Source organism: Babylonia areolata, chromosome 24 (assembly GCF_041734735.1).
Source record: "Babylonia areolata isolate BAREFJ2019XMU chromosome 24, ASM4173473v1, whole genome shotgun sequence".
Taxonomy (NCBI): Eukaryota; Metazoa; Mollusca; class Gastropoda; order Neogastropoda; family Buccinidae; genus Babylonia; species Babylonia areolata.
In genome coordinates, this window is record NC_134899.1 from 17,753,693 (window position 1) to 17,825,781 (window position 72,089).

At 41.2% G+C, this 72,089-nt stretch overlaps 1 protein-coding gene across 2 annotated transcripts; it reads left to right on the plus strand.

The window, feature by feature from the left end:
* The first annotated feature begins 3,690 nt into the window (after positions 1 to 3,690).
* On the plus strand, positions 3,691 to 53,952 carry LOC143299225 (histone acetyltransferase p300-like). 2 transcript variants are annotated; one of them, XM_076612424.1, is made up of 24 exons: positions 3,691 to 4,236; positions 13,352 to 14,058; positions 14,553 to 14,847; positions 15,500 to 15,607; positions 16,089 to 16,238; positions 18,939 to 19,167; positions 19,730 to 19,847; positions 22,561 to 22,699; positions 23,163 to 23,410; positions 26,418 to 26,711; positions 28,169 to 28,640; positions 29,037 to 29,155; positions 29,607 to 29,777; positions 30,698 to 30,861; positions 31,313 to 31,393; positions 37,333 to 37,467; positions 40,612 to 40,679; positions 41,969 to 42,116; positions 42,599 to 42,739; positions 43,147 to 43,426; positions 43,648 to 43,851; positions 45,124 to 45,276; positions 46,109 to 46,390; positions 47,439 to 53,952. In XM_076612424.1, the coding sequence occupies exons 1-24, from the start codon at positions 4,146 to 4,148 to the stop codon at positions 49,554 to 49,556; spliced, it is 6,915 nt and encodes a 2,304-aa protein (XP_076468539.1). In that variant the 5' UTR covers positions 3,691 to 4,145; the 3' UTR covers positions 49,557 to 53,952. The 2 variants fall into 2 exon arrangements, with proteins under 2 accessions (XP_076468539.1, XP_076468540.1); XM_076612425.1 differs by having other exon boundaries at positions 14,625 to 14,847.
* The last annotated feature ends 18,137 nt before the right edge of the window (positions 53,953 to 72,089 follow it).

Sequence of the window (72,089 nt, forward strand, 5' to 3'; positions counted from 1 at the left end):
TCGCATTTTCACGCAGAAACCACTGGAGCTCAACCTTCTTGCGCTGTACTCCTTCCACATTCCAGTGGACGATCCGAAGTGCTGCTTGCCCACGTGCTCCAATCTGTTCTCCCCGAAAAGTCTGAGAAGCATCGCGTCCATGGTCGGTAGTTGTGGACTGGATAGGCCCCTTTGGGATTGAGGGCCCGGCACCGTCCACCCCCGGCCACGGTCCAGGAAGACGACACCACATCGGTCTAGCGTTGTCTGCGTAGCCGTATGTCGTAGATATGCATGCACAGCCGGTTTTGATCAGATCACACCCCTTTGAGAGGCCACTGCTGTGGCACCGTCTTCGGTGATCTCGTTCTGGTAACGGTTTACAGTTGGCCGGGTTTTCTCTTGGGAGTTTTCCTTCTCTTGGATGGACTGCCTGCTGAGGCTATCAAACTCCATCTGCCCGGGTTTGAAATCAGAGTTGTCCTTCTCTTAGACTATGTGGGTCCATGGCACCTTATTCTGTATTATTTGGTGCAACCCCCAAAGGGAGGGCTCCCCCATCCGCCACCTGGGGGACCCGCCCCTACGCTGTAAAGTCCCAGTGCGAGGAGCGTCCAGACCACCACTCAAGGTTTTGTGGAGGGTGAGAAAATAAAAAATATCGGCGGCTGAGCCGTGATTCGAACCAGCGCGCTCAGATTCTCTCGCTTCCTCACTAGGCGGACGCGTTACCTCTAGGCCATCACTGATGGACTGATTATCACAAGTTCAGGCGCAGTGCTGTCCAGTCCGCAGATCAGAGCAGCTATGAGTATAGTTTAAGAAATCGACTGTCATCCAGTCGCGGGTTCCTGTTTGTTGTATGGGTTAGGTAACAGCAAACTTCAAATACTGATATGGGTGGGATATGTAGCGGTTTCATTGAGGTGTTTTTATCACGACTGCAATAAAGTTTTAACTTTTCAAGGTCATTTGGCTTCATATGATGTGAGGAAATGACCTGTTTAGCAACTGTGGAAAACTTGAGTGTGTGTTTAGCTGGTTTCCGGGCCGATGTCTTTCAGTGATCACGGCTTCAGTTGATGAAGCCTCTTTGTCTGAGTTCGTGAGTTGATCTATACCGCGGCGGCCTCGGTTATCACGTCGTTGGTATACCGTGCTGGTTTTGGGTTCTCCGCACACACACACACACACACACACACACACACACACAGAGAGAGAGAGAGAGAGAGAGAGAATCTGATTTTGAATTAATTTTATTTCCGAGTGAAGGTAATAGAATAATACTAGGGGAGAGAGAGAGAGAGAGAGAGGAGGCCGGGTGTGGGGGTGGGGGGTGGCGAGGGGGCGGCATACACAGCCACACAAACTACCAGATGATTATGTCTTTTTTTCCGCAGTAACCCTTAACTCTGTGAAGAGTCATCGGTTAGAGGAATTGGGGCGCCGCACTGAACTGCCGCCGGACTCAGCCGGTCGTGCCAACAGATTCCATGAGTGTCCGGATCTGTCGGTTGTGTGTCAGAATTTGGGTCTCGGCAAGTTTTTCCATTCATTCTGCAATGTTGTCAGTTCGTCATCCCCCCTCGTCCCCCCCCCGCCCCCCCCACCCCTGTCTTCCCCTCCCTCCGCACCAATTGTTCCGCCGGGACGGACTCGGTCCCAGCTTGGAAGATTGTTTTTTCTTCTTCTGCATTCAGCGGTTCGTGGGCTGCGTGCAACTCCCACATCCACTCATATATACACGAGTGGTCTTTACGTGTATGACCGTTTTTAACCCGGCGCCATTTAGGCAGCCATACTCCGTTTTCAAGTTCGGGGGTGTGCATGCTGGGCCCGGCCGGTACTGATGTTCTTCAGTGTCAGTTTCCATGTGAACCCACCGGCGAACGATGACATGGATTACAGGACCTTTAACTTGCGTATTTGATCTTCTGCTTGCGTGTACACGTGAAGGGGGTTCAGGCACTGGCAGGTCTGCACACATGTTGACTTGGGAGATCGTAAAAATCTCCACCCTCTACCCACCAAGCGCCGTCACCGTGATTCGAACCCCGGGGGCTCGGGAGGATTGTCAGTTTATAAAGGCAGCTGGATCTTTTTTCGCGGCCATACCAACGAAGTTTTCTTTTCATAACTGATGTCAGAAGATCTCAAGTTCACATGGTTCAATGCCCTGTCTTACTGAGTGGTTTGGCGCACTTGTTCATTGCTCACCGTCAGTCAGTGATTTGGTCAGAGACTATGCCTGTTAAAGTAGTATCAGTCTTCAGTTGACACCAGACAAAATGAAGTCAGAATAATTCAGGGCTTATTGAATGGTGCTGACTTCATTTTGCTTGGCCATTGTTGTGTAATGCATAAACATCTAATACAATGCAGTGCTGCAAACTCCAACTGCTTGAATGACAATCACCCGTTTCTGAAACTGGTGCGATATATCCGACCTTTGACCTCATCTCTCCCCCCCCCCCCACCCCCCACGTGGGTATACTTCCTTCAGCCGGTTCCTTTCCTCCCACCCTCCTCCCTATTCTTCTATCGCTCTATGTTCGGAAAATCCCGCTGGATACCATCGGGGTCAACAGAAATACAGCTTGTTTCTCAGTGATTTTGTGCCTGAAACTCTTACAACCATCAAGTAGTATTTCAATTCAATTCAAAATACTTTATTAGCTGCTTCAACCAAAAACAGAAAATTTTCTTTAGGCTCACTTAAAATAAAATAAAATGCCCGTCAGCAAAAATCAAAAATCAAAGAAACTACTGACACACCCTTCACTTATCACCATGCACACATCAATTATTATGTAAAAAGAAAAACATCTGGGTAAGATACTATTACATTATGATTCAAAGTGTAAAAACTGTGTGTGTGTTGCGTGTGTGTCCGTGCGTGTGCATGCATCGTTTTGTTTGTGTGTGCGCGCGCGCACGCGTGTGTGTGCCTGCGTGTTATATCTAGGTCTATAAGTTTCCTCACTAAAATATGATGTTGAATAGTATTAAAAGCAGCGGACAGATCCATAAAAAGTACCCTAACAGATGTTCCAGATTTGTCCAAATGACGTGCGATTAGATCAAATAAAGAAATTGTTGCATCATCAACACCTCGTCTAGCCCTGTACGCAAACTGTAATGGATCCATGTGATCAGCTACACATTTCGATAAGTGTCCACATACAACTCTTTCCATACATTTGGCAATGACAGATGTGAGAGCCACTGGGCGGAAATCTTTCATTTGGGCAGCACCAGAAAACTTTGTAGTTGTCATCTTCCATAAGCGGGGCATGAAATGATTGTCTAAAAGAAGTTGAAAAACACGTGTAAAAACTGGACCAAGCTGGTCGGCACAAACTTTAACACGCGAACTGACAAGAAAGAAAAGTGTTTGCTTTTCCCAAAACAGAGTACCTTAAACTCAACGTTCTTACGAAAAAGACTGAAGACCAGAAAAATTACAGCTGTGAAAATATTCCTTCGTCCCAAGATATATTTTTTGTATCACTATCATTAAAAAAAAAAAAAAAAATTATGTTCTTCATCCACAGGTCAACCCACCATGTGACTGGTCATGCTCTGGAAATCCACAAAGGGAAGCATTTGTCCACCAATGAAATCACTACATTTTAGCACATGACCAACTGCGCATGAATATTTCACTTTCGACATAAGATTAACCTCATTCGGAATCGGCATGCTGGGAAATGAACATCACAACAGTATCCGCCATCTTGTACGGGAGTGCATGTCAGTTTTGTAGAACTATCGTGGTGAATACGTGCTTTCGGTTGTTTTTGTGATTTATCATATCAGCAAGATAATTGCTTTTGAACTTAATTGAACGATCAGTTAGATGATTATCATCAATGTGCTACTTTGGACACTTTGTTGGTGAAAAAAGTCAATCTGATCCTGAACCTGGAGTCATTGAAAATGAGACCTAGCCTGACTGCGTGAAGATCCCGGATGATTGCTGCATGCGCTCATACGAAAAAAATGGGAACTGCGGACGATACAGGGACTTAGGCTAGAAATTTTGTATTTTGTCATCGTTGGATGAAAATTGAGTAGGGTTGAACTTCATCGTGAGAGTACTCTTTTTTTCTTTTCCTTTCTTTTTTTTCTTTTTCTTTTCTACTTCATTTGTTTAAGTATCAGACATGAACATGGCAGACCCACTTCTAAATGGACCTCCAACGAAGAGGCGAAAGATCGGCGAATCACCATCTTTGACTTCAAACGAGAACTCAGGTAAGCAGCGTAGCAAAACACGTGTTATATATTTTGATTATTGTCTTTATTTACATGCTAAAGAGTGGCGAGCAAAACCTGACTGTCGCCTTCGTTTTTGTTTTACTGTCCAATAATAGTTTGCTTTTGCATGGCTTTGGGTCATGGGCGAAGTCGTCATGTTTTGCTGAAAATAACGCATCTCGCACTCGCATTTAATTCCTGCGTGTTTTATGGGTTGATTCCTTCCTTGCCATAGGTCGGCAAGATGGTTTGGTTTGTTGCTCTGCGTTTTTATTGAGTAGTGCGAAAAAAAATGCTGTGCGGAGTCGAATGTTATGGTCTATCTTTGGAAGGAAACCCGGATGATGGACCATTGTGGGCAAGCGCTCGCTCAGCTGTCCAGCATCGACTCGCCTCACGGACATAATTTTGACTGAACCGCCACATACTGGATCAGTTATGCTGCTGGGTCATTCTGATTCTTTCAAAAATGCTCAATGTCGTCGATACTTATTTTTTGTTGTTGACCAGAGAGGAAGGAGATATATATATATATATATATATATATATATATATATATATATATATATATATCAGAATATTAGAAATAATTTAGAGGTACCATAAACACAAAGAATTGACAACAAAATTTGGAGAGATAATGCAAAATATTTAGTAATTAACGGGTGCCATAAACATAACACTAACAGACTGTGGACTTGCAATATACATGACAATTGAGAGGGAATACAAAACTATGACACTTGAATCATACTTTACAAGTGTGCAAAAGTGTCAGGATATTTCGCTTTTTTTGTGTTACTTTTTATCCCCCAAGTTATTTTCTCCTGACATTGTTTCTCATCAGGTATTTTGTGTTTTAGTACTTTCCAGTTTTGAACTTTAGTGTTGAAGGCCGTTTAGGCCTGTTCACTTACCTTCAATAGAACTGGTACTGTACCGCACATGTGGCTATTTGGTAAATGTCTGTATTTCCACTGGTTATATATTGCTCAATGACTGCACTCAAGGTCGCACAGAATTGGAAGTTGGCCCAGTGGGCGTCATTCTACTCTTAAATGTGTTAGGTTGTTTGCCTCAGCGACTGTCTCGGGCAGGCTGTTCCACAAAGAAACTATCCTCTGGGAGAAGTAGCTTCATAGTTGTAGTCTGGAGCGGCGTTTTGCCAGTTTTAGGCTGTTCCCTCTGGTTTCTCGCCCGCTGTGCAGTTCAAGTTGCTGTCTAGAGGTGGTGTAGAGCCCAGGGAGGTACTTGTAGGTGTCGATCATGTCACCCCTTTGCGATATTCTAGGCTGGGCAGTTTCAGTGTTCTCAGACGTTCAGAATAGGGTTTGTCTTTGAGCCTCCCTATCAGCTTTGTGGCCCTTCGTTGTACGTCTTCAATGTCCTTTTAGAGTGTCTTTTGGGATGGGTGCCAAACGGAGTGCCCGTATTCCAGCAAGGGTCTGACCAGTGTTTTGTACAGTTGAACAAATGTACGGTTGGAGAGGTAGTTGAAAATTCGTCTTATGACTCCCAGTGTTCGGTTTGCTTTAGCCATGGCTTGTTCAGCATGGTTCCAGAAGGATAGTTTCCTGTCAATCACCACTCCAAGATATTTTTCTGCTTCTGTGTGTGCTAGTTGTTTCCTGTCTTCCCCTCCATCTGTGTGTTTCCTTCATGGTGTACATGTGATCTTCATTGTTGTGGCCCAGGTGCATTACACAGCACTGTTCGTGATGGAATTTTAGCAGCCAGTCCATGGACCATCGATGAAAGCTGTCCAGGTCTTCTTGTAGCAAGTGTCTTGCTTCCTCTCAGTCACTTTGGGCGAATAGTTTGGTGTCGTCAGCGAAGATGCGGACCTGGTTTGTTGTGTTGCGGCAGATCGTTGATGTATATGACAAATAACAATGGACCCAGTACACTGCCTTGTGGTATTCCACTTGTAACTGCTGCTTCCGCGGAGATTTCGCCGTTGACATTGACTTGTTGGGTGCCGTTGCTCAGAAAGTCTTTGATCCATTGATGTGTCCTTCCGGGTATTACATGAGCTTTCAGTTTTAGCATGAGCCTGCGGTGTGGTACCGAGTCGAAGGCCTTCTGGAAGTCCATGTATATTGTTTTGGCAGTATTAGTGAACTTTGAAAAAGAAAAAAAAGGGGGGGGGGGGGCTTGTGGGGAAGGAAAACATATACTTGTCTAAGTAAGTGCCTCTGCCCTGGAATGACCACTAGCATGGCCCAGGGGTAATAGATTGATACTGTCATGTGAGGTACACAAAACTTTTAAGAAGTAGTGTCGGCCACTCGACTGTGCTACCAAGTGGATAACATTGACATTTGCCACTTTTCCTATACTTAGAAGGAAACCGTTTATTTTGCATGTTTTCATCTGATTTAATATGTCAAGTCCATTTATAGACTGTGTATTGTTGCACATATGGTGGCGTGATAAAAAGAGAAATGATGAAGGGTGCATTTTGCTGGTTTCTGCCATGTGTCCGGTGCTTGGGTGCACATTACGGTCATGTCGACTTCGACACGGTCAACTTTCTTACCAAACATTGAAGGGTACATGCCCATTCAAAATGATCAGAAAGAGCAGAAATTTTTACTGCCAGATGGAAAATTCAAATGATGGGACCATTAGAATACAGTATGAAGTTTTAAACTTCTCACTACTGATATTGACAGTTTTTTAATAGAAAAAGAAAAAAATAGAAAACAACTAATTCAAAGATCAAAGATAACATTGCTATACTGAAAGTTTTATCCCAACTCTTTGAATGTGGTACTGGGTTAAAACAATGTATTTATGCCCTGTCAACTTCAGTTCAGCAAATCAAAACTTAGAAATTTTGTTGACAATCTTCGTGTTCATTTCCATCACAAGCAACGTTGCAGAATGCTGATTAAATGCGGGCAGCAAGATCTGTTGAATTTCTGCTGTGGTGTTGATAAAGAAGATGCAGCGTGATATGACAACCAGTTGATGTTCAGAGGATAGATAATTGCCTTCGGTATCTTTTCATAAATTATTTGTATCGGCCAGCGAAATGTCGGTCTCAAATGAACTAAAGTGTTTGAGATTCACTTAATAAGTTAATAGATAGGGGCTGATGTTTAGATTTAGATCACATCTTTCAACAGTAATTTTTTTTCGCTGCTTGTAGAGCTAGCTACTAGTTGATTAGTGCGTATTTGAGACAAGTCACTGTATTACTCAGCATTTTTTGCGCGTTTGAATGGTTGATGATTGTGTACATGTGGACAGAGTACCTGTACCTATCTATTGGTAGGGGAAGTAATTGATGAACAGCTTTGTCGTTTGCTAGAGCAATCCAGTTGTGCTTGTCATTTTTCAAGCTTTTTTTCTTCTTTAATAATAGTTAAAAAACGAACAAACATGCATTATGACACACAGAACAAAAACATGTTAACAACAGAATTAAAACCTGTGGACTATTTATGCACATTGTGTGTAATTGGAAAACTGTATAGCCACTGTAAGGAATATGATGGTGACGGGGCAAGTATGTACAAAGGCTGATGTGCCCATCATCAGTTTCAAATAGCACTTCACAAACCTGTTACTGGATACATGTCTTTTTTGTACACTTTCAATTCCTACAGAACAGTAAAATGCATGTTGGGCCTGTCTGTTGATGTTTGCTCAGCATGCAGTCAGACTATTACATTATGAGCCCAGCATGCCACTCATGCTATGTTTACAATATCAAATAAAAGCAGTCAGTTGAAATGAAAAAAAGGGCAAAATAGCGCAAATGGGGGATAATCATTAGGTGGTGATACTGATAACTATCATTGTGTATCAGCCATTGAGAGCTTTTATTTCATCTGCTTGAGTCTAACAGTTCTCAGTTTGGATTTTCTCCACTGTCTTGGAACTTTTAAAGTCTGTGCAAAATTTTCATGCTTTTGTATTCTGCTCAGTTTGGATTTTTTCCAGATTCGTTTTTGGACTTTAAAAATCTGTAATTTTCATGCTTTTATATTCATATCTACTCCCCCCCACCCCCCCCTTCCCCCACAGTTATAAACATTCCCCACTTGCTTGCACCCATGCATTGATTTGATTTTGCCATCTCCCACTATATCTTGATTGCTAGTCATTATTATAATATTAGTATATATTGTCGAGCGCCATTTGCCGATCAGCGCGATCTTAAGATGGCGCAGAACCATATGACGGTCCGCAGAAAGCGCGACCATCTCGAGATGGGCGTGCCATCTATGAATTATTTCCGAAAATGAATAGAGCTGCGCGATCTTAAGATTGTGCAAACCAAGCAAGAATTGCACCATCTGCCGATCACTTGGAAACACACACAAACAAAATTAAAATTTTAATTTTAACACTCAAATTAAATTAAATTTAAAATTAAATTAAATAAAATTAAAAATTTTAAAAAAAGAATCAGGAGGACGCAAGTGTCACTTGTCTAATATTTTGACTGCACACACACACACACACACACACAAACGCTTTTGCAAAGTTCACTAATAAGACTCAAATTAAAATTAAATTAAATTTAAAATTAAATTCAATAAAATTAAAAATTAAAAAAAAAGAATCAGGACGCAAGTGTCACTTGTCTAATATTTTGACTGCATATTGGTCTTAGATCTTTTATCGCATTCATAACACAACCAGTTGGAAGCTTCCAGATCCTCCTTTCCGATGGTGAGACAGTCTGCGTGGTACCATTCACTGCAACAGTCACACTGGACCATGAGTGTGCCAGTGTCTATTCCACAAGAACAGAAGATATCCACTGTAATGCTGTGCAATATTTTGGGGGTCCTTGTACGGGTTGACGTCGGGAAGGGAGCCATGGTGTTTGAACGGAGAGATTGTAGGAGGTGACTTCTAGGTTCCATGAAAGCAATGGTCGTCGGATCTTGGTGATGAAGGAGAGCAGTGATGAATCCCAGGGCATACACACCACAGTCATGCGAATTGTTTTGGGCCTGTACGTTCATAATGTTGATGACAAGTTTTTGGGCTGTGGAATGGTTGTACCGGGCAATCAGGTTAATGGTTGTCTTGGAAGGCTGAGACCGCAGGGAATCGTACACAGCTACAGTGTCAGAGGCTTGGTCGATGGTAGAGATGGCGATCCAGTGGTTACCATCGACATGGAGTATCTGGGCATACTCCGATGTTGGCAAATCAAAACTGAAGTTCTGCTGTAGGACGGTGTCTTGTAGGCCATCTACATCTGGGAATAATGCTCTCAGGAAACGTGATGCTGCTGACATGTGATTGTCATTTAACCAGACTGTCGGATCATTTAACATCATGATGTCGTTTGCAGTCATGATGTTGCATTGCACAGTTGAAGCTGGAACGGATGCTGGCGGCTCAATGTTCTTGCATGTTCTGCTGCCATGGCAATGTGTAGAACAGGCAATGTTTTTGTTCCGACATGGACAACGAGCAGTAGTGCATGCCGTGGTGCATTTACAGGAATTTCTAGTGAACTTGTTGACTGGGTTGGTGCGGTTGGCTGCCTCACGGAGCGAGATGGAGGTATCGTCGACGACAGTCACAGCCCCAGTGTAGTGTTGGAGGTCGCCCGCCCTAAGTGCTGTTTTCAACAGCCCAAATGCTGTCCCGACAGTGTAAGTTGGTTGCTTGGAACCGTTGACTTTAACTACTCGGCCTGGTATGCGTGGTAAATCAGTTGCTGATCTGTCTATCTTTGGCACGGCAATGGAGACTGGGTCGCCAACATTGAACACTTCAACCATAATGCGTCGTCTCTTGTTGTATTGCGATGACATTTTACTTGCAGTACTGATTGTCGCCTCATGGGCCTTTCGACGAACTGCCTGACGCCTAACAGCCTTAAGAGATTGCGACTTCAGGGAAGGCTGTGGTGGTTCAGGCATAGGCTCTGGAGAAGGCTGTGGTTGTTCTGGTAAAGGCTCTGGAGAAGGCTGTGGTTGTTCTGGTAAAGGCTCTGGAGAAGGCTGTGGTTGTTCTGGCAAAGGCTCTGGAGAAAGCTGTGGTGGTTCTGGTAAAGGTTCTGGAGAAAGCTGTGGCGGTTCTGGTAAAGGCTCTGGAGATGTTTCTTGCCTGGACAGTACAGCAGTAGAATTTGTGGTCTCCATGGATGGCTGTTCATTTTGCTCGCAGGATGGCTGCAGATCTTCTTCGTTGATAATATGTTCCGTGGCCCCAGGGAAGAGGGGAGCTGGTGGTGTACACCCAAACACCAAGTGATATGGAGTGTCTTTGATTGTTTCGTGGCGCTGACTGTTGAGCGTGAACATGATCTCAGGTAACCATGCAGACCACGGATAGTCTTCAGCGTCATCGAGTCCCTGTTCGGCCTTCATAGATGCTAATTTCTTCTCAACTTCCTGGTTGCCACGTTCGACAAGACCCTGTGACTGTGAGTGACGAGGGCGGCCATTGACAAAGGTCACATCTCTGTTCCACACCTTCAGGAGGGCATGCATCACCTGGTTCACGAACTCCCGGCCATTGTCACTGTGGAATATGCGTGGTGAACCCAAGTAGGCCAAAACTCGTTCAGCAAACATCTTTGATACTTCGTCTGCTGATTTGGTAGCCAATGGAAATAAGATATGGAACTTGGTGAAGTGATCCATGAAGTGGGCTATGTAGTGGTAGGTTCCATCTGGGCAGTGTCGCATGTCTATGAGATCTAGTTGAATTCTTGCCATGAAAGATCCTTCAATGATTGGCTGCAACGGAGGCTTGGTGATCTGTGGCTGGGCTAACTGGCAGGTGGGACACGTCTTACAAAATGTCTGTATATAAGAACGCGTGATTCCATAGTAATGGCGCTGTACAAATTCCATGACTTTCTTGTAGCCGGCATGTTTCAGCTCATCAACATGCACCTGTTTGGTAACATCATATAACTGGTCGGCATGAACAACGCGCAGATGACGAGTGGCTCCCTCTATTTTTAATGCAGCTGGATTTGGGACAACAAGTGCATCAACGAGTTGAAGTGCTGGAATATCAACTATGCCAAATTTCTTTGTTTTGACCCAGTGTTTGAAATGCGCATCAACAGGATCACGAGGGTTCTTCAAGTGGCATCGAACTTTTCTTTGGTGAGGACCAGCGATCGTTTTGAAGACAAAATTGTCTCAAGTTGATCCTTGCATAACTCTGTGTGACGATCCATGATCTATGCAATGTGCGCGCACAAAGAGAGGATCAATGATGTAAAGATTCAGGGCTACGTGTAAACGTAACTGCAATTCAACTCTGAGCACAGTTCAAAAAGTGTCACTTTTAATTCAGTAATAACAATCAGCAGAGATTCTGATAATATTGAGTCTTGGCTGTCAGTCAGTTGTTGTCAATCTTTCCAAGTAAAGGTAAGAAAAGGTAACTCTCAGAAATTGTTGTTGTCAGTCTTTCCAAGAAAAGGTAACTCTCAGAAATCTGGGAGTGTAAAAGTGCAATGAAAGGGGAAAGCAAAGCACTAAGAAACAAACCGCGAAAAGTCAAAAGAGAAAGGCTTGGCCCATCTCGAGATGGTTGCGCTTTCTGCGGATCGTCATATGGTTCTGCGCCATCTTAAGATCACGCTGATCGGCAAATGGCGCTCGACAATATTACTCGTGAGTGAAGAATAAATAATGAAATATTAAATCCTGATTTCGGCATAGCACATGTCAGTGTTGGTGCTGCATTGAAGTCGGCAAGTGTTAGTGCTGCTGTGAAGTCTTGTTAAGGGTTGGCAGTGTATAGTATCTCAGGAATGAAAACATAATCATGATCATGTATTGTAGTCATGAGTAAAATATGCAGAATTGAATCAAGAAATTAATTTCCAGTGACATTTTGGGGGAGGGTATGTTTGATGGGTGAAAACAGACTGAAATGGCTACAGTACCGTGAGTATGGCAAAAAAGAAAAAAAAAAGAAGTTAAAAAAATTTGTTTATAACATGTACATCTTGCAATGCCTCCACCTCCCTGACTCATTACTAGATGAAAAACAAATATAAATTTACTGTGCAACCACAGCACATGGATATTTTTTTAAACAGGTGTTCTGGCAAAAGTTCACTTTGCAGAAAACACCTACCTGACAAGTTGACTGGAACGTCCAGTTGGGAAACGTCTCTTGCCCTCTGTAGATATGTTGTTTTTGTTTTGTTGTTGTTGTTTGCTGTTTTTTTTGTCCCCCACCCCCACTATCTGGATGTGTGACTTTGTTTGCTTAGCTGTATTATCACATCAGAAGTAAACAACTTGGAGGATAAAAAAACTGTATCTGATTTACAGGCTCAATGAAACTAGTTTCCTCAATTAGCATTGGCTCTGAAAATGGCAAGTCCTTTCAAAAAAATGAATGGCAGATCAGACACTTCTCCCACAGATATTTTTTTGATAATGATCGCTGTGATTGTCACTGTCACTGACATGAGCTTTGCTTACTACTTAAGTTGTTTACCTTTATATCCTAGCTTGTTTTAGGTGTATATCTGATAAAATAGCCAAAAAAAAAAGTCTATTAATTGATTTGAATGGTGAAAATATCTGTTCAGTATTGTTCAGTTTTAAAGTAGTTATACAAGTCCAAGTGATCATCTATATTTGCCTCTTATTGCTCTATATGCAGATGAAGATGCCAGGAATTACTGGAAATATTATGGCTTTTAATTTAAAAAAGAATTTTTTTTTTTTTTTTACATGAAACATAACAGTATACATTACATATCGTTAGTTGCTTTTTTAACAATATTACTTTGGATGCAACAATGGTATGGCTGTCTCAGCCTTAAACAAATATTTTTTTTAAAAGCCCACAAGGAATAAACAAACAAAAAACCAACAACCCAACAACAAAACAACCACCTCAAACCCTTCTCAGTTACTGAGTTAGTCCCTTATCATGTCCTTTGCTGCAGGTCTTGTTTCCAGACTCTGCCAAACACAAACAGATGTGCACACACTGATTTGCAGAGGAAATGTTATCAATATTAAGATAGTACTCCGTTTACTGTGAATGCATATTATATATACCTTTGTGAGGATATGGCACAGGTGGGGCAGTTGTTTTTTGTTTTGGTTACATTTCACAGTATGTATATTGTTTTCATTTGTGTGTGCAGAGTTTAACTTTGCCTCTTTGGGCGGTCTGGACCTGCCAGATGACTTGATGCAGGGGTATGATGAAGGACAGCAGACCACCTCCAGTGAACTGCAAGCTGCACCGGTGCACCCCTCTGGCCACGACAATGCTTCACTGCAGGCCTTGTTAGCCCGTTCCACACCCACATCACAGCATATGATGGGCAGCACAATCAACACCATGGCTGCTGCTCACCCGTCAGCCAGTGCTGGGGCAATGGCTGCTGCAGGCCTGAATGTCAGTGCGCTAAATGGAGCATTAGCTAACAGTTTGGCTGCCCCACCTCATTCAGCTGGACTTAACAAAGGAGTCTCTGTTGCTGCTTCCCATATGGTTGGGGCTGGAGATGGCCTTCCAGCCTTCTCTCTGGCTGGGGGTGTAGGTGCCAACATGATGAACAGTAACATCAGAATGAAGTCCATGGGTCCCAATCCAATGATGGGTGGTGTGCCTGGCATGCCAGGTATGCCAGGCATGCCACAGCCTCACCATGGTCAGTTGATGAATGGACCGTCCTTCCCCCACAGTATGGGACAGGTACGCGGGATGGCTCCTACAACCATGAACAGTGCACCACCAATGCCCATGGGCCAGAACATCATGGTGGGCAACGGGCAGATGTCAAACATGGCTGGACATCAGATGGGACATATTATGACTATGCCTCAGAACATGCCGATGCCCAGGGTCAGTAGCTGTTTCCATTTCTTTTTAAATTATATAAAATAAAATAAAAGGCATAGTGCCATGTATAACAAACATAAGGGAAACAGTGTAATATATTTACCTCCATTTTATGTAATATTTAGATCATGTTTTTTGATCATCTACAAATATGTTCCAGAATCTGTAGGTGTCCAATTTTTGTGACATGCTTGCATTTGTGTGTGTAGTACTTGTGCCACTATATTTGAATAGTAATATGTGAAACCTTATTTTAATCACACATACTTAACCGTGACCCAACTAGTGCAGACTCCGGCAGGAGTCTGACATTCCTGTCCTGTGCAAACTACTTTCCGCTAGAAAATTTCCTTTTCCACCTGCTATTGTACTAATATGCTTTGGGCATCATGAATAAAGACTTTGTGGCATTACTTATGGTTATAATACATCAGGTCCAGTGTGCTTGTGACCATTTTTTTCTCTGATTGACAAATTGTTTGGTTTTGTTTATGTAGTTAAATACAGTAGGCTGTTATTGGCCTAGACCCCGGGAAGTGACGAGAAGGTCACCCTTTTTGCACTTGCAGCCTGCCCAGCCTATGGCAGGTGGAGCAGGACCCAGACAGTCTAACACGGATACAGACAAAAGCAAGCTGATCCAGCAGCAACTGGTGTTACTGCTGCATGCGCACAAGTGTCAGCGCAGAGAGCTGAACAACGGGGAGCAAGCCTGTGGGTTACCCTTCTGTCGTACAATGAAGGATGTGCTGAACCACATGACAGTATGCACAAAGGGGAAAACCTGTGATGGTAAGTGTAGATCTTTTGTCTTTGTTTTTGAGCATCATACAATTAATGGGATGTGATCTGGAGTTTAAAAGGCCCTTTCCCCAACCCACCCCACTGTATCCCACAATTTGTATCTGGATCAGTATATACAGTTTACACATTTATATTTGAATGGATCAGTTGACACCAAATGGAGAAAGTTTATAGAAACTGTGGGTTATAAAATAACTCAATTTTGATAAAGGTGTCCAACTTTTTAGACCATAGGTCTGTTTTCAGGGACTGTGTTTGTTGGAAATGACAGTAGAGGTAAAAAAAAAAAAAAGCTTAAGGAGATGTGAGAAAGGAGGCGAAGATGGGAAGATGGACAGAGAAGTGAGTAAAGATTCAGAGGGGATGGGAGAAGAATGGGAAGGAAGATGATGGGGAAAGGGAAATGGAGTTGTTTTTTGTTGGCTTTTTTCATCTACTCCATTTCCCTTTCCCCATCACCTTCCTTCCCATTCTTCTCCCACCCCCTCAGAATCTCTACTCCTCTGTTCATCCTCGCCTCCTTTAACTGAATAACATGAACCTCAATTGTTTAGTGAGAATAATAATGTCATGATAACTGTCGCAGTCAGTATTGTGAACATTGTGAGCTGAAAAGCAATCATTTAAGACTGTGTTGCAGTTGCCCACTGTGCCTCGTCGAGACAGATAATAACGCACTGGAAGAATTGTACACGTCCGGATTGCCCTGTTTGTTTGCCACTTAAATATGCTTCAGATAGAAAACCAGGTGAGTCAGTCTGGGATTTTACATGTATATACACCATAATTCTGATCTGCATTCCACATGCCACTACCCTTTCCCTCCTATGGCTTGTCTTTTTCCCTCATTCTTGTAACTGTTTCCCTTCATTACTGTGTTTCTCCTTGATCTGCATCATGGACTCAGTTTGCCAGTTCCAACTTGGAATCCGAGTTGCCACCAATGCTTCTTTTCAAAACCCAATTTGACTGAATTTCAAGTCTCAAGTCTATGAAGTCTTGAAATTTTTTTTATCTATTTTTTAATATGAAACTTGAAAAAATCCTTAACAAAATCAAGGTAAGATCAAGTTCATTGGAGTGTGCAGTTTAATTTCTGTTGTAAGATGATTATGTTCTTACCTGATTTGTAACTTTAATCGCGATTGAAGAGTGCATCACACGAAAGTTGTTAAGGCCATGCCTCACTTGTTTTTTCTCACAATGAGAACTGTGTTCTTGTCACTTAGGCACAGCTGTGTCTCAGAGTCAAACTGCTTCAGCATCACAAACTCCAAACCAAACTTCGAACCCGAGCCTGAGACCACCGCAGAACATGAACAATGCCATGCCTGGGGCTGGTCCTGTAGCTACTTCACAGCCTGCTCAACAGCAACCTGGTGATTTGCCTTTTATGATGTGATAGAGTGGTCGTTGAATTTTCTCTGTGCCCACCATAAAGCCAAGATCTGTTTTATGAACAAAGCTTGAATAATCAGGGAGAAGTCAAGTTTTTAATAGAAAAGACAGGATTTGAAAGGATATTGATTATTTTGTTGGGGCAGATGGGAGAGGGGCAGGGGCTATAAAAATGTTCAGTGGATATTCTTGTTTACAGTATAAAGATCCTGCATATTTGGAGCATGCGGAAGTACATTGGAATGCTACGTGAGAAGGAATGAGATTGGAAGTATAGTTCCAGATTTGATTCCTTATGGGGAAAGAGATTCTCTCCCCACTGTCCCGAACACTGATGTGTTCTGGGCATTTATTTTTCTGGTAAGAGAGTAAAAAGTCACAACAGCAGCATGTACTGAATGCATATGAAAGAAGGGGAAGCCAGACCTTAAGAGTAGTGACTCTTTTTGACCTGTGTGTGGAAATGGGGTGAGTTTACATCATCTGGGTTTTGACTCAACTGTGATTACAGTGTACAAGGGATGTTCATGAAAGATTTCCCGTGACTGACCTTCCGTTATTGTAAGAGGCTGAAATTGCACATATATTGAATTACATTTATAAGAGGCTGAAATTGCACATATATAGAATTGCATATCTCTATAGTTCACATGGTAATTTGCATCTTTGAACTCGAAACATTGTCAGATGCTATAGTGGAGTAAGGTGTGATAATGGAGCCAGTCGAATGCAGAGCAGTCATCAGAATTCAGCACTTGAGAGGCAGCACTCCAAGGGAAATGTTCAGTGAGATGAAAGTGACTTAAGGAAGGATGCCCCATCATATGACATAGTCAAGCACTAGCATCATCAGTTTAGTTGTGATCGGACATGGTTGGAAACAGTCGGAAACAGCTCCCATTCCCGGGCGACCTTTGTCTGCCATTGATGAAGACACCATCAAGCAAGTGGAGGCTGCCATTTTTTAAATGATCGCCGCATAACTGTTCGCCTTCTAGCCCAAAATGTCAAGATCAGTGTGGGGTCTGTGGAAATAGTCCATGACCATTTGCACATGTGGAAGTTGTCTGCACAATGGATTTCCTGTTTGCTCACACCTTTCCAGAAGCAGGAACAAGTCGTGAGCTCCCAGGATTTTTTTGGCCATGTGCCAAGAAAACCAGGAGGACTTAAACAAAGTCAAACTAATCACCCAGGACAAAACGTGGGTCCATTACTATGATCAAGGGAATAAAGCCCAGTTGAAGCAGTTTGACAGACCACCTCCAAAGAAGGCATGTGTCCAACTCACGGTGGGCAAGGTCATGCTCACAGTCCTTTGGGACCAGCGTGGATTAGTGATGATGGATTTCCTGGCAAAGGATACTACAGTTACCAGGACATGCTACACTTCATTGCTGAAAAAATTGTGGGAGGGCATCAAAATTGAGAGGCATGGCATACTGACCAAAGGTGTCCGCCTCTTGCAAGACAGCACTCCAGTTCACAACTCGCATGTTGCTCAGACAGAAGTAGGGTCCTGTGGCTTTGAAATCCTTCCTCACCCCCCCTTAGTCTCTCATCCTTGCACCATCTGACTTCCAGCCCTTTCCAACCATGAAGTCATTTTTGAAGGGCAGGTACTTCATATACAATGAAATGCTTAAGTTGTGGCTTTTGGTGCAAACTGCAGACTTCTGCAGGCAAGGTCTTTATAGCTGTTCAAAGCGAGGGGAGAAGTGTCCTTGGGAAGCGGGGTCAGGGGAAATATTTAATGAACATCCCTTGTATTTTTTTTTTAATTTGATTTTTTTTTTTTTCCAAAACAAATTGAAAAGAAAGCTGAACGTTCAGATATCTTGAATGGAAAAGCATGTGGTGAGTGGAGATGTCAGCTACTTCACTTCATGCATATAATGAATGAAGCAGTGAGAGGCAAAACCTCATTGATTGGGGTGAGAAATTTAAAGGTGGGCTTATATATATTTTTAAAGCTGATTCTGACAGTGAACAGGCATTTTTTTTGGCATTTGTGCTCCCAGCCCCCCACACCCCCCAAAAAAAGTGCTGGAAGAGGTTCAGACAGGCTTGGATATTAAAGTAAGTGACTTAACTAATGTGCATACCCATTTCGCTTTACTTGACTGATGGAGAAGATAACATGATTAAAATGTGAGTGCATGTCAGATCTGCTTATTGTTATTTTGTTGATAGAATTGGACTTATCATGAGTCATCATTATGTGTATTTCTCCAGAAAATGGAACACAGATTTTTGTCCAGGATGTTCATTTAGACAGGATTGACTGCTGAGCAAGCATTGAATGACCACATGACAAGATAGTAGCAAGGACGAGGACTTTTTTCCAGCAACATCTCGGTGCTGTGGTTGAGCAGATGAATCAGTTTTTTAAAAAATTGTAAGGGAGCTGTCCTTTAAATTTTTTTTTTTTAATTGGTAGGAATCGCACATAAGCCATGAATGCTTTGTATCTTTTTTCTTTCTTTCCCTCTTTTTTTTTGTTTTTTTTTGTGGAGTTTATAAATGTTGCACTTCAGTGAAAAAAAATATTCAAACAGATTGCAGCTTGAGTTAAAAATTGCCAGAAATTAGATAACTACTCAGGGTTGGTTGCATCTGGTGTTTCATTTTGGTATGCATGAAAAATAGTAATGTTCTTTGTTTTTTTGTTGGTGCTTCAGCTGCTGCAAGTCAAATACCAGCTGCTGTGCCAGCAACCACCACCACTACGAACTCCGTTCAACAGATGATACCAAATGTGACGACCAACCCACCTCCAACTAATCCATCAGTGCCCAGTCAAAATCATTTGAATCCACCAGGCAGCCAAGAGCTGTCTCAGCCTGCTACACGCAAAGACTGGCATGGTCTGGTAACACAGGATCTCCGAGACCATTTGGTCCACAAATTGTAAGTGGGCTTTGAATGCTTTGCAGCTCTTGATATTGTAATTGACCAGTTTTCAATATATAAGCTAAACTGATTGTCTTCTGTACATTTGCTCAGTGGAAATAACAAATTCACCTCAAAGGAAAATGATGTAGCTGCATTTCAACATGATGGTATGACTGACATTGAAGTTTATTTCAGTGTAACAACAGCATTTAATGGTGATAATAAAAGTAAATGGGTATAGAAGAGAGGCCATGCACACTAATCTCAAAAATGAAGTACGATGACTACTTGCAGTAAAATAATGTTTTCGAAAGTCCAGTTTAGTCAAAGGTCAGGGTCAAATTTCCATGGCCATGGTTGCAACAGTGAGCAACCCATCAGTGCTTAACTTCTTGTTAATCATTTTGATGTCTTACAATGCGCTGCGCTTGGGTATTGCTAAATTAAGAAATTCTCTAAATTTGTATGATGCCCCTTATAATGTGAAGTGCCTTGTCAGTAAAACAGTTCTTGGTCAGGAATTTTGTGTTTAAGAGGCTGTTTGAACATTGCAAAGTGTTTCTAAAATCCTTAACAGGGTGCAGGCCATTTTCCCAACTCCAGACCCAGCAGCCCTGCGAGACTCACGGATGAAGAATCTGGTGGCTTATGCCAGAAAAGTGGAAGGTGTCATGTATGAAACTGCAAATGACCGAGTGAGTTAACCTTTGTGTGTGTGTGTTGTTGTTGTTGTTGTTGTTTTTTTTTAGGATTGTAAATTTGGACTGAAAGATTTTCATGCATCATTTGTTTCTTTAAATATCAAGCTGATAATTTATTATTGTTTTAATTGCTTTTATGGATCAAGCTGATAATTGATTATTTTAATTGCTTTTTCTTTTTTGTTTTAATGAGATAATCATGCGTAATTGCTGGATGTTAAAACAAGATTAAAAAAAAAAAATCTTTTGGCTGCCTTTGGTGGAAACTTTCTTGTTCCTGCACACAGCTTTCAGTTTTAATAAAGGCTTGCTTCTGATGGTGGGCAGAAATTAAAGTTGATTGATTGATACAGTTTCGATATCATCGTTTTGCAGTTAATACTTAAAAAGAATGTAAGCTTTGATGATTGATTGAATAATTGCAGACCTGTTTACCATACATTTTTGAAGGTCTCATTCTGCCATTACACTTTCTGCACTAAATTCTGCTTAACCCTCTAGCATTTGCATGGGTTACTGAGAACCTTCCCAGGATTTAAAAATGTTCACACATTCATACTATCACACATTTTTAAAGAAAATATGGTTCCCTAAGTTCACACAGCATCACATACTTGAATTCATTGCAGAGTGTTCATATTTGGTGAAAGTGTTCACGTTTTTGACTTTGTTTTGCACTTTGAAATTTGTGTCCTACGTATATGTCATGCTGCTGTCACCTCTGTTGTCACCAGATAAGGTAAAATCACATTGACATGCAGTTACTACCATGTGGAGTATACATTAGTGAGTCAGAGTTAGTACAGCCATGGTAATCCAATCGAAGATGCACTCTTGTCATAAAATTGGTGTCAGCAAGTTGTATTTCAGAGTGGAAAGTACTCAAACACACAGAATAAAACTCTGACTGTAACGCACTATTTGCATTATTTACATGCATACACACACCCTACTTTTAACATGAACACTGGGTGTCTCGTTCACCAGTAGTGAGGTAGATGACTGTCACAATGCAGTTGTCACAGCTCATTGTCACAGCTGTGTCTTCCTACACCATGTCACTTATTAGCTTATTTATTGGTTTTATTTGCCACACTTTGAAAAAAATATTCAGGCTCAAATAAGAATAATAATCCAATGGCTATGCCTTCAGCAGAAGAGAGTGAACAGGGTCAGTTGGCAGCGCAAGTTCCTTGACCGGTGTTTGTGTTGCTGTGCTTCAATACGTTGTCTGATTCGATGTCAGTGAAATATCCTCTTCATGATCACTTTCATTTTCACTAATCTTGGGTTTTCCACTGAAGTGCAAAAAAAAAGTGTGCTACTTCCTCAGTTAACAAAGATATCTTCTTGAAATTTTGCATGATGATTGCTTATGCATTGTAGTTTGAAGAGAAAAGAAATTTTTATTATTTTTCCATTTTATAGCTGTTTTTATTGCTGTTTTATATATAAGTGAAAAGAGAATTTCCTTGAAATAAAGTGGTTAAAAATTCTATGCATAGCAATTAACTCTAGGATTCCCAGTCGGGGTTTTTTTTTTATGATTGGGTGCCTGTGGCCCAGAATTACAATAGAGCTTGATGAAAAAGAAACTTGCCACCCACCCAAATACTGCCCCCACTCCCCCACTGCTGGTGGGCCTGGCTGATCACCCCTTTCCTCATCCCCCTTACCTCTTCAGCTGTCACATGTTGAGTGACTGCTTGTGATGGCAACTGGTTCATGTTCACTGTCACTTTAGTCTGGGCCTGCTAAGGACGCAGACTGAACCATCTGGGGCACAAACTTGCATCGTTGTTACTTCCAGTATGTGGAGTGGGTTGTAACAGAGGTTGTGCTGGCATCTGGTGCAAGTTCACTGTCACTTTACTCCTGGCCTGCTACAGAAACAGACTGAACAGTCGGGTGCAAAACTTACATAACTGTTACTTTTACTCTGTGTCATGAAGTGGGTTGTGACTTTTACAAATATGCACCTGAATCTTCACCCTCACCACTACACAAGCTTTCTTTCACACTGTCCTTATCTTTTCGGTATTTCCTGAGCCACCTCCAAGGTTGTAAACCTTCGAAAAATGAGCTTTGCTAACACCATCTTGACCAACTGTGTCTGCAAGTGACTACGAGCCATACACTAGTGATAGACCGTACTTGTCCAAGGAATGTTAAAAACCTTCAAACATCTTGAAATGGAGAAGCAAAGTTGGTTGTTTAACTATCAACCATGAATTGATGAAAACTGAACATGATAGATACCATTGAAGGCATTTAACAGTGCAACAAAAGGTGATGCAAGTCTTTTGTCCAAAGGTAGGCAACGGGTTAAAAAGCAAAAATGCTTCAGATCTGGAAGAATCAGACTGATTTTTGTTGTTCTATGGGTCAGGGATACCACACAGGCATTGATGATCAAGTGCAGTTTTTATGGTTTGAAATCTTTTCAGCTTGTCATTTTACAGTTATGTCTCTGAGAGGGTAAAGAGGACTTTCTTCAGTTCATGCTTTTTAGGGATTTTTGTTTGTGAAGCACTGTCCTGTTTGGAACAAAGCAAATCAATTATCTTGATTTAGGATGTTTTCGCCCATAGAAGCAGTGAAGCTACCTTGTGTGAAAGTGTTTCTTATGTATGAAACAAAAAAAAAGGAAAGAGAAGCTGTGTTAACACCATTACTGTGAACTTTACTGATACATGTACTGGTGCAGGGAGAATACTATCACCTGCTGGCGGAGAAGATCTACAAGATCCAAAAAGAACTGGAGGAAAAACGTATGCAGCGAGTGCGAGGACAGAATGTACCTGGGGGGCCAGCAGTGCCTGGCATCAACAGCCATCCACAACCCAGTGAGTCTGCATTTCCTCTTTGGTAGAACTGATTTAAAAAAAACTGTATTGACCCGTATTCAAAAATGAGTCTTGTAGCGATTCTTTGTATATGTGTGTGTGTGTAACTTTCAGTACGCACAGGTATGCCTATTTGCATTGTTTTGTGTTTGGTGCAGTAATAGCTGAATTTCCATGAGGGACTCAGAATTGACTTCTTCCATTATATTTAAAAACATTGACTGAAGCAGCAACTGTTAATATTGTCATGGATTCCTTTAAGATGTGTCCATGCTACATGAAAGTACAGTTACCACTCACAGTTGGTTGGAATCAGTAGCATTGGTGAAGTAGCATGAATGGCCGTTTTTTGGCTGGAAGTTTTTCCTCTTCTGTTGTTTTACTTCTGTTTACCAAGTGAAATTTATTTGATTGTTGAACCATGAATTCAGATAGGAGGTGTAAAGTGGTGTGTTCCTTTCAGATGGCCCTTTGACAAACAGTCAGGTAGCCAGCACTCTGCATCTGACCAGCGACATGATGATGCAGGGCACAACGGCAGTGACTCATCCAACACAGATGAACTCCATCCGTGCTGCCCAGCCTAGTGCTGATGGAATGGGCCGTCTGCCACAGACCATGGCCTCACAGTTGACCCCACAGTTGCTTCAACAGCAGTCTGCAATGCCTGCTCAACAGCAAATCTCTCAGATGGTGGGAAATGGTTCACAGGTGAGTAGGGGCACAGGACAATTGAGAGATTGAGGGTAAAAATAATAGTTAAATTACCGTAAAGTTCGGTCTGTAAGCCGCGACTTTTTACCCCGGCTTCAACCTCTGCGGCTTATACAGTGATGCGGCTTATTTGAGGATTTTAACAATCCCGGGATTGTCACGTTCTCGTCTATTGTTAGCTGCCCTTCAACTCGCCAAAATCATGATTTCTGTCCTTGAATTTTTGAATGAGCTTCAGGATAGTGTGCTGTTCACGTTTTATATATCAAATCCCCACACATAAAAGCCTTCAGATCATCATTCAGTTCTACTCTGCGTACACCCTCATCATGCCAAAAGCGTGACGTAATGCCTATGATGCAGCCTTCAAATTGAAGATCGACCTAGCAGACAACAGTGCAAGCGGTGAACCAGCAGCGACCTCCACTTTGCGTTCATGTTCATGAAGTGAAAGCAAGGCTGAAGTCAGTGACAAGATGGCGGAGGAAACCGTGCTGTGCTTGGACACTGAAGACGAAGATTTCAGTGGATTCAGTGAGCAGGATGACGTTGAATAAATGTGACTATCCCAAAATTATGGATTTATTTTCGTTGTGTTTGTTTATTTTTTTTTTGTGGCACTAGCAGTACTTTCACTTGCTTTTCTTTGTGTTGTTCCGGCTTGTGTTTATTTCATAACCTACAGTATTGACAGCTTTTCTTAGTATCAGTATGTGTTCCGGTACCAGAAATAAGTGCTGCTTATAAGCCAGTGCAGCTTATATGTGTATGAAGTTATATTTTTTCCAAAATTTAGTGGGTGTGGCTTATATACCAGTGTGCTCAATAGACCGAACTTTACGGTACACATGATTTTCTGTGATACAGTGGTGCAAAATGATACTTAGCATAGTGGAGATATTGAAAGTAACTTGGGCACAATAGCTGAGTGGTTAAAGCAATGGACTATCAATCTGGGGGTCCCGGGTTCGAGTTTTGGTAACGACATTTGGTGGGTAAAGGATGGAGATTTTTCTGATCTCCGAGGTCAGCCTGTGTGCAGACATGTTAGTGTCAGAACCCCCTTCGTGTGTATGTCAGTGTTAGAACCCCATTCGTGTGTATATCCATGCAGAAGATCAAGTACGCATGTTAAAGATCCTGTATTCCATGTCAGCGCTTGGAGGGTTATGGAAACAAGAACATACCCAGCATGCACACCCCCGAAAACTGAGTGTGGCTGTCTACATGGTGGAGTAGGAATGGGCATACACGCAGGGCTTCCATTAACAGGCATATGTGCCTCCTGACTCTCAAAAATGAGAGAAGACACACTAAAGTTTCGGCTAGGGAGTTCACGAGATTCACTATAAAATCTGTGTCAATTGAAATGTGAATGATCACGGTCAAAATGACACTGCTCGCTTCTTCTCGTTACACTAGTTTTCGGTCGGCATTTTCTCTTCACGAAGTTGGTGACTGGTGCAAAGTTCTTTACTTTCGTCGTATCTCCTTTTACAGAAAACTGTTGCCCATTTCCGATACGCTCACATTGAGGTTTGTCGAGTATTCTGTGATGCAGTTGTGATCAGAAAGCCTCCACTATTGTGGCTTGATGCACCAAAATGTGAACAAGACGAAAAGGCTGATTCTGAATCGGCGGACATCGATCAGAAAGTTCAGAGAGTGCTTGTGAGTGTTTGCGAGTGTGTCTCTTTCACTGATTCAGTGTGTGTTTATGTGTGCATGTGTACTGATTGAAAGGCAGGACACAAGACTGCTGATTTTGGCCAGTCCAGATCACAGTTAATCAGTGGACACGTTGCCGTTGATAGCACTGCATATATAAACAGAAAGATTATATTTTCAAAGGGGGATACTAGGGGCAGCTCCTTCAAATTTCTCTGGATGGGTGAAGTAGCATTTTGCATGGGTCAGGAATTGAGCCCTGCTAGAGGCTGCACCACTGTATGTCCTATTAAACATTTTTAGGAAAATTTTCCTTTATTCCTTTATGTGCATGCAAATTGTGGAACGTTGCTGGTCTGGTAGCTGTTTTCTGTTGCCTTTTTATATTCACACATAGGCAGAAGGGTGATAGTCATTGTGCCCAGTTTAACCCTCTGATCCCTGACAGAAAAATCTCAAAGGATCTTCTAAATTCTGTGTGAAGGGAAATAATTGCATTGAACTAACACATACCAAACTGGAAAAAAATCATACAAAATAAGGCTTTATTTATTTTATTACAGGAGACAGCTCTTGATATGCAGAAAACAGTTTAACTACACATACTTGGTGCAGAAAACATAGTTTTACATTAGAATTGATTGGGAACATTTTCATTGTGAAGAATGATTTTAAAAGAAATTCCAGTGTGTTCTGGAAACAGTCAAGCTGTGTGTGCATAGAAGATAATAAAAACTGACTCTGGCTGGCAGATCAGTTGTGTGTGTGTGCTTGTTTTTGTTTTTTTTTCATTCTCTGTATACAAATAAAGATACCTCATCATAGCAGCTGCCCTTGATTGAAGGCATGTCCAATTGGTCAAAAATTTCATAGCTCAGAAACTTCTCAACCAATCCACCTGCTTCAAACTTCAAAATGTGCAGTGGAAGGAAGTAACAAATGTACTTATGCTCTTGGTGCATTGTGGAACTGCTAGAAGTGAAAGTAAAAGCAAATGAACACTGTTTTGTGGACCATACCGGCTGGTTCAGGTATTAAATAGGGCACTTTGGGCAGGCCTGTCAGGCAATTCAGGGGGTAGAGGGTTAAGAATTTTTATTTGCTTCAGTGTATATTGTGTGCATTGTTCTTACGCATCGGTATTCTTTGTAATATGAGTGCTGCTGCTGTTTGTAAGACCGATTTATCCTGTTATGTTTCTTATTCGTTACATCTTGTCAGGTATCAGTGGTGTTATCCAATATTTTTGGCATCCATATTCGGTGCATGTTTTCTATTTGCTTTGTTGCAGTCTTGGTTACTGAACACATAAGCACAAATATTTGTTTTGTTGCAGTCTCCGTCAGTCAGTCACATGCCTTCCACAAGCACCATAACCACCTCAACAGCTGCTATCACGAGTCTGGCACATGAGCTGCAGATGAGCATTCCCAGTTCTATTGGTCGAACAATGCAGCAGCAACCACAGCCACCTCAGCAACAGCAGTTGCTTACTTCACAAGCTCAGGCATCACCTTCTGCCACTCAGACACAGGCTGTGATACCAAACAGAACCCCTACCCCAAACATGACCCCTGCACGGCCACCTTCTGCTGGTGGCAAACAGTTCCCTGTGCAAAACTCTCAGCAGGTGAGTTTACTAACATTAGCCTGACAACTGGCTTTTGCTAACAAAATTACTTTGTACAGGGGAACAAAATGATAGGGAGTTACTGTTGTGGAATAGTTTGTATTTATTTATTTATTTATTTTATTATTATTATTATTTATTTTATTTGTTTTCAATTCTATATATATATATATATGTATATATATTTTTTTTCAACTTATTATTTTACTTTCTTGTTCATATGTCCATAACACTGACAGTCTCTTCCACCCCCTTCCCTTACTCCTGCCCTCTCACCCCCCCGTCCGCTTTTTTTCCCCTTCCACCCTTTCCCCTCTCCCCTCACCCTTCCCATTCAGAGCCCTTTCTTTCCTTCACACACTCACACTGACAGTTGTACTCACCCTTGGTTTTTTGTGTCCTTCCCTGTGACTTCTCATCACTTTCCTTTCCTGAACTTTACTCTCTCCCTCTCTGTGCATCTTTTTGTCTGTCACTTGCTCATTTCATTTGCCTGAAGAAGAGCCTGTGTAAGTTGACTTTTACCAAGATGCTTTTAGTCTACCTCCCACTGTTGTGGAATTGCTTGTGGGTTTGTTTATTTGTTTGTTTGTTTGTTTTTTTCATGGGCAAGTAATTTAAAATCAAAGGTGTTTGCAAGATTTTTGTTGTTGAAATGTTCTTTTATTTTGTATTCAGTTTTTTGTGCCATCCTTTTCTTTTTAAGCTAGTTTAGAGACATTGTACTGAAAAGAAGGTGCTGTCCTCTCCCAAGTGTTTATGATCAGGATCTGGGGCGTTGTTATATACAACTTAGCCATTTTTGGCTTTTTAAGCCCCTTCAGATTTACTCCTTTTTATTGTTGGTCAGGTCGTTGACTAGCTCAGTCAGTTTATCCATCAAAGTCGTATTCATTTTTGTCAATAACTCTATGAGGTTCTTAAAAGTATTTATACTAGGTGCACTTTTGATATTGTTTGTTAATTTGTTCCAGTAATTTGTTACTCTGTTACTAAATGTAAACTTTCTGAGATTTGTTCTGGAATACTGTTTAAATATTTTGTCTGTACTCTTTCTTGTAGTGTCTACCTTTGGAGTAAAAAAAAAAAAAGCATGCTTTGTTTACATCGTCAAACCCATTAAATATTTTGTACGTCTGTATCAAGTCCCCTCTTACTCTTCTTGCTTTTAGTGATGGTAGTTATAAGTACTTTCATCTTTTTTGATATTCTGAATAATCTTTTGTGCTATAGACCAGCTTTGTTGGTTTTCTTTGAGCCCATTCTATGGCTTGTGACTGCTTTATTTGCGTTGGGTACCATACAGTGTTTCCATTTTCTAGGACCGGTCTTAACTAATGTTCTATATAACCGTTAGAAAGTAACCTTATCTATAAGTGTGATATTGGGGATATATTGGATAAGTTAATGCTAGCAATGCAGCAGTTTGCTGACAGAATGTTTTTTGTTGTCTTCAGACCCAGGGGGAACAAAACATGAATGACCCCAGTAGTGTGGATGTGAAACCGAAGCTTGAGAGCATTGGTGAGAACACAGTCCACCTGCCTTCTCTGCTGGCCTCCAGCGCCTCAGGCAGCAACATGAACATGTCCTCTGCTCCATCCACATCACTGGCACAGTCTGTAGCATCCACCACCATCACGCCTGTCACCCCAGTCACCCCCATTTCTGCCGCTGCCAAGACGGAGCCAGTTGACCAAGCAGTAGTGAAACAGGAGGTGAAAGTGGAAGTGAAATTGGAGGTGGAGGATGGTGATTCTGGCGACACAACTCAGGTCAAGGATGAGGCTTCTGCCTCTGTGAAGACGGAGAGTCCAAAGACAGAAGGTGGGGATGAAAACTCACAAAACAGCACCATTGAAACAAAACCACCCTCTGAAGAGGCAGGAACCTCAAGTGCTGAAGCCAAAAAACCGTCCAACAAGAAAGGTAAGTTGATATTTCTTAAGGCTTGCAAAAGAAATTAATAAAATCAGCTCATGTGCATCATGTATTGCTTCTGACTCTTGTTAACTGGAGTTTTTGATTCATATCATTATTGTGTCTTATTTTCATAAGCATATAGTTTTTGTAGTTTCTTGGAAAATGAAGAAATCAGCATTGAAAACATCAAAATGTTAATAGAACAGAGCCCTGCTATACATTGATTGTTGCTCATTTAAATGTTGAACTGAAATAGATGCATTCATTGAGTTGAGAACAAAGAACAGTATAATCAAAAATTGTACTCCATATGCTATTGAAACAGTATGAATGTAAACTGAGCCTGTAACTTAATGGTAGGAGAACAGGACTAATGTTGTTTCTGTTTGTGTCTTTTCTCAGTATTCAGTGCAGATGAACTTCGGGCTGCTCTGATGCCTGTCTTGGAGAAGATGATGAGGCAAGACCCAGAAGCAGCTCCTTTCCTCAAACCTGTGGATCCAGTTTCACTTGGAATCCCTGTGAGTTTGCACCACAAATTTTGCAAAGCTGTTTTTATGTGGTGTCCATGATGAGAGGTTTTGCTAAGCCTAACTGGTTTGTATGGCAAGTGCTCTGTGTGTTAAAGATATTTTTTAATATGATTGTAAATGGGTCACAATAACAAAAATGAATGTGGTGCCTAGGAGGAAGTATAAAGGTAAAACTTACAGGCTGTTGTCTGGTTGAAATGATTCTGTTTGAAATGTTAAACTTCAGTGTCCACACTATTTTAATTTTCCTCTGTTCCTTCGATAAGGAGATGGACCCCTTTCTCACACGCTCATATTTTTATTTTTTATAATTAAAAAACAACAACAATCTTTTTGATTTTGTTGATTGGTGTGGTAGAAGATCCAAAGACCTGCCTTGATTTTGATTTTGTATTAAGATTGTGTGCCTTAGTTAATGAATTATGTACTTTGTTTGCAGGACTATTATGACATCATCAAGAAGCCTATGGACTTGGGAACCATCAAACAGAAACTGGACACTGGCCAATACAGCTATCCATGGGACTTTGTGAACGATGTTTGGCAGGTGTTTGAAAATGCTTGGTTGTACAACAGGAAAACTTCCAAGGTGTACAAGTACTGTTCAAGGGTGAGCACACTTGTAGCCCTTATGATGTATTCTACACGGTCTTGTTTTCATGATAGAACGAGATAGCTTAAAGAGTTCAAGCCAGTGATTTATTTATTTTTATTTTCTGAAGAGGACTTCAGTATTAGGGCACCTCATTCTTGAGATCGAGCATTTTGTTTATCTATTTTTGTAAATTGTATGGAATGCGTAGGTGCCATTTGCCGACCTGGAATATTTATGGTCACAATGTTGCTTTGATTTAGCAGTGATTAATATTGGTGTTTAAGCTCCACCCCACCCCCAAGTCCACATAGGATGCCCAGGGCTCTTTCAGTATAAATGATATCCCCACCTGGAAATTCTGTGCTTGAAATTTCCGTTTTTTGTGTTACTGTCTTTGTTTTTGGCTTGTTCCTTTCCTTTGTTGTCTCTTTATGTTTTGCCTTGTTAGTTATGTATGGTTTTCCTAGAAAGGCTTGAAATGTTTTTTTCTTTATTTCTCATCACTCTTGCTTTGTTTTATTTTATCCGTCAGGAAGTGTGAAGTGCCAATATGCAGTTTTTGGTTTAAATGCCTGTGGTTATATATAGTTTCATGTATAATATATGATTACATTGTTTAGATCAGTTTTTTAAATTATTCAATGAAAGTTTGACAGAATGGTCAGTGTCAGATTTTTTCATGTCATGCTGGACCAATATTTCTTTTTTTTCAGCCTTGATAAGAAGATATGTGACTGCACATGTTCTTGATCATCATTAATTTGGCATGTATTTAAAAACTTTTTTTGTTTGTTTGTTGTTTTTTTTGTATCTATTTTTCCTTTGCCCTCAGGTATGTGTGTTTGCATCAGTCTTTAGTTTTAGCCTAGTAATTGATAAATGGCTATCTTGGTTATTAGCTTCAGAATGAACAATCATTTGTTTTATCCATACAGTTATCAGAAGTGTTTGAATCCGCAATCGACCCGGTGATGGTGAAGTTGGGGTATTGTTGTGGACGCCAGTATACATACTGCCCACCGGTGCTATGCTGCTATGGAAATCAGAAACAGCCCTGCACGATTCCCAGGGATTCCATGTACTTCAGCTATCAGAACAGGTGAGACTGAAGCTATGTAGTCCAAAGCTTTTTTAAGTTAGTTCCTATTTCATTGCATGAAATGGAAAAACTAGGTTTGTTTTTTGTTTTAAAAAAAAAAAAAAAATGTTTAATCTGTGTTAAGGTTCAACAATGTGGATATAAAGTGAAAGAATAAGTGATTACAGATCACATCCATGGAAATCTTAGTAAATGATAACTAGAAAAAAGAGTGCAGAATGCCTTTGTACACACTGTCCTGCTCTGAAGGCGGTATGGGATGAATTAACTACTTGCCTCATTCCATGTCTTTCACGTAAAGTTGCATTGCCATACTTTCTTGGAGAAAACTGCTTGTTGCACCCACTCCTTTCATCAGTATATTAGGCTCCGGCCACCTTTAGAGGAGACCTTCCGTTTGGCAGGAGTCTGTTCTGTTTATTGTGATCAAGATAATACTTGCTCGTTTCAGGTACACCTACTGCGAACGGTGTTTCAATGAAATAGTAGGGGATGAAGTGGAACTGTGCGATGACCCCACACAACCAGTTATGTAAGTATTCTGTTATTGAGAGATAGTATTGTGTGTGTGTGTGAGAGAGAGAGAGAGAGAGAGGGGGGGGGTGTTCACATCCGTGGCATGCATTGTTCTCTGTGTACTGCAGCTTTGATGTCATAACGCTCTTGTTGCAGAGAAAATACAAGTGTGTTGAAAGTCAAGTTTCCTTTTGATGACTTAGCTGGGTAAACAGAGACTTACTAATCATCCATTCTGGGTTGTCAGTAAATAAACCTTGAAGTAAATAAGGATAGAAAAGGAGAGGGAGGATTAGGAATTAATACTTTCTGTTCATGTTGTCTGCTTGAAAGTATGACGTGATGTTGTATCCAAAGATCAAGCTTGGGAATTTTCCACTGAACGCGAATTTCTGCTGGGGTGAAAAAAAGGCTTCCATTGGGGGAAATAAATTCAAAGCATAAAAAATGGTTATTCTCATTTGGCGCCAGCAGTTATTCTCACTTGGCAGACTCCTCAAATAGCATGGATCAGCCATTTACTGGTTGCCATTTTGTTATCTCAGTTTGAAGTGAGCGCCTGGCTTGAAATTTGTTACCATGTCTTCTCTGGTAAACATCATTCCTAGTAGATTCCTACTCAGGTGCGTAGGTGCAACTCTTACGTCCTGGGAATTTCAGTTTTGATGTACCCACTGGGGCGTCCTGTGAGCTGTGGTCAGCCCAGCGGGATGAGCTGGGACGATCCCGAGCCGGGACCATGGCCGCCACTGTTATGTCCTTTTGACATCCTCACCCTCAAGACCACTTTCCTTCTGTGGCTGGCCACAGGCAGTCATAGAAGTGAGCTGCATGGGCTTAGTGGAATGCCACAAGATCTGGCCTTCCACAGAGATGGTTCCATCACTATTCGTTTCCTTCCAGAGTTTCTGGCTAAGAACCAAGACCCTGAGGTTCCTTCCCCCTCTCTGAGAGTCCGACCTTTGTCTGATATTCTTGCCCAAGATGATGAGGATAGGCACCTGTCCTGTTCGGTGTCTCAAATATTATTGGGATAGGTCTCGCCATAGGCGTTCTTCTCAGAGGTGTCTGCTCATCTCCCTCAATGAGAATTACAAGAAAGACATCGCTGCAGGCACCATTTCCCGCCAGGTTTCCCAAGTCATTCGTAGAGCCTACTCTCATGCACACAGGGATATCAGCTGTCTTCATCCCAGAGCACACGAAGTGCGGGCCACAGCTACTTCGGCTGCTTCCAGCACTCAGTGCCAACGCAGCATGTCTTGGAGGCAGCCTTCTGGCGGTCTGAGAATCCCTTCATCAACTTCTACCTCAGGAATTTCCATATGACCAGGGCTGACGGTTCCAAGGGGATTTCCTTTGTCGCGGCTAACACTGCCGTCTCAGTTACAAGGGCTCCCCATATGAACCAGTAGGCGTTGCCCTCCTCCATTTGCTTTAAATTCTGCATCAGTTTGACATGGTACAGTATATGACACCAAAAGGAGGAGTTTGTATTATACTCCATGTTTGGTGTTAAATATACTTACCATGTCAAACTCGAATGCCCGCCCGTCCGTCCCCGCGTCTCCGCCGTGGTTCTCATGGGGCATTTTTGTTCATGGCCACGGAATGATTAAGCGCTTATAGTTTTTAGAGGCGTTTGATTGGCTGAGAGCGGGTGGGCCCATCTTTTCACTGTTAGCCGCGCGAAATTTGGCCAAGCAGAGCAAACCAATAGGCCTAGTTTGCATCAGTTTGACATGGTAAGTATATTTAACACCAAACATGGAGTATAATACAAACTCCTCCTTTTTGTCATTAATGGAACGTCTGTTTTCTGGGGGGGGAAAAGCAGTTAAAAAAAATAAAAAAAAGGGGGGGGAAAAAAGCATCTACCAGTTCGTGTGGTCCAAGAGAGCAACCTACTGAATGGCTGTGCCCACCTTCCTCTCCCCAACCTTCCTCCACCTCACCCTTCCACTCCCACTAGCAGAGCTGTCAAAATCACTGCAGTGCTATCCTGGTCCCCTCACCATACTCCCTATCTGTACTCTGAGTTCTCTCTCTCTCTCTTCCCAAGTCTCAGTCTCTCTCTCTCTCCGTCTCTGTCTCTCTCTCCTCTCACCTGTCACTCCCCCTCATCTCAGTGTTAAGGTTCTGTGTGCTGATTAAAAAAAGAAAAAAGGAAACCACCATTCTGTAGAATCATACTCATAATTGAAATCAAGTCAACACAAACATGATCATCTCAATTTTCATCCTGTCCTCATCCCCTCACTAGACTACACCCCTCTACACCCCTGGCTCACTTCTCTTGCTTCCCTTCACCAGACACCACCTCCCATATTCTCCCCCCCCCCCCCCCACCTGCCCTCTACATGGACAGAGAGGGATGGCAGAGAGGATGGGGGCAGAGTGGGTCAAAGTCCACTTCTGTTGAAGGAACCACACATATGAACAGACATTGTGGAAGTAGTGGCCAGTTTGGCATAGTGCCAATAGGTTGTGAAACTCTAAACCCAAGCCCCCTGTCTATGCTGACTTCATGTAGATTATGTAACAGCCCCTGGCCAGTTTGGCATAGTGCCAATAGGTTGTGAGAAACCTAAGCCCCCTATCTGTGCTGACTTCATGTAGATTATGTATCAGCCCTGTCTGTACTACCTTCCCTCTCTGGTACTGTGACCCTTCTCTATCTTTAAAACACACACATAGTGTGACCCTGCACCATCTTTCACACCCCCACCCACACACTCACACACACCAACCCACAGACAGACGCGCGCACGCACACACACACACACACACACACACACACACACACAGTCTCTCACTTTGTGTGTGTGTGAGACACACACACACACACAGTTTTGGAGACAAATGATCTGTATACTTTGAGGTAGCTTGTTCATTTTAAAAAAAAATCTTTTTCCCCAAACAATTCCTCAAAATTCGTCCCCCTTTGACTTCTAGACAGAAGACCATGATAGCTTTCAGATTTTAGACATATATGAATCTGTTCTTTGTGTGTGTGTGTGTGTTCAGGTTTGGTGCATTACTGTTTCTGGAAACCATGTTAGTACAAAACTGTCCTGGTAAGCGAATTTTCCACTAAGTTGCCAAACTGGGCCAGAGAAAAACAGTAAATGTTGATCCATGCTAGTAGAATCTTACTTGGATCTGTCAATTCCTGACACAGTGTTTCACATTGCAAATGTTGGCAAAAGACCGTACTCTTGAGACCTGGATGGTCAGCTTGGCTAAATTGAAATCAGTAGTACTAATAGTGATGATATTAATGTGAAATCTGCAATAGATAGATAATGCAGGCATATATTAGGAAGTTGAATCACAGCCTAGGACATGATTGCTTGGTAAACCATTTTGAAGAAGAGTGCACCAATTTTTGACCCCCCAACAGGGCACTGCCCCTGTACCCTGCCAGGGGCCTGGGCAGCCCCTGGATCCCAGCCTTTCACTTTTTGTTTTCTGGCAGTTGCACCCATGCAGATGTTGGTTTGAAGAATCAGTGGAAATGGGAATGGACTTACAAAGTGGTGAAGATAGGAGAAACGGGAGCGAAAAAAAAAAATCAGCGATCACATTAGGAAGGTGGATTTCTCTTTGCCACAAACCCTTTACAAAAAAGAAAATCTGAATCTCAGCCTACTTCAGCAACTGAAAAACAGTGTGGGGAAGATGATGATGGTGTTCCACAAGACATTGAGATTGTTGGAGACAAACAACATTGTGGTGAGAAAGATGGTGGTGTTCCACATGACACAGACATTGTCATAGACAGTACTGTGTGTGCAGGTAAGCCCAAAAAGCAAAGCACCATCCTCCGCCTCTGGAAACATACATGAAAATGAATAGCATTTTGGTTGCAATCAGTATTGTAAATATTGTAAGTAAACATTAAAATTCTGTGAGGTAAAGAGGGAAAAACTAAATTCATGTATGGAGTGAAGTGTGAAAACTGGACGTTTTTTCCTTGGGACTGAAAACATTTTTACCATGACTGGTGCTTTTAATTTTATAACTCATTCCTCACTGGGCTGTTCAGTGGTGAGTATTTGTAAATAAGAAAGGCAATGGTACTTTCAGGAAAATAATGTGTTAAAACCTGTTACATATCATAATACATTCAGACCAAAAAAAAGGCACAAATTATGTCAAAACTTTCTTTCAAAAACCCATATCATCAGCCAGGAAAAGGCCTACAAATGCCTTGAAAATTGGCAAAATTCAATTTGCTACGGGGAGCTCCCCCTGGTCCCCCCAGCAGGGTGTTGCCCCTGCACTCGACCTGGGCCTAGGTGGCCCCTGGACCCTGGCCTGGTTTCAGTGGGTTTTTTTTTTTTCCTAAAACTGTTCTCCGGTCTGAGAGATTCCGTTGCACAGAAACATGATTGTATAAAGCAAAGATACAAGAGCTATGCGGAAATGAGAAAATGCACCTTTCCGTTTATATAAAAACAAAAGGGGGGAGGGGGGAGCCCCAAAACTTCAGTTAGTTGGGGACGTGCATGTGCGCGCGCGCACAGACACACACACACACACACACACAGAGCAAAGACAAATTATGTATGTGTTAAGATGGCTTTTTTTCTTTTTTCTCCCCGACTTGTTTCTTTAACCCCTAGGCTGCCTATATGACGAGATAACTCGTCATCACAAGCATGCACGCTTCGAAATATTCTGACTTTTCCCTGGTTTGCATTCAGTTCGTAGACAAAAGTACTGGTCGATTTAGCTTGGGGAATCTTTCTAAATTCTGCTCATAGCTAGAAACACCATCTACTTCATAAGGCAGTCCTTTATTTGAACGTTTTTGGTGGGGTTACTGGACACAATGTTTTCCTGACTCTTCTCCTCGCTCGCTCAACAAAATATCGGACTGACACCGCGCTCAAGACATGCGATCGTGGTGAACTAAATCAACCAAGATTGCTGTCTTTAGCTGATGTTCAGAAAGAATTGAAGCGTAAATTCAAAGGAGAAGACTTTGATGAACATTTATGGGACGATTTGATAGAAAATAAAGGGAGCAATCAGGTGAGTGGCCAAGATACAAGTATCAGTGAGTGATGCCAGCTGTACAGTGTAGCAGACAACACAGAGTGACTGAATTATTAGCGGAAGACTGTGTGAGCGATTTTCTTGGCACTCAGCCAACGCGGTCTGTTGAGAACTGGATAAAGTGACTGTGTGAGAGGGGCGAAGATGACGTGGGTTGAGACTGAGGGGGTGTGGCCACATGTCCATATTACCACTTGGACTGATGTTTGTAATGAACAAGTTGTTACAATGTTACAAAAAACAAAACACTGATTTCAAAACAACAGCATGTCACTAAAAATATATAAAATGGGAAAACATCATGTTTTGGATTCTTTATTCATTTACCTTTCAGAAAATATATACTTTTATGGGTCTTTCTCCAATAACAAAGAGCACAGAATTTTTTGAAAATTTATACCTGTTTTTTTTTGTTTTTTGTTTGTTTTTTTACCCTGGCAAATAGATTTCACTTGAATCTTATTTTTCTGGCAGCGAAAGGGTTAATGATATTACCAAATGCCACCTCTTTTTCAGACAGAAGGCCATGATAGCTCTCAAATTTTAAGTCTTTAGGAAACATTGTTTTTTCTGTTATTTTGTTTGTTTGTGAGCAATGTTTACAACAACAACAAAAAAGCAAAACAATGAAATAGCAGTGATTCCTGCAATGGTTGTTAGGGCTGCAAATATTTGTCAGTTTCAGTGGGGGCTTCATCCCCCAGTCCTCCTAGCAGGATGTTGCCCATAGACCCTGTCAATAGTAAGCATTTTTGTTTCAGTCCCTTTCACATCCCAGATAAAGAAGAGACAAGCATCGCAAACATGAGTTCTAAAGCATCATATTTTGTTATGTGAAAGACAGGAGAGGAGTTTTACAAACTGGTGATTTAGTGAGTAATGTTGTTTCAGGCGAATCAAGAAGGATCAGTTTGAGAGGTTGAAGAATGACAAGCTGGACAAGGAGGAGTTCGTCGATTGCCAGGAGTGTGGCAGGCCCTTGCACCAAGTCTGCGCGCTCTTCTTTGAACCTCTGTATCCCAATGGGTAGGTCACCTGCCACCAACTTGTTCTGATTCGTTAGGAGCATTGTCAGATTACTGGTTACTTGTTTCTTCATCCACTTAGTTTGCTTGGTTTTAAACAGTCAGAAGAGCGATGGAACCAGCAGTAACATGGAAGTACCACTTATAAATGTATTTGATAGACCTGTGACAAATGTATTCAGTATTGTCAACATATTTGTTTGCTTGGATTATATTACATTAGTTGAAATAAAAGTCTAACGTAGGTTGCTTAGACTAGGTAGGACCACATTTTGAACTTAAAATATATTTAAAAACTAATTACAATTTTGGAAATAACACAAAAAGCTAAGCTCACATGCAGAGTTTCATTGCTTTATGTCCAATAGCTTTCAAGAAAATGACATTTAAAAACACGCAAAAAATGACATTATGACAGATTTCACAAACTGCTGTTTCTGGACTGTCATAAAATATTGAAAAGAAGACTTGCCAGACTGTCCTTTGCTGTACCTACTACCACCAATACCAAGTTTATGCTGGTGGGTTTGTTTTTTTTTTGGTTTTTTTTTCCTCAAGAAATACTTGATTTTGCCAAGCGTCGAAAGGCCTGATTTCACAATGATAACGTGCTGACTTAAAATGTGGATATCTCTGAAAGTTTTTATGCTACAAAAACATCTCAGATATGTGCATGTTCAGAAAAGCATGTAGAATACAGTTTTTTCTAATGACTTAAGTGCTATCAGAAATGCAGATAACAATAAAAAGATCAGTCTGTGAATACTGTAGCGGTGATTAACAGTGCAGTCTTGACAAGTATTTTGATCATTTTCAACTCGCTCGATTCAGCGACAAACTTAGATATATGACACAAACCTTACACAAGAATAAAGTAGGTTGGTCCTCGCACACAGTGGCTGTGACTTCTGTTATGTCAAATTTGCATAGTTTTAATTCCTCTGCTGATATCTGACAGTTGACAACCAGGTAAAGCCTCAGTTCCTTTGTACAATTCCTTTCAAAGGATTTGCATGTGTAATTCAGAAATTCTGACAGAAGAAGCCAGGGAAGATGCGTGATTCTTTCCTTTCTTGTAAAAAGCATTCAGCACCACTGATTGTTCCACACTTGTTGAATTCCTTAACAGTACGCTCAACTATTGACACCACGCATGGAAAAGTACACTCTGGGAACAACTTGTGTGGGAAATGTACCTTTTCCCCCTAGGTTTTGTTTTCTTGATGCTTTAACATGTGTAATTGCATCAACAGTTTGTTGTTGAATGGAGTCTTGGGTTCTGATGGTGGTCTTCCTCATCCACTGTGCAGTGGTCACCCTTAAGGCATTATTCATCTGAAATACACAGATTTGCAAGTTGAAACAGCTTTAGTGTTTTCAGGTACTCTTTTTTTTTTCATTTCATGGATGATTTTGTAAATATGTGTAAGTGTGTGCGTAAGTGAATGAATGTGCAGTACTACATGTTATACTAATTAAATTGCTACTCCACTATATTGGCTTTACTAAATTGATAAAAGTGTAATGTAACAACATATTTTAAAGATATTTCAGGTTTACTGCCATGTAAGTTACGTTTTTCTTCACATCATTTACACAGGCACACACACACACACATACACACACTCACACCCTTATGGGCAACTATTCCACATTCCATACACACAAAGTCATGCACATTGCACCCACAGACTTGAGCGTACGCACACGCGCGCACACGCGCGCGCGCGCGAACTCCTCCACACACGTGACCTCATGTATGCATTCTGCATCAGTTCACAACAGACACACACTAACGCCATGCATGCACACATTGCATATATCATTCACACTGATGCACACGCACACAGACATACACGCACAAACTTACACACACACACTCTTGAGCGCATCATGGCGTTTTGACGAGCAGGATAGAAGTGGAAAGAATACACGTGTTCTTATGCTGTCCTGCGTCAATCACAATACTAAACCATCAATCCACCCTTATTAACACGAAGCCCTTGTACAACAAAAAATTACAGAATAATCAAACACATCATCGTCCATCTCCTTCATCGCAGTGAATTTTCGATGAAAAGATCATAATTGAGCTCTAAAATAACGTGACCGATGAAACTTCATTGTTCCCTGTAACACATTGACACTGTTGAAGCAAAGTTAAGATTCACCCAAACTCACAAAAATATATAAAATACTACTTGTGGTTATTTTCAAAATAAACAAAATGAAAAAAACCAAAAAAAACAAACAACTGTTTTACAAACCTGTAAGTTGGCATGTTTTCCATTCTTCAAACGATGACGAGAAGCCGGAGGCTCCTTCAGTCGCTGCCTTGTTCCACCTGCACGAGCAAGACTGCAGGGATCCGAAATCGGTCACTCGCTTTTCTTCCCAAGCGCGTTCCAGACTCTATCTTTATAACAAAATAATGAATTGCACTGGAAAGTGCATAGTTCAAACTTTCTTGTAATTTGTTCCTGATTTCAAACGCGGGTTCGAATGTATTAGGGTAGCAAACATAAGTATCACCCTTTCACTGCGATTTTCAGATTGACTTCATGTGAAAACCACAAAAAGATTCTAATCAATCAAAATGTGAGAATCCTGGCATTCCAGTGACGTAGTTTCTAAATCTAAACATGGCCAATCAATGCAGCAGAAGCAATTCAGTGAAACACATGATTCACAGCTCGCGCGGGGAGCACTGCAGATGGGACACCTGGCGCATGCAAATTTGACTCGAATGATAAAAACAAATACCATAGGAAGATATATGAAAGAATGAACTTTATTCCAGTATAAGATTTGTGTCATTTAATTTAGTTATTGAAACGAGCAAGTTGAAAATGGTCAAATTACGGGTCAGAATTGCGCTGTTAACCACTGCCACAGTGTGCGCGGACCGACCTACTAAGACCAGAAAAAACAGCAATGGTGAAGTTTCATAGATATTCTTTTGTTTTTCAGGTTACAGTTCCTGAGATAATTTGGGGTGAAAATGTTGAAAGTAAATGAATATAAGTGGAAAATGTGTCAGCATAAGGCTGATTTCACTTTTTCACCTGAGTAGAAAGGTGGTGAGAAGTTGAAAGATGGAGTGGAATGCACTTTCATAAGTGTTTTCCTTTTGGTTTGTTTGCAGATTTACGTGTGAAGGCTGCCTGAAGAAAATGGGGAAAAAGAAAAAGGAAAACAAGTTTTGCGCAAAGAGTGAGTGAGGCAGTTTTATTCCTATCATCTGTCAAAGATGGGTAGAGGGGTGGGGTAGTGAGTTGTGAAAGGATACACTAAATGCAAAGGAGTGTTTGAATAAGGATGCAAAATCCTGAATGAAAAAGGGGTGCAGAATTGGACCTTATTACTCCTCCATTGGAAAGTATATTTTCACCATATTTAACAAGTCATATACAAAAAAGAAGAAGAAAAAGAAAGAAAACAGTACAGTTGAAGGATATAGTAAGATCTACAGTGTCACTGTCAGTCAGTCTAATATTACTCATTGTCTTCTGCAAGGAGCTTCCTCTGCTTTGTGAAGATCCAGATCTTCATTTCAGTATATCTCTTAGAGAATCGCAAGTTCCCCATGTTAGCATAGTGTGCAAACCTGCTTATGCCTTCATTATTCCTGTTCATTTCCATATACAGACAGAAGATTTGATGCTTAAAAGATCGAATGCATCTTGAAGATTATGTTATCCATTTGGTTTGGTTATGGAACCACCATTTTACCATCAAAACAAAGTAAAGTTTGGATGTGTTAATGATAAGTAAAAGTGGCCATTGTATAAAGGTATGTCAGTTTGGTTATGGAAACACCATTGTACAACCAAAAAGCAAAGTACAGATAAGTGAAATAGGGGATCACATAAAAGTGAATCCATAAACTGGTTTGACCGGATCTCAGTTTTAGTTGAAAAGGCCACACTGTGGCAAAACATCAACAAAAACATGGATGTTATCCAAGAATATTGAGGAAATGAGGCATCTTTTTCTTTTTTCTTTTTTTTTTTTTTTAGTTGCATGATACTTGAGGTAAATGGTAACTTAAAATTTTTAAAAGTCCGATACACAAAGCTGTCTTCAGTCAAGATTGGAAAGTATAAGTTTAAACTGTTGCTGTATTCCTCCACAGTTCACAACCTGCGAGCAATGATGATTTTGTTTAGGCAGTGCTGGTTTCCTGGCTAAAAAAATTCATTTGGTTAACAATGTTTGGTCAGTGTTGAACTGCAGTGGAGCAACAGTAACGATTAAAGAAAAGACCAAAAACCTGACTAATTTTCACTTTGTTTATAGTCCCTTGGCTATAAATAGATTTTCAGAGAGGATGATGACTGTACATCAGAAATTGTTTTTGAATGGTTAGTAAATCCAGAAGTCATTAAGGTCTGGTTTGGATGATGCTAGTTGTTGGTTGGGCTACTTTAGGTTGAATTGGAAAACTGGAAGACCAACAGGAGAGTGCAGAGGTGAAATCAGTGCTCTTTTCATTCTCACAGGACTTCCCACAACCAAGCTTGGCCTGTACCTGGAGAACCGCGTCAACAACTTCTTGAAAAAGAAGGACATGGGGTCTGGAGAAGTGACCATCCGAGTCCTGTCCAGTTATGACAAAGTCATGGATGTCAAACCACTGCTGAAGCAGAGGTATGTCTGTACTTTTTTTTTCTAACTTATGAGATGTGATTCACTGGCTGGGCTTTCATGTGAAAGTAAATATATAAGATAGAAAATTTCCTTTCATTCAGCTGAAAGACTCATTGATCAGGATATGAGTTAAAAGAATGTGTGTGTGAGACATGTTGCTGAAAATAGGGGTACTTGGTTGTGATGGCAAATTCAATTTTCCTGTTAATGGTGTGAAAGATTAAGAATTTAAGAATATTGTGTTTCAGTCTGTTTTAACTGATTATTTTGGTACATGGACTGGAAGGATTTAATTGTTTAAATGTGTAAATGTGTGAGCGAACTGTTTTCTGATAGATAATCATTTAGCAGTGATACCACTGATTAAAATAAAAGCAAAGAAAAATAGTTGTATCATATAGAAAAGAAATATATACAAGTGTACAAACAGAAATGGGCAGTATGTATCCTCTGTGATGACCATGGATGATTTGACATTTTAGGTTTGGCTCAGAGGTGCCTGACACTATCCCGTTCCGTGCCAAGGCCATGTTTGCCTTTGAGGAGATCGATGGCACTGACGTCTGCTTCTTTGGAATGCATGTGCAGGAGTATGGGTCAAACTGTCCGGCACCTAACACCAGGTGAGTGGCACTGGTCTCCTAGGCTTAGCCAGCTGGGTAGGGTTGGATCCGAGGGAAGTTTTCTTTTTTGTGGTCTGTCGGCTGTCATTATATTGATGTGAATGTTGGAATCTTCCTATGGTTTGTCCCCATTCCTCCACACTAATTTCAGTAAGAAATGAGGATTTTCACCAACTTTATTTTATGACTGGTTGTATGCATTGTACGTTAAAACAAAAAAAGCAAAAAGTGATAAATCACTTGAAAGTTTAAAAAAAAAAAAAAAAAAAAAAAATGGAAGGTACCAACTAGAGATTACATCCGCACATCCACACACTGATGAGGGGTGCATTAGTAGCAGACATTAAATTTGTGTTAAGTGACTGTAAGAGAAAATAATCCTTCACTTGCTTTCTTCTGTCATGCAGGCGGGTGTACATCTCCTACTTGGACAGTGTCCACTTCTTTCGGCCCCGCCAGCTGCGTACTGCTGTGTATCATGAAATCCTGATAGGGTACTTGGAGTACGCCAAGAATTTGGGCTACACCATGGCCCACATATGGGCCTGCCCCCCATCGGAAGGGGATGACTACATCTTCCATTGCCATCCCCCAGAGCAGAAGATCCCCAAGCCCAAGAGGTTGCAGGATTGGTACAAGAAGATGTTGGACAAAGCCATCATTGAACGGGTGGTCATTGACTACAAGGTAAGCTGCTGAGTAACTGTGAAATTTGTTTGCATAACCACATGTGCCATATGCCCTCATAACTGTGTGTCTCATAATAAGACTTAACTACTTTTTTATTTTTTTTTTTAATTTGGAAGAAAATTATGGTCATAATGTGTATATACTGTAACTAAATCAGTGAGGAGTAATTAGGAAAGGCTGACACTTGACTGATAGCATGTGGTAATTGGCTTTGACAGGACATCTTTAAAGATGCCATAGAGTCCAGCTTTTCAAGTGCCAAGGAGATGCCGTACTTTGAGGGTGACTTCTGGCCCAATGTGATAGAGGACAGCATCAAGGAGCTGCACATGGAGGAAGAGAAGAAGCGGCGGGAGGAGGAAGAGGCAGCAGCTGCTGAGGCCGAGGCCGCCATGGAAACTGTGGAGGAGAGCAATGATACTGTAGGTCTTTTTTCTTTCATTGTTTGCCAGGTGGGGTGGGCTTGGAGCTTCTAAAACTGTTTTTGAATAATGGAAAATCTCTTTACATATGCACACACATACACATACCTGCGCACAGGCACTCATCCAGGCATGCACGCACACACATTCACAACATGACACAACTTTACACTTCTTTCCCCCTCACTCCCCTCCTCTTTACTTTCACTCACTGAGCATATGCTGTTTGGAGAAGAAGAGTTGTGTATAGATTGAGAATAATTGTACTTTTTCAGTTACCTTTGTTTTGGTTAAGTACAAGGTTTTGTCCCACGTGGGGATGCTGGGGGTCTTTCAGTATAACTAGCATACCTGCTTTCTGAAAATTCTATGCTAGAAATTTCCTCTTTTCTGTCACTCTCTTTGTTTCTGCCTTTTTTCTATCTTCACTGTCGTCTCCTTTTTCTACCTTACCAGTCCGTTCCCCTTTCTTTTTTCAAGCAAGCCTTGACACTTTTCTCTTTTCCGCAGTCTGTGATGTACTATCTGTGCTGTTTTGCTCTGATGATTAGGTAGTGAGATGTAAACACTGGGATGGGCACAAGCTGCCCATTCTGCAGTGTTATTTGCCTTTATGGTCTTTTTTATGTATTTTTTGTTTGGCTTTGAAGTATTGGTTTGTTTTTCCCCTTTTTTATAACTTGTTTATAATCTGGGGATGATAAATTAAGCGGAATGGCTGGCATCCTCAACATGGCCTAGTCTCATTTGCCATAAGGACCTAAATGGTTGGGATACTGTCATGAACTGTGTTTTGTGGGTTTGTCTTAGTGTTTTTTTGTTGTTTTTTTTAAATGTGACAGTTTTGTATTGACGCGGTTTAGCATTTGCATGGTTTGACAGTCCTGATATGGCCCTGTGGGTTTGGCTGGACTATAAGCAACAAGAATAAACAAAAATAAATAAGGTTTTGTTTCGTTAAATACAAGACTTAACTTTCCAGTATTGCTGAATACTGACACTTCGAGCAGAATTGTATTCCAAGTCACTTGACAAATTGAAAATTGGCATCATTGTGACAGTGTGCTGTAAGACTTAAGTTACAGGTTTTTGTATTGCAGTCATATCTGACAACTGGTTTCTGAAAAGGTGTCCAGCGGATTCTGTACTTCATGTTTTCCTTTGTGCTTCTGTTTCCACCCCCACCCCACAGTCCCACCGTCTCCCCCCTCCTCCCAAGGCCCACCTCCCTTCTCACCCTTCCAGGAATGTTGATGGATGGACTGTGTGCAGATGGAGGTGGACAAGAAGAAGGGAGATAAGAAAGGGCAGAAGAAGAAGGTGAAAAGCAAAGGTAGTCGGAAAGCGGCCAAGAAAAGCAGCATGCCTCATGGCACCAGTGACCTCACCTCAAAGCTCTACAACACCATGGAAAAACACAGAGACGTAAGTCAGGAACAACAGTGTATTAGATACAGTCATCTCAGGGTGTATGTGTATGTGTGTTGAAGGATGTTTGTGGGGTTGATTCTTTTTGTAATTTGAAAGACAAAATCTTGAAATCACAGGTTTGATATCAGTCTGATTGGTTCTGTGTATTCACTGTGGCCACAACAGGTGGCAGTTGTCAGGCATGGGGTGAAATGCAGTGAGCTGACCTTTGTCCACATCAGTCAAACTTTCCCACAGAAGACGGGGGGAACCAGTGAGGAGATTGTGTTGATTAAAGTGTTGAACACTGGCTTTATTCAGAAGAGAATTTGGAAATGTGGCACACAGAATTTCTTAGATTGCATGCAAAACAGTGATGGGGGAGTACACTGAAATGGAATGGGAAGGTTACTCTAGCAGTTAATTTATCATCAGTTTGGCTGAAAAACCTGCTTTGTTGGTGACAAGAATTTGGTGGCATATGTGGCACTTTTAATGGATTCCTGCTAATATCATAACAAGGTATACTCACAAGTGTTTACTATTAGCATGAGTTGCTGTGATCTTATATTATGCAATAAGAGTGGACTACTGAATGTCATGCATGCAGAACACACATTGACATACTAAGCAAAGAATAACAACTGACTGATATTTAAAGCAAATATTGCTCAGTTATAAATAACTGAATAGGGCTGTGTGTACTTAGGGAAAGCCTGATTTCCATGGGAAAAGATAAGTAAAGACAGATTTCCGGAAGAATTTCTCTGGTTGAACTTTGTAAATGTTGGTTGAACTTTGTAAATGTCTGCTTGCCATTCATTTGCTGATGTGTTGGTCTTTGCAGGTGTTTTTTGTGATCCGGCTTCACAGTCAGCAGACAGCAATGACTCTTGGCCCAATCAATGATCCTGATCCTGTGATGAGCAATGAATTGATGGATGGGCGTGATGCTTTCCTGACTATAGCACGGGAGAGACACTATGAGTTCTCTTCCCTGCGTCGTGCCAGGCTGTCCTCTATGGCATTCCTGTACGAACTGCACAACCAGGGCAGAGAGGGCTTTGTCTACAACTGTAACAACTGCAAGGCTCATGTGGAGACCCGCTACCACTGCACTGTCTGTGAGGTATGTGCCAGCATTTTTCTGCTTGATTCGCTGTGTCCTGGCACTTTGTCATTGTTCAAAGACAGGCGCAACAGCCGAATCTCAGATTCCTGGGTTCGAATCCCAGTCATGGCGCATGGTGGGTAAAGGGTGGAGATTATTCCAATATCCCAGGCCAACAGATGTGCAGGTCTGCTAGTGCATTGTCACAAAACTTGACTGCACAGTTTCTGAATATATCATTGACCTTTTATGTTGATTGAACCCATGTATGTCATTGTCAGGACAGTTATTCACTTACATGTCTGTAAGATTTATAATTGTAATCATGAACTTGTGACCTATTTTATTTTCGTCAGCGAGTACAAACTGACAACATGCATATCATTTTCACCTGTATTTTGTTTGTTTTCATTTTGATGTCATTCTGTGGCAGTGGAAAAAAACTCCCAAAGAATCATTATCTTCACTTTGGAATGCCTGAATAGTTAACTGCTATCAAAATAATTTGGTGGAAAACCCCACATTCAGAATCCTCGTTCATTTTCCTTCACACACAAAAAAATTACTTTCTTCCAGTATCTCCTATAGTTTTTGTATTTGGAACTTTTTATTAATTGCCCCTCATTCTTCAAATTCCCTGACAGGGGGAGAGCACTTTTTTTAAACAAAAAATTCTGGCACTGAATGGATTGATATTATCGAGTGTAGGGGTAACTCCATGGGGTTTTTGTAAGGATGTGAGATACCTAATGTGTTTGTGGTTTTTGTGAGAGAACAGAAGAGAGGGAAAGAGAGACTGCACGTGTGCATTTTTTACAAGGTTGTATTATCAGATAGAGGTTTATTAGTTTCATTATGGGTGGTTACGGAGATGTGCGAGTGTGTGCCTGAGTTTTCACTAAACAATAATAATGTCTTTTGCACTACCTTACCCAGATTGCCTTTCTCCCCTTTTTCATTTTGGATTCCTTTGCCTAGATTTCAAGGTATCTCACTTACATATAGAAAAGATCCATGCAGAGTTAAGCTGTTTGGTTCTTAACTGTTGCTGTTTGGTTTGTTGCAGGACTTTGACCTGTGTGTCAACTGCTACAAAACTGTTAAACATGAACACAAAATGGAGAAACTTGGACTGGGTATTGATGACAACATCAATTCAGAGAAGCAAGAAAATCCCACTGAATCACGTCGCAAGTCGATACAGCGGTGTATCCAGTCTTTGGTACATGCCTGCCAGTGCAGAGATGCTAATTGCCGTCTGCACAGTTGCCAGAAGATGAAGCGTGTGGTACAACACACCAGAACTTGTAAGCGGAAGAACAATGGTGGCTGCCCAATATGCAAGCAGCTCATTGCCTTGTGCTGTTACCATGCCAAACATTGCAACGAGAACAAGTGTGTCGTCCCTTTCTGCCAGCAGCTGAAGAACAAACTACGTCAGCAACAGCTCCAACAGCGTTTACACCAAGCGCAGATGTTGAGGCGCAGAATGGCAATCATGGCAGAAAGATGTGACATTGGTATGTCAGGTATGAATACTGGTGCTCCCAGTGCAAATGGCGATGTGGACATGGTTTCACAACCCTCCCCAGTGGGGGCAGGACTGCATGGCGGACAGTACATGTCGGGTAAGCTGAACCCTGGACCCCCACCACAAGGGGCAATGAAGGCAGCCTTGGAAGCCCAGGAGTTTGCTCAGATCCAGGCATCCCAGTCTCGCCAGCCAGTTTCCATGCCAGGCATGCCTCCCAGCATGGGCAAACCTCCCATGGCTGGCATGCAGCCCCCTGGTCGACCAACAGGCAAGCCAGCCATGGTGCCTACGATGCAAGGTGTGCCACGGCCAGCCTGGTCGGCTGACATGAGTGGTTACCCCATGCAGACTGTGACCTCTGCCCAGCAAGCTGTGCACATGCAAGGCCAGCCCTTGCCGCCCATGAGAATGAATATGCCTCCTATGCAACAGCAACCACCTCCCCATCCTGGTGTTCTCCAACCACCCCACCCCACTGGTCCTCCACCACCACACCCAGGGGCACCCCATCCACACCCTGGACCCCCTCAGCCTCATCCTGGTGCCTCACAAATGCCTGGGGCTCCCCAACCTCACCCTGGTGCACCCCCGCCCCATCCACAAACAATGCCAGTGATGGCTGGGGTAGGAGGCCAACAGGCACCCTCTGCCAAGGCCACCACTGGCCACCAGAGTCTGGCCCAGCTGCTGGCTGTCCTAAAAAATCACAACCCTCCACACACTGAGGTGGTCAACCTGCTTAAACAGAACCCAGAACTTATGGCTCAGGTCCTTAAGATGAAAAAGAAACAACACAGTGAGAAGTTGCAGCAACAACAAAAACAGCAGCAACAGGTAGCACAGCAGCAGCAGCAGCAACAACAGCAGCAGCAGCAGCAGCAGCAGCTTCAACAAGTACAACAGGTTCAAATGGGTCACCAGCCGCAGCAAGTCAAACCTCTTCCCCCCAGCATGCAAGGCATGCAGCAACAGACAGTGCAGCAACAACAGGCACAACAGATGCGCTACCAGATGATCATGAGGCAGCAACACCAACAGCAGCAGCAAGCTGCTCAAACCCAAATGCAGCAGTACAGTCAGGGAGCACCGGTCATGGGCCAGCGGCCCAACATGCGCTTTTCCCCTGCAGGGTTTGTGCACGGGGACCAGCATGCCTTGCACCAGTACCAGCAGCAGCAGCAGATGATGCAGGTGCAGCAGCAACAGCAGGCACAGCTGAAGCAGCAGATGGCGGCTGTGGCTCAGCGGCCCCTGAACCCTCAGCATATGATGGGTCAGGGGGCTGGCCCTTCCCAACAGCTGATGCAGCAGGTGCGTTCCCCTCCAGGTCCTGGCCAGGGCCCAGGGGTGCCGTCCTTACCTCAGACTGTTCGCTCCCCTCAGCCAACCCCCTCTCCTCGTCAGCAGCCCATTCCATCTCCTCGCCAGCTCCAGTCCCCACATCACATAACGACCAATCAGTCGCCACATCATCACATGGCTCAGGACTCCAGTCAGATGGGCACTGATCACATGCTTCCACCATTACAGACTCACTCCTCTATGGGGACTGGCAATCCTGACATGGGTCTGAATCAGCCAGACTCGGATATGGTGCCTCTGACTCCGTCAGACCATCTTGTTCAGTTTGTTGAACGTATGGACCAGTGATCAGATGTCAGCATATATGCCTGTGTGTGCATGAATGTTGTTGCCTGTATGTGTGATGGGTGTGAAAATGAAATGAGTGATTTGCCAACTGTGGAATTGTTTAGAATGTGAAGACTTGTTAGGCACATAGCTTAACTTATTCAAGGTGCCAGATTGGATTGTGTTCTTAAAAAAAAACAATTTATGGATTTTTATTTATTTATTTATTTATTTTTTTTAATCTAAATCTCAGTTTTCATTCAGAACAAACTGGTGTTGCACGAATGTTCATTATGCAGTAAAATCAGCTGTTATTTAAAAAAAAATATTAGATATCAGTATTTCTAAATGTTTGTGTATCTCAACCATTCCCATTTAATTCACTTTAACATGATATCTGCTTAGTATTAAAGTTGTCTCTTTTGTATGAAGCATTTATACAAGTTCATCAGATCATGTGTCATTTTCTTTTTTAAGTCTGCAACTTTGCTTCTCTTCTAGAAGACTTTTGGTACAGGATTTTTACTGTTTTGTACTAAGGGACAACCACCCTTGTTTTCGTTCATCTCCATGTTTTCGCACAAAGTTGTATTTTAGAGTTTCCTGTGTGATAGAGGGAGGGAGATACCTGTGTGATATGCATGTCTTTCACTCTAATTCTGATTCATTGCACATAGAGTTCATTGAGATTACTTTGGGATTGGTATACATTAACTGTTTACATGGAGGTTGAGGCAGAAAGGGATGGGGTTGGGAGAATGGAAGCAAACTATTTTGAGAACAGTGTCACTTAGGATCAAAACTCGGGTCATATCTGATCAGTCACCTGCAGACCTGGTTTTATTCAGCTTCCTAATGTTTTCATACATAGGTGGTTTTTAAAGTGTGTGTGTGTTCATGATCGAGTACATGAGATGGAGAGAGAAAGGAAGAGAAATATGCGTGATCCTTAAGTCTTTCACTTTTCTTTACCAAGTTATTAAGTAGGAGTTAGTTTCAGGGTCAGTAAAACTCAGTTGAAAGAGATCTTTTTTCAGGCCTAACATCCCTCTTCAGATTTTTATGTTAATCTGTAAACTTTTCAGCTGGGGCACAGATTTTGCTGTTGAAGGAAACTTTCTCTATCCATAACATTGAATCAGTATGAAACTTGAACAGATGGACAAGATCAGGTCAGATGAATGCTTTTGCAGTTTAATCTATCATTTTGTAGTGATTGATTTATGTATTGTGTGTTTTTTTTTTTTTTTGTGTGTTTTTTTTTTGTGTGTTTTTTTTTGTTGTTGTTTTTTTATAATGGCAGTTGGGAATGGTTGAAAATAGTTGCAAACACTTAAAAATTCAGTTGTGTAAATAAGGATGGAACACCTAATGTCATTGTGAGCATGGAGGAGAGAATGTTCTGTTGTCAATTGTTTGAGTACAAATAAGGCAGAATTAAACTGCAGAATGAGAAATGTGTGCTGAAGTCTTCACCTGTTGTGACTGAACATGGAAGCGTTACTTGAGATGGCAGAGTGTTGTGTGGCATGGTTTTTGTGACTGCTGGAAATCATCATAGTATGGAGACTGTCCAGTTCGAATCAAACTCCAGTGATGTTCCTTGTTTCAAGAGGCAGATGGAGTGATTTATCTTCCACTTATTCCGGAACAATATCTTCTTTCGTTGATATTCTGAATCTCAGCCTTGATCAAAATCAGAACTGTGAAGAATAAGTTTTTAAATCTTTGTGGTATGGACATATATTTGGAAATAAACCATTGTTTAAAAATGATGTGACCCAGATTTGGATTTGAGATCATCAGACTACCACTATGGTTCAGTTTTCAAAGCCACAATCCGAAACAGTTCCTCACAATTTGGTGTTCCACAGGATCTTTGAATGGATTTGGTTCAAAGTCACTGTCATTGAGTTCTAAACTATCTTTGGACGTGCAGAAGTGTGTAGTGACATGCTGGTGATAATGGCCTATGATGAGGATGGCATTTTTTTTTATGACAAAATGTATATACCTGAACTGCAAATAGCTTGATATAGCATCCATTTTCTCAACCATGATTACTTAGGTAAGCACTTGTTTCACTTCATGTGATAAAGTTTTAAGGTTGTTTCTTGTCATTATGTAAATGGATTTTTGTCTTTGTTTGTTATGTATTTATATTAATTTATAGCCACCATCGGGGTCTGCCTACCTCTTAATTCATATAGTGTATGTGTGCGTGTGCATGCATGGATGGTATAGTTATGTATGTGAGTGTACTGTTGATCTTATTATTTGGTATACTATAAATGATATGCTGTATAATTACAAGAAGGTGAATAAACTTTTTTAGAAGGGGAAAAAGATCATGAATCTGGTTCAGTTATTGAACATCTGTTTTTCTAAATAAATTCATTAACCCCTTGACTGCCGACTCTGTTTAATGTTAGTTGCATTCCCTGCTGAGGAAAAACGCTATGTAAATCTATGTACAGTAAAAGTACTGTAGCTTCTATATTTTGGAGGAACTTATTATGTACTTACACCAACTGATACAGATAAGTCCTTTCACATTGAAATAAAACCAAATTACTCACTCTGAGATTTGGTGAATATTTTTTGAAATTATGACGTTTATATTTTGTGAATATTTCCTCAAACACACATTGAAACAAACAAAAGAGGAGCAATAAGACTTAGTCTCTTGTTATCAGAATAATAATAATTAGTCTCTTGTTATCAGAATAATAATAATCATTTGACAAGATTCTTCATCACTGTCCATGTCATTCATAATTTCTTCAAACATTGAAAAACAGTGCAAGATCGAGACTGTTGTGGCATCAATAATTTAAAGAATACCAGTTTCAGTTCTTGGGAGAAAAAATGGTGTGGCAAGAACTATGCCTGATTTCTTGAGTTGGAAAAGGGGAAGAAAATCATTTTCATGAACCTTTCCTGAGCCTATTGACATTGGGCAGTGGCTCTCCCCCTCCTGAAATAGGTGCAAACACTGAATGAAATACCACCATTCATTAAACAGATAGGCGTCGCAGATGGCTCAGAGCTCCATTGATTTAATGGTTGAGGCAGTCAATGGGTTTATGATTTAGATATGTCATTCCAGGTGCGTTGAAAATTTAACAGATATCATTTTTGATACTTTTCAATTCTAACACTTATTGATCGAGAGCAGGCTTTGTTGTGGTTCAGTCAGGCACAGTTTTTTTTCCCCCCGAATTATTTGACTGTAAACAAATTGAGTTTATGGAATCACCTGGTCTTGGTTGTCCATGTGTGTGTGTCTGTGGTAAATGTATGTTTGTGTTTTCTGCTTCAGTTTGGTGCAAATTGTGTGGGAATCAAATGTGGTAGAATGGTGGTCAATATAGAGTTAGGAAAAGAGTTAAAAATACCGTAAGTATTTGAAGTGAACAAATTGGAAAACAACTAAAAAAAAAAAAAAAAAAAACCCAGTAATTTGTATTGTATTTTTGTCATAATAGATTTCTCTGCATGAAATTAGGGCTGCTCTCCCAGGGAAGAACACACATCACAATAGTGCAGCACTACCCCACCGCTTTTTTTGTATGTATATCAACAATGAATTTATTTTACAAAGTGGATTTTGCAACATAATTTTGCCAGGGACATTCCTTTCTTATTTTTGGTTTAAGTACTTTGACTAAACTTTCGTGGGAAGATACAGAATGGTAGTGCTAATTGAATAGCAAACAGTAATATTGGAGATGGACAAATAGGGATTGTATTGTATTGTATTTCTCTTTTGTCACAGCAGATTTCCCTGTGTGAAATACAGGCTGCTCTCCCCAGGGAGAGGGCGTCACTTTACTACAGCGCCACCCTTTTTTTTTTTTCCCTGCGTGCAGCTTTATTTTTCCTATTGAAGTGCATTTTTCTACAGAATTGTGCCAGAAACAACCTTTTGTTGCCGTGTTTTTTGGTGTTTTTAAAAAAATTTTTACATGCACTAAGTGCATGCTGCACACAGAACCTCGGTTTATCATCTCATCTGAATGACTAGCGTCCAGACCACCACTCAAGGTCTAGTGGAGGGGGAGAAAATGTCGGCAGCTGAGCTGTGATTCAAACCAGCGCCCTCAGATTCTCTTGCTTCCTAGTTGGACGCGTTACCTCTAGGCCATCACTCCACATAGTGCAGCACTACCACATATGTCATGACCTTATTAAAATTTGAGATTCTAAGATCAAGTCACAACCTGGCACATGGTAAAAGGAAAGGCTTGAACTGCGAGTTCGAGGTTCCAGAGATCACATGTTGTTGCATTGTCTTCATCTAACTTTTACTTCGATAAATGTGATCAGTCATGGTGAAAAAACTAATCAAAAAACCAAACAGAAATCCCTCCTGAGTAGAGAGTCCAGGTTGGGGATAGACATTAAGGTCACAGTGGCAGGTTTCAGACCAGGAAGGAGCACAACTGAACAAATCTTCAACTTGAGGTTGCTATGTGAGAGGTACCATCAACACCAACAAGACCTCTACCACGTCTTCATTGATTTTAAGAAGGCATTTGACAGGGTCTGGCATGCAGCTTTGTGGGCTACCATGAATCTGTACAACATCAACGCCAACCTGATCAGACTGATACAGCACCTCTATGACAAAGCCACCAGCGCCGTCTACCTCAACAATAGCATCGGGGACTGGTTCAGAACCACAGTTGGAGTGAGACAAGGCTGTCTACTCTCCCCAACACTCTTCAACATCTTCTTAGAAAGAATAATGGCTGACGCACTGGAAGAGCATGTAGGAACAGTCAGCATAGGCGGCAGAACAATCACAAACCTACGTTTTGCCGACGACATTGATGGACTGGCTGGAAAAGAAGAAGAACTGGCAAGCCTGGTCAAACATCTAGACAAAGCCTCCACATCGTATGGAATGCAAATCAGTGCGGAGAAAACCAAACTGATGACTAACAACACCAACGGCATCAGCATTGACATCAAAGTCAACGACGAAAAGCTTAAAACAGTCCACAGCTTCAAATATCTGGGAGCAATCGTGTCAGATGAAGGATCTAAACCAGAAGTACTCTCGAGAATTGCCCAAACAACAATGGCACTCAACAAGCTGAACACCATCTGGAACAACAAAAACATCGCTCTCAGCTCAAAAATCAGACTGATGCGTTCCCTGGTTATTTCAATATTGCTCTACGCCTGCGAGACTTGGACCCTGACTGCGGACATCGAGAGAAGAATCCAAGCTGTCGAGATGAGATGCTTTCGTAGACTACTTGGCATCTCCTACAGAGACCACATCACTAACACGGAAGTGAAGAACAGAATCAAGCAAAGTATTGGACCCTACGAAGACCTTCTGTCCATAGTGAAAAAACGCAAACTTAGGTGGTATGGACACATCTCCCGATCATCTGGTCTTGCCAAAACGTTCCTGCAAGGCACCGTACAAGGAGGCAGAAGGAGAGGACGGCAGAGGAAGAGATGGGAAGACAACATCCGGGGTTGGACAGGCTTGACGCTCGGTGACGCCCTGAGGAAATCAGAAAACCGTGAAGAGTGGAGAGGGGTGGTGGCCAGGTCAGCAGCGGTGCCCCAACGGTCTGAACCCAGACTACGGGAGAGGTGAAGGTGAAGGTGAAGAGGTAATGGGAAACATATTACAGAAAACCCTGAGACTGCGAGTCAATGTTGGGGATAAACATTCAAGGTCACAGCGAGGGGTAATGAGGAACCATATTAGAACTTAAGATATTAGGAAGTGTGATAGAGCTTGGAATTTGTTCAGTTGATCCGTTGACATTTTTGGGGAGGATGGGCAGTTTTTCATTTTGGTTTTGTGGAGGGGGAATTTGTCTGGGAGGAAGGGGTGGGAGCACTGTGGCAACTGCCCATGACTCATGTACTTTGTATATTTTTCTTCCAGTTGTAGTTTTGTGCAGTTTTTCCACTCAGCAATTTGTTTTACTTGTATGTGAGATTTCCCTTTCTGTAACAGTTCAGGAAGTGTCATTTTGCGTCTTTTTCTCACCTTTGTAATTTTGCCACGATCTATCTTGCTTGCTTCTTCTCTTCAGCTTTATCACAATATTCCATTGCTGACGATGGTGAAATTGCTGAATGTTTTCTGTGTACCTTCTAGCATAAAACTGTCTTGAGTTGTGTCTGATATTATGCAACTTGTAGATTTTTGTTTTATTTGTGAACAGTTGTTAAGAATGACTGATATGAGCCCAGAGATACTGAGACCACCATTATGGTCAGCAGGGCTGATGTTTTGAAGTGTGTATTTCATAAACCAATTGCAGACAATTAAGACCTGTAAGTATGTGTTGATGAATACCCATTGATTTTTTTCTTTAAAACAAAACCTACAGAAATAGAACACCTTGCCCGTCCTGCAACCCCTTTGGTGTGTTCAGTATTGTTTTTTTCCCCTCTGTCTCAGCCTGCTCTGTCCATATACTTTCTTGGTCATCCTTAAAAACATAATCAAAACGTTTTTTATTTACTTACTGTGTCATTGACTGTCCATCATTCTTCATCACACAGGTTCCCGATCTGTGTGTGAGTATCCTCCGCCACAAACTTCCCCCATTCCTACTCCGACTTCCTTCCCTGTTCACCTAACACAAGTTGGCAAAGCATGCATGCACACACAGACATTTATTCCTCTGTTACAGAAGAGTAATGGAAAACTGGCACACAACCCACCATGAGGCATCTAAGTTAAGGCCAGGAAGTGGATATTCAACCATGAAGTGAAAAACATAATAATAAATAAGATGGAACTTGATGAATTTGCGTTTGCAGAAGTTCCTTTTCTTGTTATTCATTAAACATGTTTATTCATATTTTTGTTTTGTTTCACATCATTTGATTTGATCCTGTTGGCATAATACATGTTGTCAAAGACTGACATATAATAATATGAAAGTGATGTGATTTGATAATCCTTGGCATTGACAACATGACATTTAAAAGAAAAAAGAAAAAAAAAGGTATATTAACTGATTGCTGTTGTCAGTCTTGAAAATTGTGTTGCCTAGTGGTGGACAGTATGCCAGTGAGACAGAATGTTGCACTGCTCCTGGAGGAATGAGAACAACACAGGTACCAAAGTTTCAGATTTCTCTGTTTGAGGTCTTCAACTTTTAATTGATTGTTTCTGTGAGTACCTTTGATTTGTGTATGTTGAAATTTCTGACACAACTAGTAGGCATCCATATGTTGCTTACAGGGACTGTATGCTGTTTCCATTCATTTGATGAACACTGACAGGGACTGAGTTCGTTTGTTCGTTCTTTAGTTTAATGTCTTTTCACTGTAAGTGATATTAGACGAATATTAAGGACTGAGTGATCTTTAATGTGTGTGATCCATGTGTTTGTCCATGAAAAAAAGAATCGGGGAGCGACAGTTGAACCTCTTTACATAATGACTTCAAAAATGAAAGTAGGTCCTAGTGGGGAGGGCTGTTCACAGGGACGTTTTGCATAGATGCACTTGTAGCCTTCCAAGGATGCTGAGACTATCCTGCTCATTTGCAGAAATTTTACGCATCCACTGATTTCTCAAAAAAAAAAAAAAAAAAAAAAGATGGACTTGTAGTACAGTGATTAAATACAACTGCTGTACACTATGAAGATCTGAACTCATGCAGTGTGATCTCAGGGCAGTCAGGATATTCATTAAAAAAACAAAACAAAAACAAAAAAACAACAAAAGAAAAATAATATATTTGAAGTTAAAAAATCAAACATACCATTTTTTAATTGCTGTCATTGTATTTTGTCTTTTTCACTCCCACCATTGTAAATCTTTTTAAAATTGAGTCAATTTTGTTTACGATTCGCACACCTTAAATGTTAAATTTCATTTACATGTGGTATAAAGTTCAGTTACATGTGTATAAGCACAGCCTTTCAGTTTCAGTCAAACAAAATTTTACAAGTGTAGTTGATTACAAAAATATAGGAAACAACACGGTACAGTAAACGACCAAAGCAGAGAAATGAAATTAGATATGAATTTCACTCAGCAATTATAGCTAAAAAGTGTAAGACTACTGAAAGCTTTGTTATCAGTTAGAGTAGGGAGTTAGCCCTTTCATACAAAGAATGGACAGTAAAATTCTGGGGGTTGTTTGGAAGAGAATTTTATTGAAGGGTTGTTAATGGAAGACTTACTTTAGCAGGACATGAGTACAGGTGTGGGCCTGAAAGATGAGAAAAGTGTCCACCATCAGCCCAACTGGTACTGCTGGGATTTGAACCTCTTTGTTGTTTTTCACAATAGAATTTAGATGCGCAGACCTTTTACACGTTGGGTTTGTTGAATCTAATTCGTAATGTTTTAGGTTTTTCTTGAATAAACTAATTGAATACTGAAGTTTTCATGTTGGGTCTGTTTGATTCTTAATATTTCGTATTTTTCTTGAATAGAGTAATTTAACACTGAAGCAAACTTCACAGCAGCCATAGTATTCCAGTCTGGAAACAGTTTTTGGCCATGTGATTGATATGTTTACAAGTTGTGTAACACTGACAGTAAGTGTTAAATTTGCTCTAGAATGTTGTTCTGACCTGTCCAAAATGTTTGGGCTGAATGGAAGTTTTGTTCAGAAGAAATTCATCTAAGTTGCCCTATTTTGGGGGTCATTCGGTTCATTTTCTTCACACTTCAAACTTAATGGTTCCTGTTATGGTTGGGGTTTATTATTTGTTTTCTCACATTAGATCATGTTATGATGACAAATATTTTTGCCAGCTATGTCAAAACTCAGTGTTTATGAGCTTACATTAATTGTAATGTGCTTAAATCCATCATACAGAAAAAAATCAGGTGAAGGGAGGTCAAGGGTGATGTGAGTCAGAGGGTCCACAAGTGTTACTTTTTTTCTTTTCGTTTTTCTTTATATATATATGTATATATTAGCAAGTGATAGAATGTACTGGCTGTGATTATATAATGTGAGCCAAGCATAAAGTTAACAAAGATTGCACGTGTACAGTAAAGTGTGAATGGAATGAATACCACCACAAATGAACAGGAGTCATGTGGATGTTTGAGTTAGTATTGTTTTAGTTTGGTTTTCTGTAGCTATGTGAAAGTGCTTGCATGGAGTGTTGAACATAATTGTTACAAAGTGAACTCTGAATCATGTGAACTCATGTTTGACTGGACTGTTTGGATATTTATGTAATGAAGAGTATACTATGGGTCATATTTGAAATGAATATGTAAAGAAAGGTTTTTAATGTGAACAGTATGATCGTAGGTACTGTCAAGAGTATGATTTTCTAGGAGGTTGTAAAACAAGTGATAAGCATAATTGTTGATTACAGATAGTAAACACGGGAATAGCTTTATCACCAAGTTACTAGTTTTTGTTGACTCATCTTCAGCAGTTGGCAGCAAGACCAATACAGACTGACATACTAGTATAGTAGTGGAGACAGTATTACTATTAGTTATACCAGCCATTTGGCAGAGTCATTGTGTGTGTATGAAGGCTTGAAGTGATGGAGAGAATGGGAATCATGAACCCCTGGTCTGAGGACAAACCAACCCATGTGGACTCAAGTCTTTCAGGTGGTGTTTCGTCTTTCACATGGAGTAAGTGTGGTTCAGTATGATGTTGATATTGTCTGTTAATAATGAACAAAAGTTGTATTCTGGCTGTAGCCAGCAGTTTGTTATTTTGTGTATGTGTGTGTTCGCCTGAGTGTGTATGTGTGAGGGAGATAGCATATTGCTAGTCCAAACTAGGTTCACATCACATTTCTCCATCCTTAAAGTTGTGATTCATTGTCTGTGCATAAGATGGATTTGGTACTTAGAGTTGTAACTGTACTGGTGAGAATGGAGATGTACCATGTAATAGTTATCCATGGGGATACTGCTCCTCACTCATCAAAGACCTTGTTTTTCCTTCTGGATGATGACATATATGTTCCTGATGTAAATAAAATTTTCACAGTGAATGCATTTGGAAACGTGTGTGTTGTTTGCTTTAAAAAAAATTCTGATTCAAGAATGTGCTGTTTTTCTCGATGTATTAAACTGATTCCACAGAATCATTTTAAATCATTTGTCGAAAGAACTACTCTCGAACTGGTGTCAAAATGTGTGTCTGTGGGCATGTTTATTCAGTTCGCAGAATATTCGTGATAACACAAATATTATTCTCTCTCTCTCTCTCTCGCCTTTGTGTCGATACTCTTGTCTCTGGAGGTTTTTTTTTCCATATGCAATTCTTTTAAATATTCTTTTTTTTGTTGTAATCATGTCATGCATGAACGCGTTCCAGAGGGGGGAAGGGATGGGTTGGGGTTGGAAAGAAAATTGTATTTTGTTGCATTCGTTTTCATTCATGTAATATGTTGTCAACAGACACTTTGTAAAATAGCTTTCCAGCGTGTAACGCTCCCCCCACCCCATCCCTCCACACAATATGCGCGCATGCACACTAGAACGCACACTGGGCACATGCGCGCACACAAGCAAACAATTAACTACACCCAATTCCACCACACACACTGGATCTATGGATGTTATTGCTCTGGAACTGGAATTAAATTAAAACTCACACATTTGCAACCCCATTCAGAGAGCGTTCACAATGGCACAAATACCCAGATTGCAGAATCTCCCTGTCATAATTACACACACACACACGAAACAAAAGAAAATAGAGTAAAACTCTTTAATCCAAAATGTCCCAGTCTGTAAGACAGGAAATAATGAATAAATAGCTTTCCAAATAGTGCAGCTGATATTACCAATAACACCACTCGAATACTAATACGAATACGCTGATGTAAACAAATAAGAATGCATAAATGCGTTAAAATTTACGGGATGATACCGACACTAATGTTAGTAATAGTAATAATAATAATAGCGATATCCAGTTACGAATAAGTTTTATGAAGTTAATAGCAAATTAAAACAAAATTTGGACAGAACAAGAACGTTTGTAAATTTTCCTTTTGTTGATCCTTGGGTGGGAATAAGTGATACGGGTAGCAAAAGTCCGGTTCTTTTCTGGTTATTTGTGTGAAAGAAAATTAGTCCATGCTTGTGCACAGCACACTCGATCTTTTTTCCTTTTTTTATGGGGGGTGGGGTTGGGTTGTTGATGTTGGTCTGATGTATATGTATGCGATTGTTTTGATGTGTTAACCTCAGATCACCGTGTAGCTGACTGGCAAATATTTTCATTATACAGTAATATTTTTCTTAATACATTGCTTTACTTGCACACATCCGAGCACTGTTCTTTTGTACTTTTCTTTCGTTTATCTTACTTCATAATGAGTGCTTTTTTCTTTTTTTTTTTTATCTTTTCTACTTTCCCCTATCTCCTCATTTACGTTGTATGGTTCGCTTATTGTTGCATTATCTTGAAACTTTTTTTCCATCGTTATTTTCCTGCACATTCACCTCGCTGGCACATATTTGTTCCTAACACTGCGTTTATGTTTTGGTCATTTTTAGTTGATTATGTACACAGATTGTCTTCACTTGCCTGATATTGAACAAGTAAAATCTTTTTTTCCCCTGCGCACTCCCTAATACGCCAATAATGGTCAAAATGTTGACCATGGGTGTATATGGAAGAAGAACTGATCTGGTTCACGATCGAGTCCCATGTTGTTCCAGTCCACTCAATCCTTTCACTGTGATTGCACACTGACAGAAGCATTACCCCGTTTTTTGAACAGATATTGCTTTTACGACACAGTGTGCCACTCCTTTCATGACGCTTGTTCACTGACAGAAGAATTGTACCATTCTTGCAACGACACAGAATGTTACCGTGGCTTTGTGGTTGCTTGTTGGTTGACCGAAGAGTCGGGAAATGGCGTTGGTTGGATAAGCACACGTACACGGGCAGGTGGACAGTGCTTTTCCTGATGAACTCGTTGCCTGGGTGGGTGAGCAGCTGCATCTTTGGTTGCCTGCTTGCATTCTGGATGTTGTCAATGGCAGTCTGGTAAGAAATCAACCCATCGGTTTCCAGTGTGTGTGTGTGTGTGGTGTGTGTGTGTGTGATACTTTCCTCCAAGTTCTACGAATCCATCAAAACGGAATTCAAGAGAAGCAAGAATAGGAGACAAAACCCATTGCAGTTGATATGCTTTGTATGAATTGTAGTTGTTGCTGTGTGTTTCACTTCGGAAACCTCTGTTTTACTCTCCTTCGCACTTGTAGGCTTACTGCTTATATTTCAACATCATACTCATCGGAACTAATTTCTCCTTCCACTACCCCTAACGAGGGTTATCATTTTAATAATCATCTGAACTTTTCATACTTCTGTTTCTGTCACTGAAAAGTCCTAAAAGAAGCTTTATCGCTTCACCGGAATGTCACAATAATACGCTAAGCGATTTCATCTTTGTTGAGATCGATGGTCTGAACTGTGGACTTTAGCACTCATCAGTTTCCAGAGCAGTTGTTATTTCGGGTGTTTATTCGCTGCTGTTCTTGTGACGATACTTTGGCTCTGGCAAATACTTTTTCTTTCTTTTTTTAAGCTTCAGCATGGCATTAAAAGTTTTGACGATAGCGTTTTTGCTTCTGTGTTAATGATTAAGAGTTCATCTACGGCGTTTTTGGCATTGGTGATGGCGTTTTAGCACTTCCCAGTGTGATCAAGAACTTTTGGGTTCGCGAAAAGGAAATTGGTACTTTGGATGCTTGTGGTGATCTTTTCTTGTCTCGGGAAATGACGCTATTGAGACTAGAACTGGCATTTGATGGAGAGATGTTCCATGAAAACCTGCAGCTGTTTTGATGAGGCGATGGAGAGCTGTCATTCTGACGGGTCGGGGGTTGTTTTGAAGATGAGACGGATTGTAATTCGGATGAGATGGACTGCTGTAATTCAAATGAGGTGGGGGGTTCTTACTGAGGAGATGGAGGGCTGTCATTCTGTGCAGGTAAAAAGCTGTCGTTCAGTGAAGATGAAGGGGCGTCGTTCAGTGTAGGTGAAGGGCCGTCGTTCTGTGCTGATGAAGAGGCGTCGTTCTGTGCAGATGCAGGGGCGTCGTTCTGTGCAGATGAAGGGCCGTCGTTCTGTGCAGATGAAGGGCCGTCGTTCTGTGCAGATGCAGGGCCGTCGTTCTGTGCAGGTGAAGGGGCGTCGTTCTGTGCAGATGCAGGGCCGTCGTTCTGTGTAGGTGAAGGGGCGTCGTTCTGTGCTGATGAAGAGGCGTCGTTCTGTGCAGATGCAGGGGCGTCGTTCTGTGCAGATGAAGGGCCGTCGTTCTGTGCTGATGAAGAGGCGTCGTTCTGTGCAGATGGAGGGCCGTCGTTCTGTGTAGGTGAAGGGGCGTCGTTCTGTGCAGGTGAAGGGGCGTCGTTCTGTGCAGATGAAGGGCCGTCGTTCTGTGCTGATGAAGAGGCGTCGTTCTGTGCAGATGCAGGGGCGTCGTTCTGTGCAGATGAAGGACTGTCGTTCTGTGCAGGTGAAGGGCTGTCGTTCTGTGCAGATGAAGGGCCGTCGTTCTGTGCAGATGCAGGGGCGTCGTTCTGTGCAGATGAAGGGCCGTCGTTCTGTGCAGGTGAAGGGCCGTCGTTCTGTGCAGATGCAGGGGCGTCGTTCTGTGCAGATGAAGGGCCGTCGTTCTGTGCAGATGAAGGGCCGTCGTTCTGTGCAGATGGAGGGCCGTCGTTCTGTGCAGATGAAGGGCCGTCGTTCTGTGCAGATGCAGGGCCGTCGTTCTGTGCAGATGCAGGGGCGTCGTTCTGTGCAGATGAAGGGGCGTCGTTCTGTTGAGACGGAGAAATGTCTTGCTGGGGAGACAGAGGGATGTCATTGTTGAAAGAATGAGGGGCGTCTGTGTGCTTTGGAGAAGGGGTGGAAGCAGCACTGTCAGTATCAGTGGATGGGGGACTGTCACTGGAAGGGGAACTTTCAGCGGAAGAAAACATACCAGACGGTCCATCAATGTGAGGTGAAGGCATGTATTCTGGAGACCTTGGCTGCGTGGGAGTTTTTGGAGGAGAAGGAGACCCGTCTGCAAGTTGTGGGGATCTGATGGGGCAAGAAGAAATATTATCTTGAATCTCGAAGCCTTCACTTGCCGGTAATGGAGATGCACCGTCGGCGGCGTCACTGGGTTGTGGCGGTATTACCCTAGGCTGTTTGGCTGGACGTGGTGCGTCTGACTCCTTGAGAACCTGAAAGATCAGTTCCTCTTGTCTGTCACCTGTTTCTTCCCGACGCCTTCTCTTTCCCAAGTTAACTTGTCCACCACCTGTCCCCATCGAGCCACGCTGTCCAGAACTGCCCGGCCGGTCTGGGAACTGACCAGCAGCGTTGACTCTGTCCCCACGGGACTTGGGAAGAACATGGTATCGCAACAGCTGACACATGTACATTGAGCAGTTCCGAAGACGGCAATTAAAAGCGTGCATCAGAAGAAGCATCATCTTGTTCTTGCATTGGTTACAAGAAAGATTCCCCGTTATCACTTGGGGCACGGTCAAGAAACTGCACCAGCACTTATACATCGAAGGCACTGCCGTCTTCCAGGTCTTGCAGCCTGGGAAGAGGCACTTGTCCTCGGAGCAGGTTTCAGCGTGAGTGATGGCTCTCACTGCCCACTCTCGGTCTGCCGGACGGCTGGGAATCGAGTGGACCGAGTTCGATGTCATGATGTGGACCAGATGAAGGGGGATTGTTTCTGAAATAAGATTGGTGAAATTTTAATGTCAGCGCTTTGCCGTCCGAGCACAGATTGTGGCGCTGATTCTTTAGTGTGTGCGTTTTATCTAATTATGAGGCGTTTGTGTGAGATTGGAAGGTGTGGAGTTGCACACGTGCATGATGTTTATCGTGTGTGTGTGTGTGCGCGCGCGCGCGCGCGTTCGCGAGCTCAAATATCAGAGTTAAAAACAAAGCTTTTAGGGCGTAAGCATAATGAAACTTATTTCCAAGGTTAAAAAACAAAACAAAAACAGATTATCCGGGTCGGTTGTTGTCTATTTCCTGAACAAATCGCAGAAGGTGTTTGGCAGGGATCGGGATCAGAAATGATATCTTTCCAGAGTATTTCCAAGTATTTCTTGGTTCATTCCAATGTAAAAAATGTGACACGACATCAGGGTGACCCGATATTTTCAAAGCCAATAAGCCACATACTGAGATGTATGACACATATTACCCTGGACAGTCCAATTTAACATTGTCAGCTGAAGCCCCTGTTGTCTACAAAAATTAAGCCTCAATGTCAGTGATAAGGTACAACTGAACTTTTGCAGATGTTATACTGAATCACCGAAACCGGCATCATCAATACGTCAGAACGTCAGCATATGAGCACTGAGCATGATAGTGATCATGGGAGTGAGACAGAACAGGCAGGTTGTGCTCTACAAATAGCGTTATGGACGTGCTCAAGTAACAATAGCCATAGACTCCACCAATACTATCGTCTTGTTTTACTTTTTGGTACACAATAGGTAACTTCCAAATCTTAAACTGCCAGAACAAAATTAATGTGGCAGTTCAGTCGCATAACAAATGATTTTGCCCCGTTCTGATAAAACTTGACAAGTGGTTATGATGAATGTGATATGATGTGGTGTGTTCTGTGTTCGTTCTTTAGTTTAGCGTCTTTTCACTATCAGTGATATTAGACGATAAAAAGAAACAAAGATGAAAAAAAAAATGAAAAAAAGAAGGGGTGGGGTGAAGAGAGGGGGAGAAGAAGTCCGGATAAAACAGAAAAGGTAGAAAACTACTAAGAAATGTATAACTAACATGAACTTTGGAGTCTTGTCCCCAAGGAGAGTGACTTACAATTTTTAAGAAATTTAAACTTTTAACTGCTTTAGTCACCATTGAATCAATGTGTTTCTTCCAGTTTAGTTTTGAAGTAAATAGGATCCCAAGAAATTTTATTTCCGACTTGAAAAATATTTCACGTCCTCCTAAAAAAAATCGTGATAGTTTGCTGGGATTATAACCATTATTAAAGAGGATCAAATGTGTTTTTTCTACAGAAAACTCAAAACCATTAGATTGCATATAGCTACTCAGTCTATCGAGTTCACCCTGAAAATGTTTCTGTACATAATTGATGTAATGTAGGCTTGTCCTTTCCCTCAAGGATGTCTGAATCCATATAGCAATATCATCAGCATATTGAGCCAGCTTGGTAGATGATGAAAAACATGTATGTAAATCATAAAGCATAATGTTGAACAACAATGGATAAATAATGGAACCCTGCGGGATTCCCATGTTTATAGGCCTAGAGGTTGATAAAGTTACTCCCACTTTTGCCACTATATATCTCCTACTTAAAAAGGATTTAACATAGCCATAAACATGACCCGACAGACCAATTTGTTTCAGCTTAAATAACAGTCTGCTATGCCATACTCGGTCATGAGCTTTAGTAGGATCAAAGAAGGACGCAAGGATACTTTTTCGCTTAGAAAACTGTTTTTTAATTTGGGCAGTGAGACGGGTCAGATGATCAATTGTAGATCTTCCTTTCCGGAATCCAGTTTGAGCTGACGGAATTATGTTATTTTTGTCACAGTAATACACCATTCTAATATTTACAATTTTCTCCATGACTTTTCCAACTTGGGAGGTAACCGAAATAGGTCTATAACTCGAAGCTTCTGTTCGAGGTTTACTCTGTTTTAATACAGGAGTTACAATGGAAGTTTTCCATACCTCAGGGATTTGTCCACATTCCCAGAACTTTTGAAATGATGTATGTAATATAATTATCCAGTTTTCTGGCAAATGGTTTAACATGGTGTAAGAATCTACATTCTTACCAACTGACACATTTTTGTTACTCAACAAACGAACAGCGTTCTTTACCTCATGTAAAGTTATTGCCGAATTGATTGTATTATCATTTATTCTTTTACATTTAGCGACATCTCTCGTAAGATCAAGATTGACCTACGGTCAAGAAATTTTCTTTTCTGCTCCGCCGACGTTTCTAAAGAAGCTGCGAATAACTGACAGTAAAGCTGTGAAACTGGCTTTAGGGGTACCTGTGCATACTAAGACCTCAGAAGCCTATAAGCTTGCGGGTATTCTACCACTAGATGAAATCAGAAAATTAAGTTCAGCTAAATATATTGTGAGATGTACAGCAGTGGATGATTTTGAGGAATTAAATATTAGGTCTGATATTGATTTTCCAAAAAATGCACAAAATAATTCAAATCTACAAACCATCCGCACATATGTGTCAGATATTTTAAATTCTTCAGACATTGATTTGCATGATATGGCACCTCGTGTTCTGGTGCCACCTGTCCCTCCCTGGGAGTTAACAAAGCAAACGTCAACATATGTGCTTCTGACACAACAAAAGGAGAATCTCCACATATAATAGCAGCATCTGTCATAATTGAATTAGAAGAAAATTTTGATTATCATTTAAAAGTTTACACTGATGGCTCGGTCCTGGATGATAGCAGTGCAGGATCTGCTTTTGTCATTCCTGACCTAAAAACAGAAAAATCATATTATTTAGGTAAGGGACATTCAATTTTTACAGCTGAATTGGTGGCCATCCTTATGACTTTAAACCATCTTGTTGATATACCAATCATAGTAAGTAATATCCTATTTTGTGTTGATTCTCAATCTGTCTTAAAAGGTTTGCTCCTTTTTGAGAATAATCAAAGAGAGGATTTATTTTTTGAAATTAGGTATTTATTGCACTCCCTATTTGTGAAGGGTACAAATATTGATTTTTGTTGGATACCATCCCACACTGGATTCCGTTATAACGACCAAGCAGGCAGGGCAGCAAAAAGGGGAGCAAAAAATCATATAGATAGTATAAAAGTATATTGCCCATTGTCATACAAGGAAATAAGCAATATACTAGAAAGACTTTTATAGGTGCTTGAATTCAAGTCTAAAACCTCGTCAGTTGACTCTCTCAGACTTTGGTCCGATTCGCAGACCAATTCTGAGCTTAGCTCTCAGACTATTATCAAATTCATTACGGACCAAGTATTGTTCTAATGTCAAGCGTATATGCTTTAGTAACCTGACAATTGAGCATATAATTTTTCACTGTAGCTTGATGAAGCCTTTTGTACACGAAAGTGTGTCTTCACAAGTGACTGAGAACGTTGATGTTTTTGACCTTTTGCATTCATTATCAGTTGTTTCGCTTGTCAGTTTAACGACTTCTCTCTTACGAAGTCTTTTAAGTAATTTCCTGTAACTGTATTTTAGAGTTTTTTTGGTTGTTTGTTTTTTTGGGTTTTTTTTGTTTGTTTGTTTTTTGTTTTTGTTTTTGTTTTGTTTTGTTTTTCTCCCAAATTTCACCCACATTTTTACCCTCATTTGCCCAGTTTCCCCCAACCCTCCATTCATCCACATCTCCCACCCCTTATAACCGATAATACTCAGATGTATTCATAAATACTTTAACAAAATGTCTTCAATCACCGATATGTGTGACGGGTCATTAAACAAAAAAATCCTCCTTAACATGAACTTAGATTTAACAGTAACAATTCAAAAATGATAACTAAAACCATCAACACAAATGTGAAGTACGTTAAAGGAATATAGATATAGGGCTACGAACTAATGCCTTTTAAACTTCTACTATGAGAACCTCGTCAGAAATAACTTCCCAGAAATCATCTGCAGAATAGTTATTCTCTTTGAAATACTTGGGCAAGAAGGTACGTAACTGCTGTCAGTGAAACAAACTATGATGCAAGCCGAACTGCTTACCACAAATGCATACATTTTTACTATATTTTGTCTTCAGCGCGTCAAGTTTTATATACGGAAGAAAGTAGAGGTTATCAGTTTTGTGTAGCGAGCTGATGGATTCAGTATCTTTTCATTAATGATATGCTCAGGGAATAATGTCCCTTTCTGTTGAAAACTTTGCCTTACATCGTTTATGAAATCGACCCCAAGCTGGGTTTTTTTGTTTTTTTTTTTTTTTTTGTTGTTTTTTCCCAACAGAGTATATGCCTCTTTCACGCAAAGTCGGACATGTATTTTTGTCGATTTTTCTGAATATTGTGCTCCTCTTTTAGCTGCTTTATCAACAGTTTCATTGCTATAAATGCCCACATGAGAAGGCACCCATCAAAAACTGACATCAGTACCTTTGATCCTCAAGCAATATACCAAATGATTTGCCTCAATAAGTAAGTCAGGTCTTGTTTCAAGGCTAAATGATTCTAGAGCATAAAGTACTAATTCAGAATCAACAACTGAAGAATGCTATTTTCAAGAAAACTATTTGATGGCTCACCAAGTAGTTCAAAGTTTGTATGATAGCAAGCAGCTCAGCCGTAAATATGGGGAAATTCTTTCCAATAAAGTAAGATTTTTCAACTTTAAAAGCAGGACTAGAAAAAGCCTCGCCAGCATTTTTGTCGTTGTTGTTGTTTGTGTGTGTATGTGTGTGTGTGTGTGTGTGTGTGTGTCAGTGTGTGTGTGTGTGTGTGTGTGTCAGTGTGTGTGTGTGTGTGTGTGTGTGTGTGTGAGTGTATGTGTGTGTGTGTTGTGTGAGTGAAGTTTATGAATGTGAGGCGCTCTTGTGTGTGAAAAAGAGAGGAAGGGAGACTTATGACAGGACAGGGGAGATGAACAATTGTTACTGATGAAGTTAGACGTTGATTCGGCAATGTCCACAGTTTTCCCCTCAAGACGGAATGAGTAGTGTTCACTAGGTGTGGACGTTCACTCCGTCAGTCACACAAATGAGTGGAGGGGAAGAAATTGGATATAGCCGTTGACTTTACTGTAAAGATGTTCATTTTATCATATAAATCAATGATTTTATATAGCATTGTTTTCCCTGTGTTGTGCGTTTTATGCATCGATTTCAGTCACATTGACTTTGCCATTATTTGTATTGTATTCTGTTTATGAGTATGCATGAAAGTGTGCATGATTACGTGCGTGCGTTCGTATAGTTACTTTGACCGTGAAGTGCAATAATTTAGTGCAGCAATCATACTTGTACAACGAAAACAGAGTAAGGTTTCTCTCCAAACTACAAATGCTTGCTCCTCTCCCTACCATTTAGCATTATTCCCCCCCCCACTTTTTAAATTAAAAAAAAAAATTTTTTTTAGGTACAATAATCGTAATTTGATAAAAACTCGATTGGTGATCATATACAAAATGACAGTTGTTCGTTCCCCTGTTCCCAGTTATTACTATTCTTGTTGCTTTATTTTTTATTTCATGTCGACATTCCACCGCTCGCCTTATCTCCCCTTCAAGTCACAAACTAGCTTCTTACAGTTTGCAGGTGAAAATATCCTGACACTGACGGCAGTGTCCCTCGCATTATAGAGCATTTTCGATAGTTCATACAATCAGTTAAACTGACCTTTATCCTTGAGGCAAAGAATCGGATGGGAAGACTAGTGATCGAGGAGGTGGTTGGGGCGATACAGATGGTGGTACTGTAGACTTCACTACAATGAAATCTTCCCAACCCGGCCGTCAGTCATCAAAACCAGAGAGTTGAAAAGTGTATAACGTTACCTTCAGTGTAACAAAGCCCACAAACGAGAGAGAGAGAGAGAGAGAGAGAGAGAGAATAAGACGATAAAAAGACGATTTTTACGGTAATTAAGCGATAGAGCCTCTTTCATTCCTACAGCAGTTTCCATTACATTAACTTGCAACTGTTTTTTTTCCTTATTCTCTTTCGGCCAGTCTAAATGCAGAGAATACAGATGAAGCATATAGGAAGCCCAACAGCTAGTTCATTCTCAGTATTTGAAGTCCATATTAACCATCTGATCTGATCTGAGTTCAAGACGTTGGAAACACAGTGTGACTGATCATGACACTCACCTCTGAGAAACGGATCCGTCCAATTCTGGGGAATACAAAAACACAACAGGGATGTTGCAAATGTTCAGTGGAAGAAAATGTACTGGAATCAATCCTCTGCGCTTCGGTAATGTTTCATGGTAAACAAGTTAAAACTTTAGCACTGTGTTGCACAGTCCCAGCCCAGGTGAGACTGAAGTGAAAAAACTGAACATTGTGTCATCCATTCACTGTTGTTCACTTAGCCATGCGCCAAAATCCGGAACGTAATGCACGTGCTTTTCACCTATTGCCTTACAAAGAAATGAAATTCAGAATCAGGTTGTTAAAAATGAAAGACGAACGAGCGCAGCGCATTTATGTGACTTTGGGGTACCGTGCTGTGTGAATCCGAATCGCTCTACTGAATTAGCATCAACTTCACCTGTCAGGTGACCGATAAGAAAGATTTAGAGACACGTACGGCTGCGTGATAAAAGGATTTTGTGTGTGTGTGTGTGTGTTCAGATACCATGCCAAATGGTGGCGTGTTTTCAATAAATTAGTCTGCATCCTTTGTTTATTGTGGCTACAACACCATTGGACCATGAAAAAGTTATTTATTATATTTTTATCAAACATACCGTATGGGATGATCAATAGTTACGCATTCGAACTACTTTTTCTACTACTACTACTACCGCCACAGTTGCTACTGTTACTACTACTACAACTACTGCTGCCGCGTGCTTCTACAAAGATCATTGTCCACATGCAATGAACTTGTAGCCAAAAGCTCAATGAGTTCTTGATGGGGAGTGATTGTGGCTGAGTGTCTATAAGGTGACAGTGCCCTGAAGGTGCCTGTGAAGGGGAGGAAGTCACAAGGTAGTGCATGTGTTGGTCCTCAACAATTGAACATGTGGCATTCCTGGTAGTGGACAAACCTGACTTTCATTATGCTATGCACATGGAAGAGGTCCTCGGGTCACTGTTTCAGTCTTGTTGGTTTGTTACTGCCTGTTTCGAGAGACGTACCTTTACTGCTGCATCTGTAGGTTCTTGATGGGCAAAATTCCTCCTCCTCCTCTTCCTCCATCTTCTCCTTCTTATCATCACTGACATGGGCCCATTCCAGGAAGCAATGCTGATCTACTCTCCTACAGATTTCACAAACTGCAATGTGGCAACTGATTTGGTTTCTTTTATTCTGGTGCTTTCTGACTCATACTCTCAATCACCCATTTGATCATCTCTACACAGTGTACTGGCAGAAGTCATAGTCCTCAGCCACAACTTTCAGTCAGTGGGTCTGGTACTGTACGTCCCCATGTCCCATTTGCAGATATCCCTGAACCTGAAACTGGGTTGTATGGCATGCCTGGTGCCAATGGCCAGATGGCTGTTAAGAACGCCATTTGGTACATTGCCATACTCAATACAACACTTATGTTGAAGGCAGCAGGGGCATCACTTTCTGAGTAGGGATAGAATTTTGGGCACATTGGCACAGAGCAAGACAACACTGGGGGGAATGCAGCATTCATGCTGAAGTACACGCCAGCACCAAAATGAAACGTAACAAACTCTACGCGCAAATAGATGGGTTGAGGAATGAATGAGAAAGATGGGGTACAGGGAGAAGAAGAAAACTGGTACAACAGATAACAGCTTACTTAATAATGTTTCAATCAGTGATTTTTTTATTAAAACCTGGCTGGCATGGCACAAGGTACACAGTGATGTAGATATGACCA

Bases quoted from the DNA above. Each gene is read 5' to 3' on its own strand.
- LOC143299225 (XM_076612424.1), top strand. From the start codon at position 4,146: ATGAACATGGCAGACCCACTTCTAAATGGACCTCCAACGAAGAGGCGA. The intron at 31,394-37,332 runs GTAAGTATTCTG...ATGTTGTTTCAG, and splicing joins GACCCCACACAACCAGTTAT to GCGAATCAAGAAGGATCAGT. The intron at 42,740-43,146 runs GTGAGTGGCACT...TCTGTCATGCAG, and splicing joins TGTCCGGCACCTAACACCAG to GCGGGTGTACATCTCCTACT.